Source organism: Trichechus manatus, unplaced genomic scaffold, assembly GCF_000243295.1.
Source record: "Trichechus manatus latirostris isolate Lorelei unplaced genomic scaffold, TriManLat1.0 scaffold00007, whole genome shotgun sequence".
Lineage (NCBI taxonomy): Eukaryota > Metazoa > Chordata > Mammalia > Sirenia > Trichechidae > Trichechus > Trichechus manatus.
This window is the reverse complement of record NW_004443943.1, coordinates 26,369,323-26,441,214: the sequence shown is the minus strand read 5'-3', so window position 1 is coordinate 26,441,214 and position 71,892 is coordinate 26,369,323. Positions and strand designations below refer to the sequence as shown.

Sequence of the window (71,892 nt, the reverse complement as noted above, 5' to 3'; positions counted from 1 at the left end):
GATCATTATTTTCCAGTACGTTTTCTAGTTGCCTGTTTGGTTTTGAAAGGGTTCCTAAGATCTGTGGCGATCACAAAGGCTCTCAAGGTCACTTCAAAGGATTCATTTTAAGACTCCTAAAAAGGGTTGCCAATTGTCACTCATTCTCTAATTTCTCTTACCTCCTCTTTCTGCATTCACAGCTGACTCCACTGAATCAACACACACTTCCATAAGAAATCCACTTTCTGCTCCTAAAATAGAGAACAGCATAAATTCATGAAGGCACTATCCATCCAGAACAATTTAACATAGTTTACATTTTGCTGCCAAAATCCAAATGTCCAATAGCAGGAAAGCAGGTAAGCACACTAGAACCCATAAATGCAATGAAATACCATGTTCAATTTTAAACTCATGACTGTTTTAAATAGGTATAGACATATAGATAAAAAATATTGAGGAAAATATACACTGAATGCTAACTCAATCTTCCTAAACTGAGGCCTCCTCATCACATTCTAGCTCAGATTCCTTCAATGCTTCTCAATGCCTGCCAAATATGTTTAAATTTCTTTGTAAGGAATGTGTTTAAGAGCAGGGACTGAGTTCAAAGCCAGACCCTACCACTTATTTATCGTGTGAACCTAGACAAGTTAATTAACCTAAGCCTCAGTTTTCTATAAAATAAGGTAGGTTTTTATACCTTCCTCAAAGTAGTGAGAATTACATGAGATAATTCATATGAAGTACATAGCACCTACTAAGTATTCAAAAAGTATTAGTCGTTATCACTAATAAACAACACATTATTTCCTGTATACGCTTCCAGTTTCCCCCAACTGCCACCCCTGCTCTTGTTAATGCTACTTCCTCAGCCCACAAAGTCCTTCCAGCTCCATCTTTGAATGTTAAAATCTTCCAAGGCTCACTTCAAATCACATTCCCATGATTTTCCCTCTCCCCCGAAGTAAGAAATTACATCTCCCTCTTTTGAACTCATATAACTCTTTATGAATTAAATGTTCCTCTTTAAAACACTAATTGTTCCTCTTTAATACATAAATTACTTTCTACCTTTTATTATCGTTTATGTAGATAGCTGTCTGATCACTTATACTTGACCTAAAGTTCCTAAACTTTTTATATGAGAAATCTGTATCATTATCTACAGCAAGCACAGTGTCTACCAAGGTATACAACAGTCATTCAAATATTTACTAATGGCTAAATAATTACAAATTCATTTTTAAAAAGTCACATATTTACACTAAAAAGTGTGCTGTAAATGGAGTTTTGAATTTTTCATAAGTTAAGCACATGGTTTTTTAAAAATTAAGAATACTGAACACATACTTGCACGCAATATACCTGAAAGGATGTTCAGCATGTACTAATAGTGGTTATTACTGAGTGGTGGGATTTGGAAGTTCTTTTACTTCTTTTTTATATTTTTCTGTGTAGCTTGAATTTTTCTACCCAGTATTTTTATAATAAAAAAAAAATTTTTAATTTGAAAAACAAAACAAAAACTTACCATCCACTAGTGTCAGACTGCAACTCATTTATTTAAAAGACAATCAGTCCCCAAAACTGTGAAAGATTTAAGTGCCACTCTATGGTCTTAACCAACAGCACTGCATGACTGCATGAATTTCCTGATACCCACCCCAGCTGTCAGGTCAATCTAACTGGACAATGCTGCAGGGGCACCATTTGCCTCACAAGAAAGGACCCTGGCCAGGAAATGGTGGAGATGTACACAAAAGGCTAAGACAGAAGGCAGAGGAAGCCAGTTGTCCCAAGAAAAGCAAAGTTACTTTAGACGTCAAACTTGGAGAAGACATTTGTTTGAAGCAGTTCTCAAGATGTGGTAGTCCAATTAGCTTTTTGGGGTCTCCAAGACCGTTTCAGAACATCTGTGGAGTCGAGATTATTTTCATAATAATAAACCAAACCCATTGCTGTACAGTCAATTCCGACTCATGGTAACCCCACGTGTTACTGAGCAGAACTGCTCCATGAGATTTTCTTGGCTGTCATCTTCACCAAAGCAGATGACCAGGAGCTAGGCCTTCAAATAGCCAACCTTTAGACTAGCAGCTGAGTGCAAACCACTTGTGCCACCCAGGGGCCTTCATAATAATACTAAGACTTTGTTTGCCTTTTTCACCCCCATTTTCTCACAAGTGTAGAGTGGCAATTTCAGGAGGCTACCTGACGTGTCAGATTGAACGTAGAAACAAATATGAGAATCCGGCTGTCTTCCACTAAGCTAGATATTAAAGACATTTGCAGAAACCATTGCCACTCTCTCTTCTCACTTTTTAAATTTTGTTTTGGAAAATATATTTATTTATTTTATTTATATGGGGTTTACCGTGTTATTTTCTAATGAATTAATATTTTTTAGATTCCTGAGTTTTAATTTCTAATACAATAGATATAACCCATATAAATAAAAGATTTGAGGTCCTCAATAAATTTTAGGAGGTTAAAGTAGTTCTGAGATCAAAGAGTTTGGGAATCGCTAGTTTGGAGGAACCAAAAGTTCACCAAGGAGGAAGAGGGATTTGTCAAATTCCCTCTCAACTGCCATCCTATTCTGGCACGGCAGGTAGAACTCGGGGCTTGGAGTAACCACAAGCTCCGCCACTTGGTAGCTATGTGGCTCTGGGGACAACTCCCACCCCCGTCGCAGAAGCGATCACCATGGGTTAGGCACTGCGCTCAGCGCTTAACATTTAACTATCACAACGATGCGGCAGTAAGGCGTGCACTGGTATCAAGTGGCGACGAGAAAGTGAGGCTGAGAGAAGTTAAGCAATGGGAACGAGTCGCACTACAATACGTGGTGGCGTCAGGATTCGAACCCACAACATCTGGCTCTAGAGCGGCAGGCCACTGCCGCTACACGCCCCTTCTCAGGGCCTTCGTTTCCTTCGTTTGGAGCTGGAACGCAGCTGAGGAAACTGCGGGAAATCCACAGGCCAAGACCCTAGCCAGCCCACCTCAGCGAGCTGAGTCCGCCGACCGCCCCCTCCCCCGCCACTTTCCGCACCGGCCTTCCCGGACGGTATCCGCGCGGGTTTCCGCTGCGAGGACGCCCTCTGCCTCTTCATGCCGACGCGCTGCTTCCTTGTCTGTCGTTAATTTCCACTTAGGCTGAGCTTCGGTGCGCGCGACCCACGAAGCGCGTCCTCAAAGGCTGCGCGCGACCCTGCACGTCCCCGACTCCCACGCCCCAGCAGTCCCCGCGAATGCTGAGTCCCCGCGCAGGCGCAGTCACTGCTCCTACCGGTCGCGGCCTCTAGAGGACGGGGGAAGGGGCAGTGATCCCTAGCTCTGCGTGACCTGGAAGTGCTTCTACCTTCGGTGGCGGGGAAGGGAGACCACAGAGCGCTAGGGTGTGGAGGTGGCGTCCGTACACTGCCCTCAGCATGCAGCGGTTGCTCTTGCCGCCCTTGAAGGCCTTGACAGGGAGCCCATGTCTTCGGTTCCTGGTTCTTAGGGCGGCGCCTGGAGCACAGGTACCGCACTGCTGGGGACTCAGAGTCGCGCAAGTGGGGATGGGGTGAAAGGGTCAGGAAAAAGATAATAGATAGTCCCATATCATATTTCTGTGGCTTCTTACAGTTTATAAAGATTTTCTTGTGTCCAGAGCCCTTGGTTCGGATCTGACCCTAACTCTATCTATGTGATCTTGGCCAAGTTACTTTTCTGCGCCTCAGTTTCCTCATCTGTATAATGGAAATAACAATACCTACTTCATGAAGTTGTTGAGAGGATTAAATAATTTAATATAGAAAGACACATACACATCCAGCGCTTAGCACAAAGAAAGAGCTCAATGATTTTTACCTGTATAAGTTGATTTTTGCTAAAAGCCCCCCAGGTAGTCAGGGTAGGGACTGTAACCCCCATGCTACAGAGAAGTAAATTGAGGCTTAATTTAACTGACGTCTAAAGTTACTCGGTTAATTAGAAGCAGAACAGGAAACAGAACAGGGTCTGTGGACTCGAATAGAGCCAAAACGGTGTGTATTCATTCAACTACTAATTATTGAGTGATTATTATGGGTTAGGAACTGGGAACAGAAAGATAAATACAACAAGCTTCCTCTCATGGAGAAGATCACAGTTCATTCATTTATTAATTCATTTGTCAAGTCTTTAATAAAGGCTTGTTAGGTTGAGGGCACTGGGCTAGAAACAAAGATTGCAGGAGGAAAAGAGCCAGACTGACCAGACCCTCCCATCTCAGAGCTGATAGCTTAGTGGGAAATAGAGACAGGTGAACCTGAAGGTATATCACAATGTGTTAAGGACTCTTATAGATAATGTATAGTGTGCTATGGGAGGGCATTGACGGCACCCAGTGCAGACTTGGGAGCATCTGGGAGCACTTCCCAGAGGAGGTGACATATAAGCTGAGATCTACAGTAGAATTCTCAGTCAAGGGACAAGGAGTGTTCCAGTCAGAGACACCATGTTTAAAGACCTAGAGAAGAAAGAAAACCCATATTTTGAGTGTAAAATCTGGGGTAAATATGCAGAGACTGGAAGGTTCACTGTCTAGTGTGGGAATGGATTGAAGTGAGGCAAGACAGAAGCAGGGAAACCAGTTGGGAGGTGCATACAGTAATCCTGATAAGAGATGATGTTTTACCAGGGAGATAGTGGGGGAGATGTGGCCAGACAGGGTACTCCAGACAGAGTGGGTAAGTGGGGGTAGCAACAGAGTGAGGCCTTCCCCTTCTCCAGTTGTAATGTGTCTGTCTTGATCCTTAGTGTGGTTGCAGCTGGGGGATCAGGCGCCCTTTGAGGCCAGGCCAATACAGCAGCATCTCTGAAGTAGCTTTGCAGTCTGGGAAGGGTAAGGTGTCCCTTCCATCAAAGGCTGCTGAGCGGGTGGTGGGCCGATGGCTTCTGATCTGCAGTGGAACAGTGGCTGGAGCAGTTATTCTTGGTGGAGTCACTAGGTGAGTAATCACCAGGAAGTTGCTGTTTGCATCATGAGTAGAATCATAGGATCCCGAGGGAGACGGGACCTTAGAGATCATCTACTCTAGCTCCCACATTTTATAGATGGGGAAACTCATGGAAATCCTGATGGCATAGTGGTTAAGTGCTGCGTCCGCTAACCAAAAGGTCGGCAGCTCAGATCCACCAGGCACTCCTTGGAAACTATGGGGCAGTTCTACTCTGTCCTATAGGGTCGCTATGAGTTGGAATCGACTCGACAGCAGTGTGCTTGGCTTTTTTTTTTTTTTTTGGTTTTTATACCTGTGGTAGTGTTTAACATGTCCCGTTTACCCCTGTATTCCTTGTAAACTGGTAGTTGCTTGATCAAATTCAGATTGGGGGAGGAGGGTAAAAATACTTCATAGGTGATGGTGTTTAGAACATTAGAACATTCATAATGTCTAGTGAATGTATATTAGAGATTTCAACAGCCATTGATGACCATCGCCTAGGCCCATTATTTCATTTTATTGTTAGTTGCTGTCGAGTTGGCTCCAGCTCGTGGTGACCCCATGTACAACAGAATGAAACCGCCCAGTGCTGCACCATCTTCATGATCATTGATATGCTGATTCCGTTGTTGTGGCCACTGTGTATTTTGAATGCCTTCCTTTACCCCTAAGGGGCTTATCTTCCAGCACTATAGCATACAGTATTCTGTTGTGATCCATAGGGTTTTCATTGACTGATTTTTGGAAGTAGATTGTCAGATCTTTCTTCCTAGTCTCTCTCGGTTTGGAAACTCCACTGAAACCTGTCCACCATGGGTGACCCTACTGTTACTTGAAACACCAGTGGCATAGCTTCCAGCATCATAGCAACATACAACCTACCACAGTGTGACAGACTGACAAATGGGTGGTAGATTATTTCATTAGAGTTTCAAAATTGTAATATTTAAATTTTATTAGCTCAACTCTAAAGAGAAAGTTTCCCCATATCAAAACTATTTGGTACAGTTTGTATAGGAAAGGCAGAATAAAATACTTGATTCTTTTCCATTATTTACCAGTTTTCAAAATAATAAATTAATTCCCTCCAATCTGGGCCCCTAAAAGGTGACCTTTAAGGTGTTTGTGTTTTTAAATATCATTATTCGCCTTCCATGTGGGAAACCGGGTTCAGTTCTTGGCCAGTACACCTCATGTGCAGTCAGCACTGTCTGTTGGGGGCTTGCTTGTTGCTGTGATGCTGAACTGGTTTCAGCAGAGCTTCCAGAATAAGATGGACCAAGAAGAAAGGCTTGGTGATCTATTTCTGAAAATCAATCAGTGAAAACCCTATGGATCTCATTCCGTTGTACATAGGGTTGCCAACTTGACAGCAACTAGCAACAATCTGATTTAAACATATTTGATGTGTTTAAATCATTGCAGTGATGGTGGTGATGATGATGATGATGATGATTTGCTCAAATTGTTTCATTTTTAGTCAGTGGGAGCCTTTTCAAGTTGGCTTCTGAGTCTTTTTGATAGGACCCCGGTAACCTTTGATAGCTTCCTTGCTTTCTGGTACAGTAAGGGGTCTCAGGCTCATTTTATACATTTCTTGCTCGGGCCTAAAATGAGCCTTTTATTTTAGGAGCCCTAGCTCTTTTTGGTGAAAATACTTTTGGTTTTAATACAGTACATGTTCCTCAGATTCTCTCCCCAGTTCCTGTACCGCTTATTTCTTTAAGGTTCTTTCAAAATATCTTTTTGTGTGTTTTGTAGACTGTTACGGAAAAATGTAACAAATTTGAGTTTTATTGTTTTTAAATTCACTCAAGAACCTAAACTTTTTTATGTTTGTAACAAATCTTTTTTCCTTGTGTGAAGAATGTTGGTTATGCATTTAGGAAACATTCCTTTGGTCTAAAGGTTGATTATACCTGTCAGGGAATGTTAGTGAGAGAAGGAAGTGGGGAGAGTGTAAGGACAGGATTGCGATAATAAGAGAGTAAAGAAATTTGGACGTGATGGCAGCTGTTTTGACAAAATTCTCAGCAGTAAGAAGAGAGCATAGTGTCAAAAGAAGAAACAATGAAACGATGTATTTGCCTTTGCGGGGGTTAAGTTCAGATCCGGTTATCACTGTAAACCATTTGTTAGTTAACCAGTATCATACATACACACTCCAAAATTTCTTTCCCATCCTAAGGTTGACAGAGTCTGGCCTCTCGATGGTAGATTGGCATTTAATAAAGGAGATGAAGCCTCCTACAAGCCAAGAGGAATGGGAAGCAGAATTCCAAAAATACCAGCAATTTCCAGAATTTAAAATGTGAGTATTAGAGGAAATTAGGTAAACATCCCATCAGACCAGCTCAGTCTTTTACGGTTTAAATATTCCAGAATGGTTGGTGGTTAGTGTCGTGGATTGAATTGTGTCCCCCAACAATATCTGTCAACCTGGCTAGGCCATGATTCCCAGTATTATGTGATCGTCTACCATTTTGTGCTCTGATATGATTTTCCTATGTGTTGTAAATCCTGTCTCTATAATATTATTGAGAGGGAATTAGCCACAGTTATGTTGATAAGGCAGGACTCAATCTACAAGATTAAGTTGTGTCTTGGGCGAATCTCTTTTGAGATATGGGGGAGAGAGGCAAGCAGAGGGACAGGGGGACCTCAGACCAACAAGAAAGCAGCGCCAGGAGCAGAGCACGTCCTTGGGCCTGGGGTTCCTACATGGAGAAGCTCCTTGACCAAGGGAAGATTGATGACAAGGACCTTCCCCCAGAGCATATATAGAGAGAAAGCCTTCTCCTGGAGCTGGTGCCCTGAATTTAGACTAGTAGCCTACTAGATTGTGAGAGAATAAATTTATCTTTGTTAAAGCCATCCACTTGTGGTATTTCTGTTATAGCAGCACTAGATAACTAAGACAGATTCCTTTATTCCTTAACATTTGGTTTGGTTATGTTTAGTGAGCTCCCCACTCTAAACCCCAATTCCAAAGTGATACTGAGGTCACTGATGAGGAACAGAGCAAATTTACCAAACTGTATGACCAAGAATGTTCCTGCATCCCATAGGGAAATAAAAATTAAATAGATGTTTCCTCTTTCTTCTTTTTTGACTCCCCTTTTCACCCAGCTTGAATCATGATATGACATTGGCAGAATTCAAGTTCATCTGGTACATGGAATACTCACACCGAATGTGGGGGCGCCTTGTAGGCCTGGCGTACATCTTGCCTGCTGCTTACTTTTGGAGAAAGGGCTGGCTCAGCCGTGGCATGAAAGGACGTGTTCTTGCTCTCTGTGGCTTAGTCTGCTTCCAGGTGAGAATTACCCAGTGTTGGGAACCCAGAGGTACTCTGTGTAGCTTCGTGGTTGGCCTTGTTTTTAAGGAATTAATCTTTGAGGCTGCATAATAGAGTGGGGGAAGAGTATGGATTTTACTGTCACAGGCCTGGCTTCGAGGCCAGCTCTGCCACTTAATTTGTAAGCTATAATTTCTTTACCTGTAAATGGGGGTAATAATAGTGCCTACCATTTAGGGTCTGTGAATATTAAACAAGATAGTGCATATAAAGCACTTAGTTTAGTGCCTGGAATCTAGTCAGCACTCAATAAATATATTTTCATGTGCCACAAGAACTAGATTATCTTTCCCATCGTGCTCTCCTGCTGAGCTCTCATCTCCTCCCTTTTTCTGACTTGCCTGCTGTATAGGGAAGTGGGTCCCTATGCTAGAATGGCTACAGAAGCAAACAGGAAAATTTCAAAACAGGAACATTTTGTGGAATGAAGGAGCTTAGAACACAGATGTAGTTAAGACATATTCAGGTATCAGTGATGATTAAACTCATAAGTTGAACTCCTCTTAAGGAAAAGGGCTTTGAAAGACTCCCACATTTAATGGGTTAGGTGAGGCAGAGCCAAGAAAAGGAATATGAAAGAAGACACATAGAAGCATTTGGGTCAAGGGGTAGAGGTCCTAGCGTAAGGCTGCAAAGTATAAGACATCAAAGAAACATCATCAAAATTTGATCAGGAGGAAGCTAATTGGTTAATTTAACTCAGAATATGAGCCAGTTAAAAGGGACTAAGGAGGAAGATGGAAGAAAAGAAATGGAAGCAATAGAAACAGATAGCAAAGAGTTAGATGTTAATAAAAGCCTGATAGTAACTAAAGGAGTCCCTAGGTGGCACAAACGGTTAAGTGCTCAGCTACTAAACAAAAGGTTGACAGTTTAAACCCACCCAGAGGCACCTTGGAAGAAAAGGCTGGTGATCTGCTTCTGAAAGGTCACAGCCATGAAAACCCTATGGAGCACGGTTCTTCTCTGAAACACTTGGGGTCACTGTGAATTGGAATCCACTTGATGACAACTGGTTAATAGTAACTAGGGGAGGGTAGGTGGAATAAAATGAAGGTTTATTTTAGAATAAAATAAAAAACAAACCACTAAAGACAGACTCCCAGAGAGGCAGAAATTGAAAATGGCAGATAGGGCTACAGAAGGAAAAATGCTGGGGCTGATGAATCACATGGCATATTCCTTCACCTTTCAGTGTTCTGTGTGGATGAAATCAAGACGTTTAGAACATCCAGGGTAATGTTGAAAGGGGGAAGAAATGCCCAAAAAGATTTCCTGAAGAGTATATATTTTGTGCACTTTTCTATATTTGGATTATACTTCAGTAAAAAGCTAATCTACGTGTAGAAATGTGGATAGGAATACTGGGGATATAGGAGGGTATGGAAAGGAGGGGTTGGGTAGGGAGTTACTACTAATAACTTGCTTCCCCAGAGTGTAAAGTTGAGCAGACAATTTCAACCTTCTTTTATTTGCCTCTTTTCTTTTCGGTTCTAGGGTCTGTTGGGATGGTATATGGTGAAAAGCGGATTGGAAGAAAAACCAGACTCTTATGACATCCCTCGAGTCAGTCAGTACCGCCTGGCTGCACACCTGGGATCAGCCCTTGTTCTTTATTGCGCCAGCTTGTGGACCTCGCTCTCACTGCTGCTCCCTCAGCACAAGGTAAAAGTCAGCCTGTGTATTGTTACCGTGGCTGCAGAGCTGCTGATGGCATCAAGGAAATGGAAATTCTGGTTGTAATGGGAAGGTATAAGTCAAATCGCAGGGATTCTCTTAAGTAGCATCTGTCAATTTACAGAAACTAGTCATAACCAAAGTTTAGAGAAATACTGAACTTTGGTTTTCTGGATAAGTTGGGAATGCAAAGAAAAATGTGCAATTATCCTATTGAGCTGGGGCAGCTCATTCAAAGAATTAATATAGGAGCTGAATGTTTTGTCAGCATTGTCTGTTAAGGAAGGTGAAGGCACAGATTTAAGGAAAAAAATGTGAAGGAGTCCCAACAACCGCTTTAATTCTGACTCTCAAAAGGGAAGGTGAATAGGAGGCAAGAAAGTATACAAGAGCCATGTTTTACTTTTTCTTTAGATGGGGACCTCTAAATATATAGACGTACACAAAATGCATACTCTTCGGGAAATCTTTTTGGGCATTTCTTTCCCCCCTTCAGGATTCCCCTGGATGTTCTCATCATAGTGAACCTGCATGATCTTGTCTACAAGTATTTTTTCTGTACGCTGAGTAAAGGAGAATCTTTGCTGCCTCTTGTAGTTCCTGCAGTCCAGTTCATCTAAGTGATTGTCTTTCTTATTTAGTTGCCTGAAACTCGTCAGCTCTTACGGTTGAGACGATTTGCTCACGGAACAGCAGGCTTAGTGTTCCTTACAGCGCTCTCAGGTAGGACTCTTCTCATCAGAGATGGCCTGTTTCTCATTCCATCCTAAGTTTCTTGTCTGATGGATTGCCCCTTCCTCCTGCATCCTGCGTTTTCATGTCACACCTGCCTCTCTCATACTCGCCATCTTCGCCCTCTGTTCTCTATTCCTTCCTCCCTTCTAAAAATTCTAATTTCCAGTCAATGAACAAAAATATTGAACATCTACCTGGATCCAGACTATCTTGGTTCATATCTTGGGTTCACCGCCTAGGAACTATACAATCTGTATAACTGCTCTGGGCCTTGATGACCTTATCTGTAAAATGGAGATGATGGTAATAGTATGAGTAATATATGTGAAGTGCTTAAAACAGTACCTGGCATGTAGCAAAAACTAAGTGTTAGCTGTTATTGTTATGAAACATTATTGTTGTTACATTACACCCAAATGTGTCAGATGAAAGACCTGCCCTCAAAGGTGGTCTAAGGTGGAGAGTTCTGCAGGACAGAAAGACCAGCATAGGTCTTTCTTATTCTTTAAACCACACCTCAACCTCGACCTCTCTTACTTTAGAACTGTGCCATCTCTAGCCTCATGTAACCACTAGCCTCATGTGGCTATTTAAATTAAATAAAATTTAAAATTTAGTTCCTCAGTCACACTAACCACATTTATGGTGCTCAATAGCTACATGTGGTTAGTGGCCACCGTATTAGGCAGCAGAGAGAGAGAACATTCCAACATTGTAGTGTCTTGGAGTACTGTTTTACGTAGGATCATCTGGGATGATCTGTATGAAAAGGTGACATTTGAATGGAGACCTAAGGAAGTGAAGGAGTAGATTGTGCAGATTATTTGGAGAAACAGTATTTCTGGAATATATCAGTAGTTCTTAGTAGGGTGTGAGAGAGGCATCAGAGTCACTAAGGGAGTTTTTCCAAACTAATACGTCCGTCCCTCCAGAGCTCATCCACTCCTCTAAAGGAGGCATGCCAGAGTCTTGGGGTGGGGTAAGTGTGGATGCAAACTTTGTTGTTTTTTTAAGTTCCCATAATGACTGTGCTATAAATTCCCTATTTGAGAATCCCGGCCATAGATCTTTCTATTATCCCACGACTATTCCTTTTGTCTAACTCTAGGATAATCAGCTTTTTCTGTCAAAACTAGTACGTGGTCTCTTCTCTCTCTTATTTTAGTAAATACCATTTATCTTGGAATATAGGAGCTTTTGTAGCAGGGCTGGATGCTGGACTTGTTTACAACTCCTTTCCCAAAATGGGAGAGTCCTGGATCCCAGAGGATGTCTTTACCTTCTCCCCCATCCTGAGGAATGTTTTTGAGAATCCCACCATGGTGCAGTTTGATCACCGTGTTCTGGTAAGTCTGGCTGGTGGTTACTTTACTAAGTAGGGGGCAGGGGGCTTCCACAGGCTTTGGAGTGTCAGTGAAGCACCACTGGCAGAGAGAGAGAAGGTAGAGTGGGAACTATATTCCCTTTTCTTCTTGGAGGAAATCCTAGTAACAGTTCTCTGACCTGATGTTTTTGTCCTAATTACTCACATCCCCTCCAGCCGAAATCTGGCTTTCAGGATACTGCCAGCTTCCTAAGTTCTAGTATGCCTTTTACCACCCTGGCAAGTGATAACCACCCTCAATCCTGTATACACACAGGAGAATCTTTTCAGCAGAACTTAGGTACAAAGAGAGTGCAAAGACAGTGGTTGCTAAGCACATAGCTGTCAGAAGTGAACCAGAATCCCAAGGAGCCAGGAGCATCATACATTTCATTTCTTTTCAGCTAATATTTATTAAGGGCCTGTTAGGGCCATGTTAAGATTGGCTTGGCAGGGAAAGATTGGATTGATTGGGCATGATAGACTGGAGCAGGAAAAGCTCAGCAGCGAGGAGACTGGTGAGAAGCAATAGTGGTAATGCAGGTGCAGTGGTGGGGGCCAAGGCTACATGGTGGGAGTGGGACTTGAGAAGAATGGTGAGGCAGAGAGGTTTTCAAGGAGTAAAGGGTTAATAAGATTGGCTGTTAGGAATAAAAGCAAAGAAAGGTCAGTGGAGATCCAAACTTCTTTCTGTGGCATGCTTCAAACACAACCAATGTGGTCTGGGTGGTTTTAGTTGGAGAATTCATATGTAAAAATATATGGAGCTGTACACTTCAGATTCTTTCACTGTGTTGTATATAAGTTAAACCTCAACTAAAAAGTTTTTAAAAAAGAGAAAGATCCACAGAAATGGTACTATTGGAATGAGTGTTGAGCTAAAGATAGAAGGATGTCATCAAATTGAGGCATGTTGAGTGTGAGGTGATGCAAGTACATCCCAAGAGAGAAGTCCGGAGGACTCAGATATCTGAAGGGAATGCGGGGGCTTGGAGAAGTTACTTTGTGTGGGCTCGGTCCCCACCTCCATGCGGTATTTTGGAATAAGTAAAGTCTTGTTGAAACTGTCATGGGCAGCTCTGAAAAGGAGAAGAAGTGACATAGATGTAGAAATAGAATAGAAAAATATTCTTCCTGTCATCACAGAAGTGGGAAGGGAGCCTTGTTGCCAGTCCCAGGCCCTTGTTCTGAAGCCGTGGGAATGAAAATGAGACTTTAGGTCTTTTTTAGCACCAGCTGGAAGCACCACCACTTCCTCCACTTGCAGCTGAGGAAAATAATAACACATGTGCTGTGTCCTGGGGCCAGCCCTGCCTTTTAAAAAAAAAAGGATTAGAGAAAAGATAAAACTAGGGATAAGGATGCAAAGAATGATTTAAAAAGCGAGGGCTGTGCCCAGAAGACATCCAAATTTGAAAGTAGATAAGATGACTGAGAGAGAATGAATGTGTATAAAGTGATATATGCAGAAAGTTTTGGTGGGGCCGTTGGCAATACCAGCATTAAAGTGGGAAGCAGAAGAAGACTGGTAGAAGAGACTAGGGGGTAGTAATCAGAGATGGAACTCAGGGTGGGTGACTGTGACTGGTATAGCTAAGTGCTTAGCAGTTGCTCAGTGGTCCTGGAGAAAATAAAAGTGGGTGGACACCAGGAAGGTGGAAAATTTTTTACTGGCACTTGTGATGAGAGAGTCTTTCCTCCCTACAGGGCATCAGTTCCGTCACTGCCATTACAGTGCTTTACTTCCTTTCCCGGAGAATTCCCCTTCCTCGGAGGACCAGGATGGCAGCAGTGACTCTGCTGGCTTTGGCATATACACAGGTGTGAACCACTTCTTCTTTTTTCATGTGAGGGTGTCCCTAAAAGTTAAAAAAGAAAGATGACAGACTGGGAGAAAATATGTTCAATTTATGGTAGACTGAAAGATTAATAGCCAGAAAATAAGTAAAGGATATCAAAACACAGTTCTCAGAAGAGGAATGATAAATGGCCAATAAACATGAAAAGCTGTTTAACCTCACTCATGATCAGGGAAGGCAAATTAAAACAAGGAATGCCATTTTGTGCCTGTCAGACTGGGAAAAAATGAAAAAGAATAATAATCAGGTATTGATACAGGTATAGGAAAATGGATACGTTCATATATTCTTGGTGAGAGCATGAGTTGGTGTTTTTTCCCCCCAGAGGGCAATTTGACAATATCTTTTAAATTGGTAAAGGTATAATCCTTTGTCCTAATAAAATGACTTATTAGTGTCTACCCTAGGGCTGTTCTAATGCACAAAGAGCTACATACAAGGAAATTCATAGTAGCATTGTTGTAATAGTGAAAACTTAGAAACAGCCTAAATGGTTAAATAAACAAGTATGGTATGTGCATACTGTGTAGAATACTATACAGCAGTTTATAAGATCTCAAGAGTTATTGTTAAGTGAAAAAAAGCAAGTTGTAGAAAATGTATATATTTTAAAGCACAAAACTGTGTATTTCCTCTATAAACATTTATACAAAAGTGCAGGTGCGTAGAAAGTGCTAACAGTGGCAGCCTTTCGGGAGGGAAACTGGGATGGGATCAGGGATAATTAAGGGAAACTTTATCTATTTTGTTTGAATTTCCCTCATTGTAAGTATATTTGTCTGAGAAATGAAAAATATATTTTTTGAATGTTTTGATGAGAAAACGTAGAGCTTCGTGTATCTGGCATTCCTTGCCCAATCATTTTCAGTTCTGAATTTGTGGTTACTGCTTTTCTTATTGCTTTCCTTCCTTTGTAACAGGTGGGCTTGGGCATTAGCACTCTCCTGATGTACGTTCCAACCGCTTTGGCTGCCAGTCACCAGTCAGGCTCCTTGGCGCTGCTCAGTGTTTCCCTTTGGCTCATGAACGAACTCCGACGAGTCCCAAAATGATTCTCGGAGGATCAGCTTCCTAGGACTGAAACGGTACCTTTGAGAGCTCATCAGAGAGCACAAGAACAAGAGGATGACCTTGGCATACCAAGTAGCTTCCAAGTTATTTAAAACTTTTTGCCAGCTTTTGAGACAAAGTCACTGGATCAAGTATGTCATTATGTATTGTTTACACTAAAGATTTCTTTTTTCATCTGTTACTTTTGGTATCAAAAATGAAGTTTAATGTAGAGAAGGAAATGTCTGTCATTTTCTGCTTCTTAATAAGCTCTGTCTCAGGTTACTTAATGTTGGCAAGCTCCTGATTCTACATGTATGATCTTTGTCTCCTTGGTTGCCTGAGTCCTGAATTCTACTTAAGTGAAATTCTTTATGATCTTCACTGCCATCAGGTGAAGATTCAAAGGGAAGGATTAGCACACCCTAAAACAGCCAGATAACCTTCAGCAAGAAATAGTTAGTGTCTTCTAGTATCCTTAATTTTGAAAATGAAGAAATGATAGATTTTGACAAGTCAGTGTCTGTATACAGGCATGCGCCACATAACGTCTATTCGGGCCACATACAACCGCATATATGTCCCTGGTCCCATAAGGTTTTTTTTTTTTTTAAGGGAAAGCAGCTGTCCTTTTTTTATTATTTCCCCAATGGTTTTAAAGACCCCAAACCCCCGGAGTGAACGAGCAGTGGAGCTCCAGGGTGCACCCCAATGCCCCAAGCACCTCCGTTCACTCCTGGTGCAGTGCAGCACCCGCTGTGGCTCCTCTTCTGCCTCAGGCACTGGCCAGGCCAGGGTGCTCGTGGGCTCCCAGCTCTGGGCAGCGGCAGCAACAGCAGCAGCAGCTGCTGCACATGATCAGGAAGCGGTTGGGCTGCATCAACAGGGTGGTGGCAGCCAGGGCCACCACCACCAGCTGCACTCCTGGCACACGGCACACATGCTTCCTTCTCAGTCCCCCTGGCCATCTTCGTGCACCCCCGTGTGCCACCTGCCCTGCGCTTGGAAGTTCTCAAAGTCCAGATCTGGCTGCTGGTGCAGACATCACCAGGCCCGCATCTGCACCCCTGCCAAGGCTGGCCTCCTGTATACAGTGGATACAGCTCTTGGGCTTTGTCCGGTGAGCGGGTGGCAGCAGGGGCTGCTGGCCAGGCTGCTCCTGATCCTCAGGCCGGCAGAACAGCGTGCGGGGCTGGGCGCGTAACCCAGAGACTGCCCGAATATAATACGGTGTTCGCATGACATCCAAATTGCATAACGCCCTATTTAACAGAACGTATAGTGGACGTTCAGCAATGCATGATTGTACGGCAAGGTGGTTTATAAGAACTCGGAAAAGGAGGCCATTGCTAGGTCAGAGGAATGGAATAAACGGTATAAATTCATTCCTGAAAGACAGTGAAGGAAATATGGCCTTGATGGTAGTACAGGCAGTCCCCGATTTATGACGTATTGAGTTAGGACGAACAGCACTTAAGACCGTCTTTTTTTTTTTTTTTTTTTGTAAATTTTATCATTAGTAGTATGTACTACATACAATGTTGCAGCACGTAATTTGCTGATGTTATCATTCTCATGCCACTCCCAAAGACAAAGATTGGATTTATAGAGATAATAAAAGGCAATAATAATGAAAACAAAAAAAAAACGAGGTTTTCGACTTAACGTCAGAACCAATTTATGATGGAGTCGTCAAAACGGAACCCCCTCGTAAGCTGGGGACTACCTGTACATGAAAGTCTGTATGGATGTTTAAACAAGTTGTTGATTAATGAATTGGTATGATTTTGGTCTCTGTTGATATTTTACAGGGTTCTGTATTGTTCAACATTTTTTTCTTAATATTCAACTTTTTTGAAGGCATCATAAACATTAGATTTGAGGATGGAGCAAATGAACATTGCTAACATAATAGATGGCAGTCACAACTCAAAACAGTCCCAGAGTGACACCATCAAGATGAAGTTAAATAGATTATAAAGTTCTCATTTAAATTAAATAGGTTATATAAGTTTGGGGTGGAGAATCCTGGCTTTATAGCATTTCATGTAAAGATGACTTGGGGATTTCAGTTGGTCACAGGCTCAACATGAACCAACAAAGTGATGATACTGATAAAAATTAGTGGTGTTTCAGATTTTATCAGTAGGAGTGTCACAACCATATCACACCTGGTATAGAATACCTTCCAGGTATTGTATTTCACTCTGGATACCAAATTTAAAGGAGGACATTGACCACTAAATGTATATGCAGAGGAGAGACCAGGATGGTGAGGAGTCCAGAACCCATATCCCACAGGGAATGGTGGAAGGAACTGGGGTAATTAGCTGGAGAACAAAAAACGTTAGGGAGAGAGCAAGATTCCTGTCTGAGAAATTAAGGCCTTAATGCAGACAGAGAATGAGCTTTTCTTTGCTGCAAAGCTGGGAGTAATGAGTGAACATTGCAGCAAAGTAGTTTTTAGTCCTATAGAAGGCAACAGTAGGTTGGACCAGATCAGCTGTCCACTGGGGTCAGGCTGATGGAGACAGTGGTGAACTGGAGAGCAGGTGCCCCAGTTAGGCAGCTAAGCCACTGTGAGCTCTGGCCTGTTGCTGCTCTGGAGGCCCAGGGTTGCCAGAGTTGCTAGTTTTTAAAGAAAGCAAACATGTTTATGTGAAAGCTGTGAATTTAAGTGTTGGCAACTATTTTTTTAAGTGTTAATGCAGGCCAAAGAACTCATCTGGCGGCCATAAATGACCCAAGGTTTGCTCATTTGCAGTCCCTGGACTAGATGATCTCAGTCCCCTTTCTATCCTAGTATTCTGTGAGTTTCAGTGAGTCCTGTAGTGTGTGTCTGAGGGAACCATTCTCAGGTGGGTCTTAGCAAACCAATAGACAGTTTGTCTTTGATTTTTCAAGGATCTCAGACCCTGGTGGGTTCATACTACTGCCTAGCGTTTTAGAGTTGTCATATTGAGTCACTATTTGAAAACCTGCTCTCCCTAGAGTGGTTCCCAGCTTCTCTCACATTAGACAGAATCTTTTAAAAATTCCAAAGCCCAAGCTTCACCCCAAATAAATTACAATATCTGGGAACAGGAACCGGCATAATGAAAGTTCCCCAGGTGATTCTGATGTGCAGACAAGTTTGGTAACCTCTGGCCTAATAGCCAAGGAGCCCTGATGGCACAGTGGTTAAGTGCTCGGCTGCTAACCAAAAGGTCAACAGTTTGAAACCCACCAGCTGCTTCTCAGGAGAGAGATATGGCAATCTGCTTCCATGAAGATTACAGCCTTGGAAACCGTATGGGGCAGTTCTGCTCTGTCCTACAGGATCACTATGAGTCAGAATCAACTCGATAGCAATGAGTTTGGCTTGGGTTGGCCTAATAGCCTAGTCTCCTTAGAAAATTCTGACTAGCTTGTTCCTATTCACTCAGAATTTCCACCCCATCCTATCTCATTTAATCTTCTATGTTAGTGTGTTAACAGGATATCACCTCTTCTAAATAGTAGAATTCTTTAAAGAAAGGAAATTGCCATCACTGGGACAGATTCCCACATCATCATCTCATCCAGATTTTCTTTAGTTAATAACTGAGTCAGCAGAGGGCAGCATGACTCAACCCAAAGAACCATATGCTAATATTTCTACAGTTCCCTCCAATAAAGTAACAACTTATGAACAAAATAAGTTCAAGTTTCAGGTGTTTTACTTCATTTTATTAAGTATGATAGAATAAGCTTGGGAAAACAGATGTGGTTGCATTTAGCTATGTAACTGTATGCCTGTCGTTGAGCTCCTGGTGAATAGGGATTAACTTAATTACCTTTGTATTTGTCATATTCCTGGCACTGCCAGACACAAACCAAATATTGAATGAACGCACGAATGAATGGAAAATGGATGATTAACAGATTGATGTCCCAAGCACCTCTTTCAAAAAAAGTCATCATGTACCTATAGTATTAAATGTATTTCCCATAATATTTTCAAACGTCTAGCAAGTCTGTCAAATCTAAACCTTTTTAAAATATCAAAGGATATTAAAATATATGGTTTCCTTAACCTATCAACCCAAATTTTTTTGTCTTTAATTTACACTAACAAATAATGCTGCCCATTGTGGCAGGGGTAATGATTAACTACCTCTAACTCTGCCTGAAGTGATAACTGGTTGCAAAGACCAAAACTGACAATCATGATATTGGGATAACCAATTCATCTGCAACTATCCTTCTGGCACTGGGACAGGTTACATATCGGCAGGTTTAAGACAAACACCCACACCCTTGCATAAGGGATAATGCATGGTCTCTCTAACATGCATTGCACATTTTGCTCAACACTGATTTAACAGTGTTTATCACTGAGAGTTTTAAGAATTGTGTTCAGTAAAATTGTTTAATGTGAAGCATTAAAGAAACACATACAATATTAGCAGCCTCAAGAAGTCATGCAATACAGTCATGCAATACAGGCAGCCTTTGGTTTTTCAAAGCAAGAAGGGAGCCTCTAGTTTTAGATCATAATAAAAACATGCCTTTCAGCTTACTCTGCAAAGGCCATTGCTCAAAGCAGAAGCAGTGAAGGAGATATGGCATATACTTCTGGGCTTCAACTAAAGGGGAACAGTGGAATTTCAAACACAATATAAGAAATAACAGAAATAAAAATATTTGTCTGGGAGCTCTACTTCAAGAGAAAAGACTTTAAGCTAATAAGAGGCAGAGCTTTTCACTGCCGGCAGCCTTATACAGGCCAAACTCTGGTAGGTGCTCTGTAGAAGCCACTCAGGAAAGTACCAGGGCCATCACAGAGTGCAGAGGCGTGGTAGGCAACCAGGGGGTGTATGATGGCTGCCCTACTTAAAAAAGAGGCTCACGAACAGAAATGTCTTCAGGCTTGCCCGAAGTCACAAACATACTGTGATTCAGACTGTTTTTTCAACTTTGGTTTTTATAAAACTGGCAAGCACTTACTGAATACATTTTAAAAGTAGAAAGCCCTTATAGAGTCAGTAATGATTCAGTTTTACAAACAAAAGGATCTAATAGCTCAAACTTCCAGAGAAACAAAATGGTTAACTGGTTAACTCATGTCCATCTAATGGTTCTGGCAAACTGGGAAATAAAGAGATAATAGGCAAAAGGGAGACACTTGTGTACTAACAGGAGGGACATCTACAAGGATATGAAAGAGAGAGGAAGTAGACAAAGCAGCTTAAAATGAAGCTTCAACAAGTCACCTGTAAGAGAACCACACGCAGAAACAGAAACCAGAAGATAGGACACCCAGACCAGGCACTACAGCTTTTGAACTTAGGTCAAATCCAGGTTATGATAAAGAAAGGCAAGAAGGGAGCCATAAAGAATACAGAACAATACTTAAAAGTACTTGGCTTCAGGTATATTCACTCTCTTCGCAAAAATGTTTGCTATATATTAATCGAAAGGGTCAAAACTTTTGATTTTCAGGTCCTCTTTTTAACAATATTTTTTGTAACACCAACAAAATCCTCACAGGTTTGACAGAAGCATTTGGCTGCAGTGACAGGACTCTGAAGCTAGCGTAACGTAAGAGAATAATTTGAGAGAATTCTTAATCCTAATTGAAACGAAGCTACACAACATACCACAGGCAAAAAGGAAAATTAGATACTAATTTTGAATTGGTTTTAAAAGAATTTTAAGGACAGCGAAAAGAAACAACACTTTCTGTAAGGAAGTCTGGAAACTGCCCAAGAATTACAACGAAATTTCTTAATGAGGTAGATCTAGTAGACATTTATTCCTTAAACAATTTAGATTGTAACCATCACATGAACTGCTTAGATGCTGTGGTTAAGAAAATTGTACAAAATGAAGCAAGTTTTTAAAAACAGATATCTAAAAATCTTCAAGTATTAAAAGAAATACAGAAGTTAGAATAAATCTAGTGAAGAACTGGGAACTATTTCTAACAATATTACTTTCAAATTTAATTTCTAAGGGTAAGCAAACCAATCACAAATGAAAATCAGAAACAGTTATAAAGATTGGGCATGAATAAAGTGGTTAGTTGCGGCCAGCTGTATTATAAAGAATAGATTCTGTTGAAATACACTATTGGAGGAAGATTCTGTCAATACTCATTTCACTGTAGCTGCCAAAGTGGTGTGTGTGATACACAGAACAGAGAAACTTGGAATCCAGGAGGCCAGTCACTGTGACTTTGCACAAATTACAATTTGACTAGAAGGACTCCCAAATCCCAGCTTTAAAAACCTCTTCTGAAATTTATCTATAATGATTCCTGTTAGAAAATCCATTCCCACCATCAACCTTACTGTCAGGCGCTATGGATAAAATAGGAGGACCACTGGCTGTTGTGGAGAGCCTGATCTTCTAAACCAAAGGCCAGAATTCTCTTCCAGAAACCGTATCACTTTTCTACCTTCTGTTTTGCCGCTAGTTCCTTAGTCCAATGTTCTGTCTAGCTACCTTGTTTTATAGATCAGGAACGAACCTGAGGGCAAACGGCTTGCTCTCTGGGGTATCAGAGCTAGTTAATGACAAAGCCAAGACTAGAATCCAAGTCTGGCGTTCGTTAAGCCCACTGTTCCTTCCACTAAATCATAACACTTACTTGTCTTTCACCCCTGACAAAAAGCAAAACACAAAACTACAAGAATGAAGCTAGTGGGACGGCATCTGTTTAGATAAAGTCAGAAAGAAACTGTAAATATGGATGTGAAAATAAATGTTAATGCTTAAAAAGACTAGTTCAGCAAGTACATGGCAGACTTTCAGTCAACCACAATTCAGTAATTACTGCCCAAGGCCTTTGAAGTTAAAGGAAGCTCTTAGGCTGAGGAAGGGAGGGACAGAATACTCTGGATGACATTTGAAGAATAAATACAAGGTTGGTGGAAAGTGATTAAAATTTCCTAGACCAAGGAAATTCAATTCAAGGAGCAAAAGTTCAGAGAGAAAGATAGTATAATTTGGCTTAGCAATAACTGCAATTTAAGTGAATGTTCTGCCACATAATTGGGTGTTTTGCATATTTTCATTATGTTGGTGACTAGAACTCACTACATGGACTGAGTTATAGGATAGACTGTGCCATCATAAGACTAATACAGCATCATTACTATAGGCCACTGACTCCATTTTGACATTTGTGACCTGTCTCAGTAATAACAAAAGTAATAAAGTTCAGTTCCACTGTTAATGTTATCAAGAACCAAGAAAGTTCAGTTCCACTGTTAATGTTATCAAGAACCAAGAATTCAAAGGAACCAGTGTAATGTGAATTTTATGAAACCATAATTATCTTCACAAAAGACCATTCAAAATGCAAAAATGCAAATAGAATAGAAATCAGAAAAAACTGACGGTTAAAGGTATGGCAATATAGTCTGCAAACCTATAAATAAGACTTTCATTATGAGAAAGCAAACTTAATTGGCCCTCAGCAAGGAATAAATGGCTTATGTTTCTATCTAATGACATTTCATTTAAATCTGTTAATTGGGAGCAATGGAAGAGGCACAGAACCAATACCAACAGCAAAGATTCAGTTCTGCTGAGAGGTATAAAATTTTTCTTTCTTATTTTTATACGATGGAACTCTGTAACATCTTACTCGTGGTAATAATGACAAGCCTAGACCTCATAATATTAAAATAGTGAATAGACAGTATTATTTAAATAATGAACTAAACAAAAACTCAAACACGAATTAAAATAAATTAAGAATAAGAAATATTTATATTGAAAAAATTAATAAATGTGGGTATCCTGAGTTTCTCGACTATAAAAAGAAGACAGTAATATCAATCTGAAAGGTTGTTGCAATGATTAAATAATACACAAAATTCTTAACAGAGTGTCTGGTATAGAAGAAGTGCTTAACAAATGGTAGCCATTCCTATTACAACTTTCCTAATAAGAGCTTTCAAGTGGACTAATCACCACCTCCTCCCCCTTCATTCTGAGCACAAGAATGTGATCATTGTTAGCCAATCAGGTAACTTTTGACTGGATCATTCCCTCACAAAAAAACAAAAATAGTATTTGGAAACCAAGGTGAGGGAAAAAGAAAGTTACCTGAGTAGGCAATGGTGAGCAAAAACATATTTTGACATTATTTATAAGCAGCATTCATTTGGGTGAGGGCTCCGTCAGAGTGACACAAAGATAATGAGAAATAAAAGAATATCAAGGCAATTTAGAAGTCTTCAAAATTAAAGGAAATAGCTGTGACATAATCCCTAATGAAACTGAAAAAAAATATGTCCGAAGGAAACCATAATGTTCTACGCTAAATCCGCTTTTATCTAATGTGAAAACAAGACTTGTTGCTCTCTTGCCCACCAACCAAGAGTCAATACACTTGTCTTCATCTCAGTTTGTTTCCAGGAGGATCTTAATTTATTTTTCTCTGTTTTGTGAAGCATTTCATTCCTTTCTATTGCTAGTATGGAATTTATTTTTGAAGAATTCCATTATTTTTCCCCTTAAAGTCAGGAACCCTTTTTCCTACTCACTTAACCCTAAAATCAAAGGCTACCAAAAGAAAAGAAAGCTACTTCAACTCTGGGAGCAGCCATGGGCAGGACATGCAAGGCCACATGTGGGAACAGGTAAAGTATAAAGAAGACTCAAGGGCGGGAGGCAAGACCTGATGAAAGAAGAATCCTCATGCAATTTAAAGGCTAAATGTGGAGAAGGAGCAAAGCTTCTGAAGGGGAATGGATGAAAATGTAATTATTATGGCTTTTCCTCTCTCCTCATTAATGGAAGTGCTGTTTGTGACTGAGCAATCTCTTAACAGAGGTTCTGAAAGTTTCTAGGTGGCTTATTAACAGATTTATCTATTTATTCCAAAATGTAGAGCTTGTTCCCTTCAGATATTCCAAGAGTCAGATATTGAGAAAATTTCTATTTCTCAAAAATAAATAAATAAATAAATAGGGACTTTAATTTTATTGCCTTTGCCCACTCTCCCGATATTGCTCTTCCTTTCTTTAAAAACATTCCAAATACATCCCTTCCCAAACTACATACTGATCTTAGCAGTGAAATAAAGGAACTCTTTTTGAGCCCCCTGTAGGGGCTCATAAAAATAGTTCTAGGGGACAGTGACCCGAAACCAGACAAACTCAGGTCCCCAGCCCCCATCACAGCTTTTCCATCCTACAAGCACAATTAAGGTTCAAAAAAGAAAAATTAATGCCCAAACAGCCTGTGAGGCACATAGACATGGAAAAAATTTCTATCCTAGTCATACCAGGCATCAAATATTGTAAAAATCTTCAATGGACCATTCATTTAGAAAGGATTCTAGTCTTTTTAAATCACATAGCAACATCAGCAATACTATGTCAGGGATCTTGGACCACACGGACAATGGCTTCTTTGTCAAGGAAGCAAAGAAACTATGCTATTTTGGTTGCTTGGAAATTCCTATCTGGTCCACTGAACTGCAAAGCTCTTGGAACCCTATTAAAGGCTATGGATCTCCACATAAATTATATCTCTGTTACAGAGAAAGAAGGGGCTGCTGCACTTCCTAAGGTGTCTCTGGCTTGGGATCAGATGCTCCAAGTTTAGTTTTAATCAGGCTTCTGGTGTGCCCAATGCCAAACTTTATGCATTAGCAAGGGGAGTATAGGCTAGATCCCAGGAACACACCAGACCTCTCAGATAAAGGAGCAGAACGTGCCTCAATTGAGCTAAGGTTGGTCCCCTTTGTTAGCACCAATCTCTCAGTTATTTGGTTTTTCACAGACCAAAGTACAGCTTCTCTCAGAGAAGAGGACCTGGGGTATTTAGAAGTAATTAAAGTAGAAATTCCAAGGCCAAATATCCACAAGATCAGGCAAAGCAGCATCTGAAGCCAGTACAAGAAAATGGTGGAATTCAATGAGCAGCAACTCTGGACTAGTCAAGCTTCTTTAGTCTTGGTCCAGCCTCACGGCTCCACTTGTACTCCAATCATGGGTACCACCTCTTCGATCCACAGCATGTCCAGTGGAGCTGAGGCTCGAGCTTGTCGGTGGTGAATTCGGCGTAGCCGCAGAAGGTACAGAATGATGGCCAGTAGCACCACCAGAATGCAGGCAAAGAAGAGATAGTGGTTGTAGACAAAGGAAAGACGGAACCAGCTACTGTGGACTTGTCGGACACCCTCCTGTCGTAGATCCCTAGGGAAGAGTTTGAAGGTGGAAAGAAACGTTAGTTCCAGAGAGAAACATTTACTCTGATTTGAAAGGCCTAATGGTGTTCTCATTTACTCCACTGATATCAGCTCCATACAACAAGCAAATCTGACAAATGTCCCAAGCCTCAGGGCTGCCATGTGATTCCTTCCACGACCTACAGAGGGAGCCTCACAGGCCTACACCTTCCAGAATCTAGGGACAAAATCAGAAGGTCTTTTAAACTGAAGTAAAAAAAAACTGATAGACAAGATTGGTCATCTGTAACATTAAAAGTCGTGAAATACACTTTGTAAATATGGTACTAATGATAATAGGGTGGCGTCACTAGGGTTGGTGTCACCCAGTACAGTAACTCACAGTGGCAACCTTCCCCCCACCCCTGTGGGCAGGGAAGGGCAGCAACCCCCCCAACACCCCCCGCAGAGCAGCACAGCTCCCTCCTGCCCCAGTGCAGGGCCAAACCCTGTGCCTTGTGGCTCCGCCCCCTCCCAGCCCCACCCATCCAGGCCCTGCCCCCCACAGCTCCTCCCCCTTTCCATTGGCCAAGGCAGAGACCCTCCTCTCTCCCCAGCAGTGGGTGCTGCAACCCAGCTGCCCACACCTTGACTGGTAGGCTAAGGTGGGGGGATAGGGGGGTATGACAAGTTACTGCCTGGGTGACACCAACCTTAGCCACTGGTGGGTGACGGGGGGGGTGGTGACAAGCTACCACACTGGGTGACGGATGACACCAATCCTAGTGATGCCACTGCCTTGGCAGCCCCTCCCTTAGCAGTGCTGACCCGCCGCTGGGGACCCTGGGGTCATTTTGATGTCAACCTCTCTGACAGTGTGAGGGGGTGCACTCCACATCCCCCACACTCCCCTAGTGATGCCACTGGGGTGTCCTCTGAATCCAATCAAGAAATCAGAGTATGTCAAAATCTTAAAAAGTTTTCCATGGTCCTTAGGGTTTAGAATGTCTAAGGAAAACTGTTACCTGATCAATTGTATTGTATTCTGGGAAAAAAATAAAGAGATACAGAAACCAAAGTGCAGTGGTCTGCCTGTCTATATAACAGATGCCACTATTCGGGGTCTAGATACTAGATGCTTTTTTTTTGGTTTGGTCTGCAGTGTTTTTAAAATGTGAATCTCCAAATTGAAAAACTTCACATAAAATATGGATTTCTGGCTTCTCGTGACGAATGAGAATTGGCAATGGTGGGGAAGCACTTTTGTGTGACGTTAATCAGCCTTTTAGTTGGGGCACACTCTCTTCAATTCCCCACACCCCCTACCCAGCCCACTTCCCTCACTTATATCACCTGCCTGGCTCCTGACAGTAGTAGGTTTGGAGGACTAGGAGCCAAAGATTAAGAATTCATTTTAATTTATCTGAAAAAGTCCAGGAGAGGGAGTACATGACAATTGTCCCAGATATCTTACAGTGCATAAGGGCAAGGCATCAGGCTACCATAGCTTGATGAAAATATCCCCCACTGAAAACATCTCACACCCTTTATTCTAACTGTGCCCCACCAAAAAACCTTCCAGGTCGATGACATGATCTCTGGAGTGACGCTACCCATCAAGAAAGATTGCTCTATACAGACGGCTTACCCCCGTTCTCTAGTCAGATGTGTTTTCCAGGGTAAATTAAGAAAATGACATCTTAGTTTATCAATCAGTATCCCGGAAGTAGTTAGTAAGAGATCAATCCTAAGTATGGATTTGTTGTGTGTGAACAAATAAAAAGTGAGTTTCTGGAACTGCAAAGCTGAGGAACAGACTCTAGACCAATGATTCTCAACCTTCTTTCTGTTTCAACATTCCTAATTAGTAATAGTGGCTCACACGGCAGTGTTAAAGGGAAGATTTTTTTTTTTCTTTTTTTGGGAGAGGATGGGTCATTTAAGAAATCTATTATGAGGCACCAACTAACATCCTTGAACTCAGGATACCAGCCGGCTTGGTCAGTTTCACTTTACCTGAGCGGTAAGAATCGTGTTTTATACAGAATGGCTCCCAGCGTCCACTGAACTTCTCGGTCATATACCAGCTGGGCTGTCCGTAGGTTTGGGTAGTTGTAGGGAAAGTGGAACCCTTCATGAAGGACTTGGTACATCCAGGCTGATTTAAAACACTGATATCTGCACAAAAACAACAAAAAATAAAATAAAAATTTAAAAAAGAATTCTAATGTTTTCCTTTGCAATAAGTCACTCTATACCCTCACTTAAAAAAAAAAAAAAAAAAAACAGTTGCCGTTGAGTCAATTCTGACTCATGGCGACCCCATGTCAGAGTAGAACTGTGCTCCAAAGGGGTTTCAAGGCTGATTTTTCGGAAGTAGATTGAGGCCTTTCTTCCAAGGCACCTGGGGTGGACTTGAACCTCCAACATTTCTGTTCGCAGCCAAGTGCATTAACCATTTACACCATCCAGGGACTCCCATATCTCCACTGCATAAATCAAAAAAATAACTGCCTTTCACCTTCCTCACCTCTAGGTGGAGCCAAATCTGAGAGCCTTCTTTATCTTACCTTTACCACAAAAGTGAAGAATACTTTTATATATAATAATATTGTGGCTGTGTTTTTCTTTCCTTCATTTTTTTTTAACTTCAGGGACTAGGCTGAAAAATCTATAAATGATGTCTGGGATTTGCTTCAAAATAATCCAGTTGTAGTAAGGGAGGGATAAAAAACCAAAAAACCAAATCCATTGCTGTCGAGTCAATTCAGACTCATAGCAACCCTAGAGGATAGAGTAGAACTGCCCCATAGAGTTTCCAAGGAGCGCCTGGTGGATTCAAACTGCCAACCTTTTGGTTAGCAGCTGAACTCTTAACCACTACACCACCAGGATTGCCGAGAGGGATAGTGGGTGGGAAAATAGATGAGATTGGCCATGCCATCTAGACTTTGTGGAGCCATTGAGGCTGAATGAACCCCTAAAACTATTGCCCTAAGATAATCGTTAAACCTTAAACCAAAAATATCCCCTGAAATCTTCTTTAAACCAAACAATAGTTTACCTTAATTAGTAAAGAATGTCTGCCTTGAACATTGTTGCTCTTTTAAGAACTACCTATATGAAATCAAAGTGACAAGAGTAACTCAAAAGATTAGACAGGAATCTTAGCAGGCAGTGAGTTTATGTCAGTCGGGGAGGAACAATTTGGAAAAGGAGGGTGAGAATGCACAACTCTAAGAATGTAATCAGTGTCACTGAATTGTACATGTAGGAATTGCTGATTGGTATATGTTCTGCTGTGTATATTCTCAACAACAAAATATAGAATAAATTTTAAAAAAGAAGGATTGATTATGAGTTGTAGAGAAGCTGGGTGATAGGTACACAGGAATTCATTACACTGTTCTATTTTTATTTATGTTTTTAAAATTTCTAATGAAAACATTTAAAATGGGAGGACCGATGAAGCAAATTGGCAAAATGCTGACACCTGTTGAAGCTGGGTGATGGGTATGCAGGCTTGTGTTACTATTCTTTCTACTTTTCTCTGTGCTTGATATTTTAATAAAGAGTTTCTTTGTTAAAAAAAAAAAAAAAAAAAGCTATCACTTTTTATTTCAAAGCTTGAAGAGAACTCTCTTTGGTAACTACTTTTGGAAACCACTGGTTTCCCTCATCTTCACTAAAATGGGCTCACTATTTTGGTCCCTAGTATCCCTCAGAAAATCACAATGTGAAATAATCAAACTCTCTTTCAACATAAAATCCCACCTGTACTAATGCTCGCTTGCTTGCTCTTCTTCATTATAATCTGCTGTTTACATTTTAAGGCCACACCTAAGGGAGGAAAGGAAGTTACCTACTTGAGTCGATGCTCATCTGCATGTGATGAAAACAGGCCATTCTTGAATCTCTGAGTTAGTACTGACCAAGCCATGCCACAGTAATCCTGGAACAGTCACAGAAATGGTGCAACATGAAATCAGAGGCAAACTGAAAATCTCCCACAATCACAGCTGTCCCATTTCTAAAGTTACCTGTGGGCTACTAGCTGACAAAGGAAAAGAGATATGGCATATGCACTCGCTGGACGCTGTGCCAGTTTCTACGCAAGGCAAGTCCCAGAACTCAGGCCACTGAGTGACTTGAGCGGCCTGAGAACACCCCTTTTAATTCCCACCACCTCCAATTCAGTACAAAGCAGCTTCCTGTGGCTCCTGAGCTTCTTAGGTTTCAGAGAGGGGTAGGGTTAGGCCTAGGAATAGCAACATCAGAAGCCTAAGAGAGTTTCATTCTACTCTATGTAGGCCTGACACGAGCAGGTAGAATGGATGGAACAGAGTGGTCAAAAACTCATTACTGTGCTTTTAAGATCTATTGATCTGAGATCATATTGACAACAGCAACTCAAAGGATTAGACAGGAAACTTGGGGGACAGTGAGTTTATGTTAATGGGGGAGGAACAACTCAGAAGGGGAGGGTGAGAATGGCTGTACAATTCAAAGAATGCAGTCAAGGTATCTGAATTGTACATGTAGGAATTGTTGCATCAGTCTATCTTCTGCTGTGCATATTCTCAACAACAACAAAAATACAATAAATTATAAAAAATCAAAGCAAAACCTATTACTGGTCTGCCTTCATGTTGTAATTCTCATCAAGGAATCATTCTTTTTGGTTTGTTCATTCATTCAACTAATATTTACTGAATGTTTCAGGTGCCATTCTAGGTGCCAACGATCCAGCAGTGACTAAAACAGACAAAAATTCCTGTCCTCGTGAAGCTTACATTCTAGTGGTGGAAGACAGACAATAAATATACCTACATACATACTGCATGCATGCATACACACACACACACACACACACACACACACACACACACACACACACCCCTACCTATATAGCGCATAGCATATGACAGAGGACATAAATGTTTAGAAAAAATAAAGCAGGAAGGGAAATAGGAAATATTGGGGAGGGTTGCCAATTTTGGATAGGGTGGTCAGGGAAGGCATCACTGAGAAGATGGCATTTGAGTCAAAGTAAAGTAAAGTGAGGGAATGCAACCATGAGGATATCTGAGGAAACAGCATACTACGTAGAAAGAGCCACAAGTGCAAAGGTCCTGAGGTAGGAATGACCTTGTCCTGTTTGATGATCAGCAAGGAGGCCAGTGTGGCTAGAGTAGAGGGAATAAAGGGCAGAGGAATGGAAAATGAGATTGAGAAGTAACAGGGCCAGATCACATGGAGTCTAGTGAGCCACTATAAGGACTTTGGTTTTTTTCTGAGTGAGATAGGAACATGTGAGGGTTTTGGACACTTGATACTCCTTATTTTTTAAAAGATCACTCTAGCTGCTATATTGAGGACAGACTGAAGGAGGGCAAGGGCAAAAGCAGATAGACCAGTTAGGAGGCTATTGTAAGATGGAGTTATGTTTGACAGAGAGCTAGTGCAGAGTCAAGGACAGCACCTAGGTTTGTGGCCTGAACAATTAAAAGAATGGAATTACCATTTATTGAGATAGGGGAAGACTAAGGGAGGAGCAGTTTGGGGTGGTGGGGAAGAAGTGGGCACAGATCAGGAGCTCAGTTTTGGGTATTAAGTTTGAGATACCTATTAGACCTCCAAGAAGAATTGTTGAATCAGCCACTGGATACATAAGTCTGAAGTTTGGGGGAAAGGCCTAGGCTAGAAATATAAATTTAGGAACCATTAGCATACAGATGGCATTTAATTTGGCTAGATGAGATCACCAAGGGAATATAGACAGGAAAGAGAAGAAGCCCAGGGCCTGGTGAAAGTAAAGTATTGTCTCCATAAAGTTTAAGTTAAAAAATAAATCTCTCTTATCAGGGAACGGTAACATATTAAGCCACTAGCAAATTTAACAAGCAATAACTTGAATCCTTTGGTACTCAAGGGAATAGAATTTGAAGCAGAAGTTTTGAGATGAGGGAAATATTCAAGCCTTGGAAGGAGCCCTGGATGCTGTAAAGGAAAGGAAATATGAGGAGATTCCTAGAGGCTGGAAGGGAAAGAGCAAATACAAACTATGCATTCCACAATATTTGTTAGGGACTGCCTTTTGGGAACAGAGTAATAGAGACACTGTAGATCCTACTCTATAGGCAGTCTTACACCAAGAGAGCCCTAGAGAATTGTAAGAAAGTAGAAAGGAAAGAATTTAAATACAAAGAGGACAGATTCTTCGCACAATTTTCTTTGATGGAAGGCCTAGATCAGGGAGATACACAAACATTCAAAGACATGAATGCAAATTAAAGCAGGGAACTACAGAAAGCTGACTATACTCTGACGTGTCTAGATAGCTAATGTAAGCCTAGAAGATGCTTAAGCCCTGGATATGCTCAAAGTAAATTTTTAATCCTTCTATATTTTGAATTTGAACAATCCTTCCACCATCATTACTTTTCACAACATCCTTCCAACACTCCAAGTGACTCCACACGACTCTGGCCTGGACTGGCCCACCTGGGTAGCATCATCTCCAAAAACACACTCCAACTGGAAATGCACCAGGGAAAACATGACTGGAGAGCATATTTTTTTTACCACAAACATTAAACAAGACCATTGGAAAGGCAAAGGAAAAACCATTTAGCTGCACAGCAATTTTAGACGTGGGTGACAATTTGACTGATATGACACCCATGGAAACCTAAGCTTAATTAATTAGAGAGCAGTACTGCACAGTAGGTTCCCAAACTTCTCCAAGTTCACTCCATCATTTGTAAAAATGAGGGCTCACAAGGGTCCTGTGTAGAATTAAGTGAAATCATGTGAAGCCCTTTGCACAGCACAAAGTCGTTATTGTTGTTAGGTGCTGTCCAGTCGGTTCTGACTCACAGCGACCCTATTGGACAGAGCAGAACTGCCCATAGGGTTTCCAAGGAGCGGCTCATGGCTTTGAACTGCCAACCTTTCGGTTAGCAGCCGAGAGCTTAACGACTGCGCCTCCAGGGCTCCCACAAAGTTAGGCACCCAATAAATGGCTATCATGAGCCATCTTTATTATTAATAACTTACCTGAGCAGCCTTGGCAAATGTTGGCCCATGGTAGCGGCCACCGATGCGCAACACATCCTCTGTACAGTAAAAAAATTCAGAGAAACCATAGAACTCGCTGTTGTTGAAGTCAATGGGCGACTGGTAGATGCCGTTCAGCGAGGCTTGGCTAGTGTTGGAGCGAGCCAACAGGGGGCTCACCATGGCCCCACAAGTTGTCCAGTCTCCTTTTCCTCGAACATGCAGGACCTGGCTGTTCCTCTCCACCACATCTGTAAGTCCTACGGGCAGGCACGGATCCAGAAATGGATTTTCAGGACTCAGACCTGTCTTCTGGCCCAGCAACCTGTCACAATGACACAAACATGTCCTCACTGTACTCAACCCAGTCTAAGAAACACAATGTGGTTCACAGCTACCTTGTTATTGTTTTCCATGATGTCCCTAGAAGCAAGGGTGGAGTATTATAGTGCACTCCATCTCAAGCACATTTCACTTAAACAAATTCAACTTAGCAAAAAACGAAAGAGAAATATGGCAATGATGAATTTTGCTCTATCTTTTAGTCAATGAATACACTTCCCAGTGTGATAGTGAAACTGGAGACATGAATCTACTGGTATTCATTCCCACAGGCCTTTGAAAAGGGCAAGGACCATGCTGAATGTGGTTCTAGTGTTGAAAAAATAACTGGGAGGAGGTGAAGGCGGAGGGCTTCCCAAGGAGGGGCTTCTCAACTGTGGCGACAGAGAGCCTGGCTTTGAACGAGAACAAGCAGTCCTGGAACTGAACTTGAGCCTCTGCTGGGCAAGCAAGCAGGGAGGGGCAAGCAAGTTTTGATTCCCACCATCGTCATCACACAGTTCTGGTTATTTACCTGCCTAGCAACAGTATTCCCATTCCTAAAGAGATTAATCTGCAGATCTGGCAGAGGAAGGGAATTAAGTGGAGACCAAGTAACTCTGTCAACTATAGTTGAATACTCATCAGTTTCCAAGCAGACAGATGCTGAAGAACGGACTTCCTGGGATGAAGATGCATTCACAAACGTAAAGACTGAAGGAGGGAATGTGGCAACACAATAAAATGCTTTAAAACAACCAGAACTATTTTAAGGATATGATGCCAACTATAAGGAAAACTCAGAAAATCTTTACTATGATGAGAGCCATTAAATGTTTGCTTTCTAGATGGTAGCACAGGTTTCTCTAGATTAACTTGTAACCCATTGCCATCGAGTCGATTCTGACTCACAGCGACCCTATAGGACAGAGTAGAACTGCCCCATAGGGTTTGCAAGGAGCAGCTGGTGGATTTGAACTGCCAACCTTTTGGTTAGCAGCCGAGCTCCTAACTGTCACACCACCCTCTAGCAAATTAGCAACTATAAAAGATGTATGCCTTTTATTCATTGAGCTCCTAAATTAGGTGACTTGGATACCTGGCAAAAAATACCAATGCATGGGGAGAAGAAGATGTAGCCTGGCAGGCAGAAGTTCTGAGGCAGCAGAGATAAAGAGAGCAGCAGAAAACAATGGAAAAAGAAGCATAGCAGCTAATGAAGAAGGAATGAAACAAAACTGGTGTGGAACTTCTTCAAATATCATAGTGCCAGTAGGAGAAATTTGAGCAAAAGAACCCAAGCAATGTTCGTATGGATTTAAGAGTATTTTCAGAATCCAAACACACTGCTTGATTTTAATACATTCGTCAGTTCATCCAGGACACCAGGATTCTCTCAAAGTACCTTGAACTCTTAGTGGCTGGATACTTAAAAAAAATAAAAAAGACTTATGAAAGAATATTTTCTTCAACATGCTCCAAATATCGGATGTAAGACAGCTGAATGCTACAGAGAAATGATTACAAATGGAATATAGCAGTACCTCTTCAAGCTAGTGTTTCTGGTTAATGGCTGCAAATAATTTTATGGTGGAAAAGAACTCTGCTATCTATTATGCTTTCCTTTGATTGCATAATGATAAAATAAATAATTTTAAGTTAAAAAAAAACCCACTCTTTGTACATCATGATCTAAATACTTCATCTGGTACTCAAATGAAGAATCAGTGATCTGTCTGTCCAGTGCTGGATAAAAACTGGCTATGCTGGACTAATGAGAGACTATTTTAAAGGTTAATTTTGACTACCCATTGCCGTCACATCCAACTCATAGTGACCCTATAGGGCAGAGTAGAACTGTCCCATAGGGTTTCCAAGGCTATAACCTTTACAGAAGCAGACTGACACATCTTTCTCCCACAGAGCAGCGGGTGGGTTTGAACTGCTGACCTTTCAGTTAGCACCTGAGTGCTTAACCACTGCACCACCAGGACTCCTTAATTTTGACTACACATGCTTTTTATCTTTTATGTGCACTATGGAATCTTACTCCCACATAAGACGCAACTTCACTGTAATTCAACGAACATGTCTTGAGCACTTCCATGTACGAGGAACTGCTAGGAGCTACATTATACTTCACATTTTAAATAAGCAAATTAATTAATTTCAATTCTCATGATGTCATGTCTGAATGCGGGATACTGCAAGAGATTACCACAATAAGCTGCTGTACTTTTTTTATGAGTTCTAACAACAAAGATCAGAATGCACCCTCAGCCAGATACAGTGGGATTGCTAACAGAGGGTCTCTAACAGATTGCTACCCCATCAGCAGGGGTGGTCAGAAAGGAGGAAGAAGCAAGGGCTCATCTATCTTAGTAAAAACCCAGAAAACCAAACCCATTGCCACTGAGCAGATTCCAACTCCTGGCAATCTCATGTGTTACAGAGGAAGGCTGTTCTGTATGGTTTTCTTGGCTATAATCTTCACGGAAGCAGATCACAGTGACTTTCTTCCACAGACCCACTGGGTAAGTCTGAACCGCCAACCTTTAGGTTAGAAGTGGAGTACAAACCGTTTGCGCCTTCTATCTTAACCATTATCTATCTTAATCACTGCACCACCAGGGCTCCTCTATCTTAGGATGTGACTATTTCTTCCTAATAATATCGGCAGCCTGGGCACATTCTATTTTAGGAACTCCGGTCCTCAGTCAAATGTACCTGTTTTTGTTAAGAGTTTCATTCAGCACAAGGTCTTCATAGCGCTGCCGGGCAAAGTTGCCGCCAAAACCCAGAAAAGTCGTGACATAAACCCTGTACACATGTTCGGTGTGTTGTACATCACAGCCCAGGTTGAATTCAGCCAGCAGGATCTTGGCAGCTTCTTCCTAATATAATGTATAGAGAAAAAAAGGAATTTTAGTTTTGACTGACTTCTAGAAAGCGATAACATTGTTAAGATACCAGGCTTCATTTGCTATGACTACTCTTTAAAATATCTGTAGCATTCTTTCATCCTCATAGCATTATTTTCAGCAAGGACAGAAATTGAGAAGATTTCACAAAGAAGTACAAACTAGAGACTAAATTAGAGACTAAATACCAAATGAGAAAGTAAAATACTATCTGTAGTTACATAGAAGGTAGAACTATTATGGAGGATGTCATTTTCTTGCACGTACTTTTTTGTATTTTCCAATTTTCCACAACGGGAATGCATTATTTTTATAATCAGAAAAAAAAAAAATCCTTTAGTAAAAATGAATTTAAGGAATTTCTGGTATCATCATGAGATCTACTCTATGACCTTTCCTGAAACTATTCAAGAGGATCTAGTATTCCTTGCGACAGGTTTGGGGATTGGGAAAGTCCAAATTTATTGTACCTTCAATGAAAAGGTGCTCTATTTTTTTCTTTTTTTAGAGTTTAGGTGCAGAGGTTGAATTAATCATCTTCCTCGGCTTATGGCACATTATCATGGAAAGGGCCCTCTTTCGTTTTATCTGTTTATTCCCTTTTATCATTATACTCCACTCCCATTCCCATCCCCACCAGCCGCAAGTCTAGTGTGCTTGATGTGCAATTTTTGTGTATATGTGCTGTTGTAAAATGTGTATTATTGTTTTGAACGTATTTATTTTTAATTTGTGAAAATGCTACTGTGGCCAGCAGTTCCACTCCTCGGTACATAACCAATAGAACTGAAAATCTGTATCTACATAAAAAATATGTACACAAATGTTCACAGCAGAACTATCCATGATAGCCAAAAAGTGGAAACAACCCAAACATCCATCAACTGATAAACGAATAAACAAAATGTGATATAGCCATACAATGTTATTTAGCCATAAAAAGGAGTGAAGTGTAGATACATGCTACAAAAATGAATCTTCGAAACGTTTTGCTAAGTGAAAGAAGTCAGACGCAAAAGGCCACTATCGAACGATTCCATTTATATGAAATGCCCAGGATAGGCAAATTCATAGAGACAGAAAGTAGATTTGTGGTTGCTAGGGGTTGGGGAGAGAGGGAGATGGCGAGTGACTAATAATGGCTATGAGGTTTCTTTTGGGGTTGATAAAAATGTTTTGTAATTGCACAACTTTGTGAATGTATCAAAAACCATTGAATTGTACAAAAAAATACATTAGGTATTTAGAATTATTTAAATTTAAAAAAAGCTATTGTGTTATGTCTCATTCTTTCTTTTTTTACTAAGCACTAAGATCTATCTTTAAGGCCCATCCTATTACTATTTGTACATCTAATTCGTTAGACTTAGCAAGTAGAGTTGACCCCTGCCAGTCCTTGTTCTCAGCCAGGGGTGATTTTGCCACCCAGGGGATATCTGGCAATGTCTGGAAACATTTTTGATTGTCACGACTCAGGGGGTAGGGAGTGTTAGTGACATGTAGGGAATTGAGGGATGCTGCTAAACATCCTGCAATGCACAGGACAGCCTCCCACAGCAAAATATTATCCTGCCCACAACATCAATAGTGCTGAGGCTGCGAATCCCTGGTTTAGGCTAAATTACAGCACTGTCATGGTCTGCCTGATATCACAGGCTGTCTTCACTGACAGATTATGAGCTTTTAGGGAGCAGTCTAACATGTCCTACTCCTTGCACATAATACGTGCTCAAAAAGTGTCTGCATTTTCCTCTCTATGATGAAATTTCTTCTTCAAAATACATTCTTTATATTCTAGGCAGGTGAGAAATATTAGAAGCACAGGAATGGAATCATTAGTAAGGGGAAAGGAAATAACATTTATTGAACAATAGGTAAGTATCAAACACATTGCTCCATGATTTATGTGTATTACGTATTTAATCCTCCGGCACTCCTGTGAGATAGGTGGTATAATCATAATTGCTAACATTTATTGAACACTTAGCACATGCTGGGTAGTCTGCTAATCGCTTTATACCCATGGTGTTATTTCATCCTCACAATCTTGTGCAGTAGATACTATCATTACCCACCTTTTTACATGAAGAAACTGAGTCTCAGATAATTAATCCGTCCAAGATCATACAAGCCAAAAAGTGTCTAAATAAATATTTGGACCCAGGCAGGCAGGTCTAAGTCCAAAGACAGTACTCTTTCTTCTCAAACATTGGCATTCCTAGACATTTGAACTTTCCTGAAAGGTGAAATACCTGTTTTGGAGATAGGCCAGAGGTTGAGGTGGGAACTTCATAAGCAATTTGGAGAGAGGCTCCTCCCATATCCAGTATCCCTACTGTCCTTTTGCGTCCTGTTGCCAATTCCTGGGGAGCCTCAGCATCTGATTCTGAAATAAATAAAGGAACAGAAGGGTCCTAGTAATTAAAAACCAAAATTAAGCCAAAAAGAAAAACAAAAACACAGCAATCCCTATGTGCACTAACTGTTTAATGAGAAGCTAGTTTGTTCTGTACACCTTCATCTAATGTACTATAAAAAAATAAAATAAAAGTAGAAAGGAGCTCTGAAAAGCAGTAAACACACACACAGCAATCCCTTAAAAGATTGAAAGCAACTGAAACAAATTAATCTAACTGTATCAACTGTATATTACACAAAGGAGAACTATTTCAAGTGACTTAAAACATGGTATTTTGCATTGAATTGGCAAATGCCGTGTTATATATATTTTTATAACAATTTAAAAAAAAACATGGTATTTTGACTGTATATTTCTAGTGGGATACAGCCTAAGGACAAAACAAACAAATACCTTAAACAGCATTCCAACAGTCTCATTGCTAATAATATTATTGGTATTTTTATTAAACATACATTGTGGATTAAAGAAAATAAATGTTTATATCTTTATGAACAAAGATTCAGCATAAGAGAAAAAGGATAGAAGTATAAAATCAAAGAAATTAAACAAAAGCCTTGTCATCTTAAATATGAGTTGGAAATACCGCTATGAACTCATTATTTATTTTCCTCTTTCTAAAAAATACATATTTCCTACCTCTGTCCATGGAAAGGTCAAGAAGCAATGACAATTTAGAAGCAATGAGCACCCTGTCACCTAGACCATGCTCTCCAAATAACATTTTGCACTAAAAAACCAGGACTCATTGGAAAATGTCAGGTCTAGGGTAGAAAGCATGTAAGATGAGCATGGACTAACTTGTTGTACCAGAAAGCTAGGGAACTATAAAAGACTACTGGGATCTCCATGAACAACTGCCTTCCTTGCCATAAGACCAGAACTGGATGGTGGTAGCTATCATTACTGAAAGTTTTGATCAAAGATTCTATAGAAGAAACCTGATCAAAAGAGGGGGCAATGCAGAACAGAATTTCAAATTCTCATGGAATCCAGACTTTCTGGAGCCACTTTCTGGAGGTTGGATGAACACCCAAAACAATCGCCCTGAAATAATCTTTAAGCCTTAATCCTTAAACCAAAAATATCCCCTGTAGTGTCCTTTAAATCAAACAATAGTTTAGCTTAATTAGTAAAGAATGTCTGCCTTGAGCATTGTGCTCTTTTAAAGAACTAAATGGGATCAAATTGACAACAGCAGTTCGAAAGATTAGAAAGGAAGCTTAGGGAGCAGTGAGTTTATGTTAAAGGGGGAGGAAAAATTCAGAAAAGGAGGGTGAGAATGGTTGCACATTTGAAGAATGTAATCAGTGTCCCTGAATTGTACATGTAGAAATTGTTGAAATGGTGTATGTTCTACTGAGTATATTCTCAATAACAACATAATGAAAAGTTAAAAAGGAAGCAAATTAGGACTGGAAAATGAAGCACCTTCAGTTTTAAAAAAAGGAAAACAACTCAAAATTAGCACTTATATGCTACTGATAGGTCATGACTTAAACCTTCACCTCTTATTTAAAGAAATGTTATATTAAGAAAATACTACTCACCATCTTCATGGTCAAATCTTCCCAAAACAAAGTTGATTCCAATCCACGCATAAACCCCTAAGTAAGAATATAAAAGTCCTTGCTTAATTCTCTACAGCTAATACGATATATACACCTATCTCCAACGCTGCTCTTTTCCTCTCCTTAGAAAAAGTAATCATACTCTCAGCATATGGACTTCAAATCTTCTATCCTGTGATTTTTTTTCCTTTTTAAAATTATTTGCATTTTTTAAAATTCCTGCAATGAATAGGAATTAGTATGTAAAAACAAATGTTAAAAAATGAAAATCTTGAGGTTTGGTTCCAGGCAATATGGATAAGCACACTCCACCCTGTCTCTCCACTGAAGGCAAATATAAACTCTGGACAGAATGCACAGAGCTTTCTGAGGACTCTGAAAAGTAAATCACAGTGGGCACAACGGGAAGGAGATCAGAATGTCAAATAACACCAAAACCGTAGTGAGTTCCCCTTTTTTCCCCTCAGATATTGCCGGGCCTACGCTCAAGGCAGCTTCAAACACGAAAGTGCGCACTGGGTATGGACAGAAACAGCTTCAAGTCCTTGCTTTCTGGTCCAAGGAGCAAAAAAGGAAACTCTGAAGATTCAAAGATAGCGGAGAAAATTTCTTGCTTCTTTATGTTGTTCTCTCCCACCCTAACCCCTAGGCAATCCCACAGAAGGTGCCCAGAACTCTGAGGGTTGTGAATGCTCTCTGACCAGAGGAGCTGCAGTCCCAAGAGCATGCGGCAAATCCCTATTGCTTATTTTTTTCCTTGTGTCCTCCCACCACGTGGCCCTGGGTACAGATGCAATCGCGGGAAGTGCGTGGCAGAGTGGGCAAACTTCAGCCCCAGCTTTCTCACAAGAACACCATGAAAGTGAGCCCCAGGGAACCAGAAAGTGTTGGGGAGATCATGGAGAAGAAAGAGCTCAAGAGAGCTAACCCATAAAGTCGTGTGTGAACTCCTGGGCTTACCCATGCACGGATCTGGCCCTAAGAAGAATACCACAGGCTTTAAGACTGAACCACAGGCTAGACCACTGCCCAGGTCCCAGTTTGGTCACTGGGTAGCACACACGTGGGACAAATCCAAACAGCACTGCCAAGACTTTGAAAACAACTAATATTAGAATCACCCCACCAAAGGCGAGTCAGAACTTGAGGCCTGAGTCTAACCAGGCCAACAGCCTGCTAAAACAAACAAATATAAATCATCATTCTGCTTATGATTTAAACAAGACCCAAAGCCTCATAATGTAATATCCAAAATGTTCAGGATGCAATATAAAACTACTTGGCATATGAAGAACTAGGAAATCTGAATTCAAAGGGGAAAAAACAGTCAGCAGATGCCAACTCCAAGATGGCACAATGTTGGAATTATCAAAGATATTAAAGTAGCTATTATAACCAAGAAATACGAGCAAACACTCTTATGATAAATGGAAAAATAGAAAGTCTCAGCAAAGAAATAGAATATAAAGATGAACAAACCAAATGGAAATTTTAGGACTGAAAAATGTAATTCTGAAATTTAAAAATGTTAAGTCTTTTTTCCCTTATGAAGACTGCAACTACAAAGATACATAGGCTCTCCTTCTCTTTTCTAAGAAATTTAAATATAACTCGCTGTACACATTTGGGCCATATGAGACCACACATTCAACTCCACCCAAAAAATACAAACCACTAGTATGAGCTTTTAGGGAAGTATCAGCACTGCATAGTGAGTGCAATAAAGGGAGAGTCCATAACAAAACAAAAGTAACTCATCCTGATCATTACCTGAAATTAAAGTTTTCCCTTACTATAAACTAATAATTTGCTTTACATTTGGATTTAGCAAACTCAGTGCAACTTCTAGAACTACGTATAACTTCAAAAGTACAGTTAGTGAGTTTTTGTTTGGAGTGATGAAAAAGTTTTGGGACCAGATAGTGTTGCTGGTTACACAATATTGTGAATGTAATTAATGTCACCAAATTGTACACTTAAAAATGGTTAAAATGGCAAATTTTATGTTATGTATATTTTACCACAATAAAATATAAAAAAAAAAAAAATATATATATATATATATATCAAAAAAAAGTACAGTTAGCAAGCTGAAGATACATTTGGAATCATCATTAAACACTAACACATTCTTACAAACATAGTGTTTAGCACTAAGGTAAAAACAGATTTAAATTTATGACTTCGGAAAGCAGCATTCTAAAACAGATAACAATGTAGAATATGCAAATAATAAAACTATACAGCAGAATCAAGAAAATTATTTATAGAAAAATAAAAATCAGATATATAAATACTCTTAAGCATCCATTAGAGAGGCTATGCCGTGGTTGTCTGAGAGGTGAACCAGCGCACCCTCCCACCAGGACCAGTACCTTCCTGCTTCCCAGAGATCACTTCTGCCTGAGACTGTGAAAAGAGGAAGTCAAATTCCAGAGGTAAATCTTTCACTAGGTCAGCCAAGATGGCCAACTGCTTCCTGCAAGAAAGAACCAAAAATCCAAAAGTTAATCATTAAACTCTCTTCTCACAAGCAGCCTCAACTTGTCCTCCTACTTAGTCTTGTTATGACTTCACTGTTCACCTGTCTCGTCCACTTGCCACATCTGTTTCTTTTTGCAAACTCCTTTGATTTCAAAGGTTTAAACTGCCTCCAAAGTAACTGTCCCTCAGTATCTGCGAGGGATTGTTTCCAGGACCACCCCCTCACCATGGATACCAAAATCCTAGGATGCTCAAGTCCCTTATATAAAATGGCATAGTACATACATAAAACCTATGCACATCCTCCTGTATACCTTAAATCATCTCTAGATTACTTATAATACCTTATACAAGGTAAATGCTATATAGTTGTTAATGCTTACACTTAACAACACTTTCTCAGTCTTTGCAAGCTCAAACAAGAAGTGCTGGAGAGAGCAAGGATCTGTGAAATGGCAGGAGGCTAGAGCAGGGTATGCCTGCACATCACTTCATTCAAGTAGATTCAGCATAGTGCTTGGGCACTCAGCAAATTCAAGCTTTGCTTTTTGGAACTTTTTTTTTCCTTCCAATATTTTGAATCCGCAGATGTGGAACCCATGGATACGGAAGGCCAGCTGTGATAATCTTCCAGTAGAATGTTAGGTGTAGTTTCTAAAAAGTTCCTTGTTATACATATTAAACTCTTGTGGCAAGAATTTTACATGGGGAATGAGAGGGGCTGTTCTTCACTCCCTGCGGAACGTGCTTCTAAACTACCTACAGAGGAAGGCTTGCTGGTTTTGGCAACGGTGTAGGGAGGAACAGGCACCAAAATACATTGTTGTTTGGAATCTAAATTACTGGTATACCTTTCTAAAGGACAATCAGGTACTACGGATCCAAGTATTACATATATTTAACCTTTGACCCAGCTATTACACTTTTAGAAATTTATTCCAAGGAAATCATCAGACCAGAATACAAAAGAGGAAGAATACTGCGGTATGATTTATAACAATGAAAAACTGGAAATAACTTAAGTGTACATCAGTAGGGCTTCGTTAAATAATTTATGGTACATCCATACAACGTAATATTATGCAGATGTTAAAAGAAATGAAGTGAGTTTATATGTACATGTACTGGCATGGAAAGATATCCAATATCCTTTGTTGAGTTTTAATAGGTTACAAAACAATACATATTTATTTTAAAAAAACTTTTCATGTACTGCACAGGGATAAGATAGAACTGTTAGTTTCTAAAATTCAATACTGTTTCTTCATTTAAAAAACATTCTGTTAGGGTGATGAAAAAATTTGAAAACAGATGGTGGTGATGGTTGCACAACATGATGAATGTAATTAATGTCACTAAATTATACATGTAAAAAATGTTGAAATGGTAAATGTTTTATTACATATATACTCACCACAATAAAAAAAAATAACTGCCATTACAATAATGGCAAAATGCTGATAACTGTTGAAGCTGGGTGATGGGTAAATGGGAATTCATTACACTGTTGTCTCTTTTACATACATCTGAAATTTCCCATAATAACAAATTTTTTTTTTTTTTAAATACCACCTTGTATTACCTTTGTAATATTTTTAAGGGTTTTTCCATTACAAAATAAAAGGGAGGTAGTACAAATTCTGTTAGTCTAAGTCTTTGGCAAAGAAATAAGACCTAGTACTGATTCCAACCTAGTTTGAATATTGTTCACAAATGCTAATAAATTAGTAAAGAGCATTAATCATACAAAACAGGTTCCTGCAGTACTAGTCATACTTATGACAACAATTAGGTTGGCCTTAGAGGTAGCAATGATTTCATAAACCTAGAACAGATCCATGGAGGGTAATCAGAAAACAAAAGAGAAGAAAAGGCAAGTTTCTTAAAATTTTAAGTAAATATTTAAATTCAGAGCTTCCACTCCGACAGCAAACATCTTAGAAAAATGGAGTGGAGACACATAGTGGGTTTTGTTTGGATGGAAATTTCTTTGACAAACAGAGGCAATGCTGAGCAGTGCCAGGATATGAGGCAATCTTCTCCTTGGCTCCAGACAGACAAAATGTGGCCAGACCATCAACCAGGTTCTCCACCCAGCCCTGATGGTTGGCTCTGCCTTTTTGACCTCCAAGTCAGCTTTTTCTATCGACCTCTTCGTCTTCCTTGGTTGTAAGACTCAGGCCATTCACAGACTTTGTGATGTGGCACCACCTGTGTTACCTTTACTCTTCCTAGTGTTTCTAGAAATTTGTGAATATTACTTATGTCAAAAACAAAAAATGCTAGATTGCATGATTATAATTTCTACAATCTGTAGAAATTGCATATAGATGTACACAGAGAAGGGAATGTGACAAAATGAAAACAGTTTTGATAGGACAGTAGGAGTATAGTGGGTTTTTTCCTTGTTTGTTTTATAAGATTTCCTTTAATGATGTAAAGTTGCTATTATACCCTTTTAAAGTTTCGTTCTAAAAATAAGCAAAAACAAAACAAAATTTTGAAAAACACCAACATGTATGGGAATGTAAACAAGGGGCTAGAAGGCTCTCATGTTGACAAATGGCTATATAAAATAATCTGCTTCTCAACAGTAAACCAGACAGAACCCAGTAACTGTGTGTCTAAACAGAGTGAAAGAAGTCCATTTAAAGCACTGACATACGTTGTCTGACTTTTTGCAAGAAGCATGGAGGCCTACATGTATGGCTGAAGTTTTTGTTGTTTTCAGGACAGGAAGGCCAAGTATACAAAGTTAAACCATGGAAAAGATAACTGTTATTTACCAAGGAAAAATACTGACGCTAATAAAAAATACCTGCTGTGTTATTGGTGTTTAGAGTCTACCAATATTTCAGGGGGATGAACCCTAGAGTTAAGTGAGCCCACCTATCCTATGCCCATAATAAGTGCAGAGGGGTTGACGAAGTATCAAACGGGAGAAATCACAAACAAGGAGAGGTCTAACCTAAGTACAGCCTCCTCCTCCTCCTCCTCTTCCAGTGGAGGAAGAAGGATCAGGAGGCAAGATGCCAGGCTGAACTGCCAAGGCCAAATAAAAAAGACTTAACTGGCTGGAGCTGAGAAAACTGGTCTAAAGCAATGGAGACCGAGCTTTGCAGTAGCCTTCCAAACAGCAGCAAAGGAGAGGAACTCACCAACTATCACCAGGCACCCAGGCAAAGTTACAAAGAAAGCAATGTTTCTACCAGAGCCCTCCTACTAGTCCCTACGTACCCAATCCTTCAGGCAAACCTCCTGTAATTATGCTTCCCCTCTAGAACCAAATTTATCACCATCATCACTGATCCCAACCCTCGATAAAAATTAAGAATCACTACAGCCATCTCAGACGCTGACCCCAAAGAAGCTAATGGCATGACGGTGTGAAGGACTGACTGGTGTAATGCTTGGGTACAGGAATAGCTCTGCTCTATTTTTGATCTAGGAGTCTTTTGGTGCGACCTATCAACACCGTGTGGTAGACCCACTCCCAGCTTCAGATCAGGAAACCACAAAGGAAGATGCAGTGAATTGGCCTTTCAACTCCTGCACCATCCTTTTTCATGTGTTTCTCTGACTCTGCATATCTCACCTCTCGGGCAGAAGTCTCATGCCTGCTGTACATAGGATGTAAAGGGGGGTCTCTTTGTGCTTCTTCACAGGCACATGAGCAGCAGCAAAGCTCAGGAGAGGACGAAGGTAATCACTAGCATGTTCTGGAGTGTCTGCCATTGCAGAGATTCCTTAAGTAAAATAAAATACTTTCTTTAAAAAGCAGATCACATAGACTAAGAAGACTCATACCCTGTAAGGTTCTGCTCAAGGTCCTAAACACTTATTTACTTGAGAGGAGGGGGGCAGCAAGAAATGACATATCCCTCCCATTACCCAGAATCTCAAGAAGAAAAGGGTAGATTTCTTTCCTCCTCTTCTTTTCTTTCCTCTCTCATACCTTTAGCAGATAAAAGAGATCAACAAGAATCTGATTAATACCTGGCTTGATTTTTTTAACCACTGGTTGGCTGTTGCGGTCTCTCATCTGTTTGATGTCCAGCAAGTCATGGGGGTTCCCATTATGTCTTGGCCAGAAATAAACAAAAATCCGGGAGCCACTGCTGCCACAGTCCACAACAAGTCCATAATTCAGATTTGGATCTTCAGTGTCAGTAGCTTCCAGATCCCCTACTCGCGCCAAATACCTAAGCCGAGCAAAAAGAAATCAGCATTATTCAGCTAGGCCCATGAAAGGCCCCACCACTTAATCTACTTGTTCGTGAGTCTTTACTAAGAGCCAGCATGGGCCAGGCATATGGGAACTCATGTCCCAATGCAGGAATGAAACAATATTGACCATATTTACTGATGTATATGAGGCAACAGCTGGTTTGCTTGCCTAAAGGCCAATGAAATTAGATATCTAAAAGAATTCCCAATGTTTGTGGGGAGTTCTGAAAATGGCTGGGCTAGCAAATCTTTTACCAAGCACTAAAGAGCTGCTAGGCCCTAGGACACTAGTATTTTGTTTGGGGACCTTCTCAGATTCTCACTCCAAGGTATCTGGCTAACAGCAGGCTGATGAAACAAGTAAAGGTGTTGGTATCAAATACACCAAAGTTTGAGTCCCTTCTCCACCACTTTCTATGCTGTGTGACATTCAGCAAATTATTTAACTTCTCTCAGCCTATGTTTCCTCACCTGTAAAATAAGGATACTAATACTATCTACCCTCAGAGAGATAACATACGTAGAACAGTTAGCATAGTGCTGTGCTGCTCCTGTTACTGTTGCTGTTATTAGTATTACATGATAATTATTGGGTGAGAAAACAGTAGAAGTCTTTTGGGAGAAAAGAGCTGAAAGGTTCAGAAAGAAAGAGGTCTAGAAGTTGGTTAACTATTTTCGTGGGCTGAGGCTTTAATTAGTATTCAAGTTCCCTTAGAGCCTGAGGGTCAAAAAAGTACAAATACTGCTGACTCCTCCTCAAATGCTTCAGTGATAAACTAGAACCAAAAAAGATACCAAGACTCAGTGAGAATGACTTTTTAGCTTATTATACAGAAAAAGTAAAGCTCTTGATTAGTGATAGGAATATATACTGCATGGTAGACAGAAAAAAAAATTTGTTTTCTAAATTCTTTTAAATTTGAATAAGTACTACTATATATATTGAAGTAGTAATACGCGTCTGAATAAATCCCCTGAAAGCAATGCTGCAAACTTTTTCAAGTACCATGGCTATGTTCCCTTCCTTATACCTGCCCTACTTGTCCAACGCTATTTTTAGAGCATAACTCCTAGATCCCGAAGACCCTCACAAAGCACCCTTCAAAGCCAAGTTTCTTGAAGCCTGAGGCTTATACAATTTTGAGGGCCTTCTTTAATCCTTTTGTGAATCAATTATTTTCTGCTTTGAATTTTTTGTTGATACGATGTGATTTCATTAATATAAGCATGCTGAATCATTGAGTGTGTCTGAATTATTGGTAGTTAGTATGGATTTCTTTTTCTTACCCCCTCTCACAAGCCTATGTTAAGTGTCTAGCAGTACACATAAAGTAGTACTAATTTTATCCCAGAGTCCCCACCAGAGTCTATTGGTACATATGTATAACAAATAAAAATTTCCAAATTTCCATTTTTCCTACCAAAAATTCAGACACCTCATACAATACCCAGTAAAAACAATAACTTGCAGCACACGTCCATTTCTTTCAGTTTCAAACAGTCATAAAGGCCCCTGTCTTGCGGCAGCATGCACTATCAGTGGGGCAGCAGCTTCCCAATAAACCTTCAGAGGCAGAAAAAATACTTGGTCCCTAGAGGGACCCATGAGTGTGAAGGGTTAAAAAAGAAAAAGAATTCAAATTTACAAATACCAAAGGGATCCATGCAAATGAGGGGCGCTGAAGTGTAGGTATCATTAGCCTTAGGGCAAATCTACTTCCCATCAGAACAATAAGCCATGTGCAACCCCTGAGAACAATCTAGCCTATGTTTATTGGTGGTTTCACATCACTACACAGACCACAAAGTTCCTTACTATGGACAGAAAAGAAGCAAACTTGGTAACCAGGTATTGAAGAAAACATGTAGAAACTGTTTTGAAATTAAAAAAAAAAAAAAAAAAAAGCTGAGTAAATGGGCCTTTCCTGCTCTATAATACAAAACGCATTTTTAAAAAGGAGACAAACATACATTTAAACTTCAATATGATGCTGTACACTGCTGCATAGGGTAGAGTCAGGCAGAATTTTTTTCTGAATCTGAAATGGGAGTGAGTTGCGGGAAATGAAGCAGATGGTAAAAATCTGTACACACTAGAAAGCTGAGATTCTGCTTTACCACATACTTTCCCATTCTAATTAAATTACTGGGCTGAACCAGGCTCAGAATACACCAATCAACTGCTAGCAGCTCTCTTCTATCACATGGAAGCTGGGCAGAAGCCTGGGTTTAAGTTACGGAATTCTTGCAAATGTTGACCTGGCAAGAGGCCACAGACAAAAAAGAACTAGGCAAGCTAATCCACCCAGGCCAGTGCGACTTTTCATTACCTATCACAGCAATCTGTCTACTTCACACACTTCACAGATCTTTCTTTACTTCCCTTCCATGAAAACCATCCCCTTTACTTCTCTCTAACAAGATTCTGGATCCCATCCTCTCCTGCTCAATGAATGACTTTTCTCTAGTACACTGGCTCTCTAACCATTGAGCATCAAGGTCCTTTTATAGTCTCAAAAATTATTGGGCCCAAGGAGTTTCTGTTTACATTTAAGAGCTCGGCTGCTAACCAAAAGGTCAGTAGTTCGAATTCACCAGCCGCTCCTTGGAAACCCTAGAGGGCAGTTCTACTCTGTCCTATAGGGTCACTATGAGTTTAAATCAGCTCCACGGCAATGGGTTTGGTTTTTTGTTTGTTTGGTTGGTTTTTGGTTAGAAAATAAAACAGAAATTTAAAAACTTATTTATTAATTCATTTAGATATAACAATAAACTCACTGCATATTAACATAGTATATTTTTATTAAAAATCACTACATTTTCTAAAGCAAAAAGAATTAGTGAGAAGAGTGACATTGTTTTACAATTGTACAAATCTCTTTAGTGTCTGGAATAACAGAAGATAGGTATATTCTAATATCTGTTACCGCATGCAATCTATTAAGATATACTGTTTTGGTTAAAGTATATAAATAAAATCCAGCCTCATACAGACATGTAGTTGGAAAAGGGAGGAGTATTTGAATAGCCTTTTCAGATCATTGAGGATATTCTTCTTGGATACTACACTAAAACCTGACAAGTGGAGTTTCTCAAAGGTTAGTTGCAATCTGGAATCCAAAACCCTCTCTATGCACTTTTCATACTCTGGTACATTAAAACCTACTGGTCTATCTTGCACTTTGAATGGCTTTTACCCCTGAAAGATTCTGTGACACTGGATATTCCAACATTCTGATATTGGAAAAGATTGGCTCACTGAGTTATACAAATCTTCCTAACATTGATGTATTTCATTCTACGATAAAAAACAAAACACACACACAGACACACACACAGACACACACACACACACACACACACACACACACACACACACACACACACACTTGCTAATATCACCATCAATCTTATCAAAATTGTTTCAAATACTGGGAAGATATTAAATTCCCATGGACTGCCAAAAGAACGAACAAACCTGTCTTGGAAGAAGTACAGCCAGAACGCTCCTTAGAAGTGAGGATGGCAAGACTACATCTCACATACTTTGGACTTGTTATCAGAAGAGACCAGTCCCTAGAGAAGGACGTCATGCCTGGTAAAGTAGAGGGTCGGTGAAGAAGAGGAAGACCTTCGACGAGATGGACTGACACAGTGGCTGCAACAATAGGCTCAAACAGCAATGACTGTGAGGATGGTGTAGGGCTGGGCAGCGTTTCGTTCTGTTGTACATAGGGTCACTAGGACTCAGAACCTACTTGATGGCACCTAACAACAACATCAAACTCACAGTGGTAGATACGAGTTTTCCAAATGTCTAATTTTTGCCTGAAAGCTCAAGTTTTATCATTGGCAATAAATACTGACAGTTGTTTTCCTTGAAAGACTCACTCTGTTAATTTTCCACCAAAAAAAAAAAAAAAAATCTACAAAATACCCAAGTCTGAATACCATAGTTTGTCTGGCACCCATTCTTTCAAGAAAAATGGTGTTCCATGACAAAGGCAACTAGGTATAGCTCATAACTGAAACAACTGCCCGAGTGCCTTTCCTGGAGACAACCACCATACTTCAGTACGCAGCAGAAGTGCTTAATGCATATGTCCCATTTTGTCACATAGATTATTACAAAATATATTCTTTAACGAAACTGGACTTTTTTTTTTTTTTAACAATTGCAATTGTGTGGCAATGAAGACTACAACTACTAGTACGGTTTGGAGCCTCTATCTTGGTTTGTGCTGAGGCACTAGCAATTTTACTCACTATCTGCTTTTGCACCATCAGAGCAGATGTGAACACAGTAACAAAGGCAAATAATATTTTAGTGTTATTATGAAAATAGTTTTGACCTCACAGCCCCCCCAAAAAAATCTTGGGGATTCCCGAGGGTCACTAGACACTTTGAGAGCCACAGCTGAAATGCAAACTTCTTTTTCTCTCTAACATTCACCTGTTTCTCTACCTATTCCTTCCTCTTTGACATGCTTCCCAGTTCCTAAGAGGCCTCTATTCAACAATGCTAAGTCTTGTAGTGACACCCATCTCTTCCTTCTGATCTAAAATGTAGAGTGTCATTATTCCCTTTAAGCAGTTAGCTTATATTTCAGAATGAGCTCCTAAGACTTCTTTCATACTTGTTTGCTCCACTTTTTCATTTAGACTTTAAGTTTCTCAAGAGCTAGGACCTTATCTGCAGTGCCTCGATACTGTCAGCGTTCTTCATCTTTTTCTGCCCAAGACATGTATCAATCAATACTGACTGGTTTGGTCCTGGAGATCACAATGTGGAGCTGTTGGTTTGGTAATAACCCCTCCAAGTCTTTGTATAAAATACCAGTTGCCATCTAGTCAATTCCAACTCATAGAGACCCCATATGTTTCAGAGTAGAACTGCCCTCCATAGGGTTTCCATGGCTGTGACTTTTCAGAAGCAGATCACCAGGTCTTTCTTCCAAGGCACCTCTGGGGGAGTTCAACACCAACCTTTTGGTTAGTAGCCCAGCACTTAACCGTTTGTGCCACCCAGGAACATGTCTTTATATAGCTGTACTCAAAAATATCAACTGGTCTCCTTGAGAGTTTCAAAGGCTTTCCAAAGTTCCTGTCATCTTCCCTGGTTCCTGCCAAGATAAGCAACTTTATAGCTCTCATTTGGGTACTACTCAACTTTGCTTTCTCTTCTTTTAGAAGCCTCCACATGTGCATTGGCAGAAAAATGCCAAATGAGTTTAAAACACAAGAGAGGAAGATAAGATCAGATGGCGTTTACGTTATACTTCCCAGATGAGTCTTCGATCAACTGCTGCAGGCAGCAGAAAGTCTCAATTTTTCTCATCTTCTATATAAACAAGTAATTGAAGAACAGTTTTCTTCTCTGGGAAGTGACAGCATCACTTCTTTCTAGAACTCTGGTGTCTTAGGACCTAATCAGGCTTTTTGCCTTTTCAACTGCCTAAAGGTCTTACTCTGTCTAGGCTCCTAACACTGATGACAATTCTTCCCTAGATGCAGCCCTAGTCTTCGCCATCATGGTCAATTACTCACATTGCTGAACCCTCCTGTTTTGCTGATGCTGCACTAAGCCAATCCCTAAAAAGGATCTAACACCCAAGAGAAAAGGTCCGAAAGCTTTGGTATACCTCACATCTGTCTTCCTAGGAGAGGTCTGACTCCCCATCACACACACACACACACACACACACACACACACACACACACACACACACACAGAGAGAGAGAGAGAGAGAGAGGTCTGATTCCCCATCACACACATACACACACACACCCATACATCCTCTCTGTCTCTACTGGAGAAACATGATTTCCCTCTAGTCACTACTGTATCAGTGAAAATAAAGTTACCCATATATACATCACCCAAGGTAGAATTAGAAGACAGTGGCTTTTTGCTGCCATTATCCTGAAATCATTAACAGTATTAGAGCTGTAACTGACCAAACTATTACCTAGCTTGCAAAATCAACACTAATTATACCACTTCTAGAGTTCAAACAGAGCTCAGTGATGCACCAAAACTCAATTAGAGGGGCCTCCATCAGCATGGGGCTCCCAGCTCTTTGCTGAGTGACCTCATCATATTCTTCAACTCTGCTGAGTACTCAGAACCCAATGTAATTACAGACAAAGTGTGTGCATGACTAATGATAGCAATACACGCCCACAAAAGTATCTTGTAAGGTTATTGCTTACCACCAACAAGATTAATCGGAGCAGTCAGGAACATTTATAATTCACAGCCCTGCTTATAAACACTATAAACATAATTAAGGTCAAGTAAATGAATAAAAAGCCCTGGTGGCACAACAGTTAAGCACTCAGCTGCTAACCGAAAGGCTGGCGGTTCGAACCTACCCAGCAGCTTGGAGGGAGAAAGACAGATCTGCTTCTGTAAAGACTACAGCCAAGAAAACCCTATGAGAAAGTTCTACTCTGCCACATGGGGTCTCCATAAGTCAGAATGAACTCAACGGTACCCAACAACAGCAAGTGAATAAATGAATAAATATGAATAAATGCCTTCTATTTTACCAGCAAAAATCTCTGAATTGTTCTATTATTCACAAGAACCCTTCATTTTATTTTTACATCCCAAAGTTTATAATTTTTATTCTCACCAAAAGGAATCTCTTTTCGACTTGCTTTAAACATAACTGAAACTCGTAAGACCAGTAATCAGCTGATTGCTGACACAGAGTCTCTCAATCACAGCTGTTCCCAGATGGCAAAGAAACATGTAGGCACCAACATTTCAGTAGTCATAAAAGATATTCTTCAAAACGATAATTCATCCAGACAAAATTGTCTCCTCTAATGAAGACGGTAGGAGCTACCAAAAAGTGAATAATATTAAACATTAAGGTTACAAAAGAAATGTACTGAGTATGCAGAACACGTAAAGCAAGAACAGTTTACTAATGCTTGTCTTGTACAATATATATGTATACATGGTAAAAATTAATACTAAATCTTAACATTTTACCCAGCATCCAGGGCAGTGCCTAGAACATGGTAGACTGGTGCTGTCCAACAGAATGTTCTAATATGATGGAAATGTTTTATATCTGCACTGTCCAATAGAATAAACACTAACCAAACGTGGCCAATGAGCACTTGAAATGTGACTAGTGCAACAGAGGAACTAAATTTTAAATTTTTATTTAGTTAATTTAAACTTCAATAGCCACTTATGGCTAGTGCTACTGTACTGAATCGGGCAGTGTAGACACTCAACAAATACTTATGTGTATGTAACTAATCTAAAGGAATAGATGAATGAATAAATGAATGCAAAATATGTATTAAGCCTGAAGAAGTTGGAGCAGCATGTCTTATAATACATGGCACATGCCAGGTAATTAGTTAAGAGTATCTAACACACAAAGTCTTAAAAACAGCTCTGGATTCTATCTTTACTGATACCCCATAACTCTAAATTTACCTTTTCCCAAATTCTAGTTCTGATGCAAATCTCCTGCTTCTCCTTCCACAAGCAATATGAGTACATGTTCACAATAAAGAAAAAAAAAAAAAACTCTTCAAGTTTTGAAACTACAGAGGAAAACCCCTTACACAGGCTTCTAGAGTCCTGGGCCAGGACTCACCTCAGAAGTAATACGCTAATTTTCAGTAACGGTTGAAAAAAACTACAAATTAAAATATTTTTCAATACAGAAATGATTAAATGTAAATGGTTTTTAAATATTAACTACCTTCATACATAGTAAAACACAAAGACGCAAAGTGCAAGACAGATTATCATTTCTAATTAAAGCAATGCCTCATTTACTGAAAACACTAAAGAACGAATACAGTGTTCCTATGGGCACATTTTCCTGATCAAAGTCTTCCAAACTTGCTCAGATGAAGGCAGCTGTAAGTCAGTGTGTTCCGGCAGCATGGCACACTTTGTGCAATACCACAAAATACTGATATAATTTTATGATGTGAGTTAGGAACAATATTAAGTAGAAAAAAATGTTATATGTATAGTAATATAAAAATCACAACAAGCACTTGTCTTAAAAAAAAAGAAGGAAAAAAACTGTTGCACTAAAGTGACACATGTCTCCATTAATTCCCAATTATTTGCTTAATCATTTTATTATCAGCTAGTGCTCACTGGTACCTAAGGACTAGCAGCTGCATCACAGACACAAAAATTATGGAAGGAAATTTTCAAACGGTGATGATGATGCCTATAATCTTCAGTGTATATTTGTAGGGCAGAGAAGAGAATTAAAAAGAGAAAAAATCCTAATTATTTTATTCTAAGAACAAAACAGCTTAGTCTGGTTTATGTATTAAATTCCACAGGTGTACAGTTTGGAACCACTTTTCTAATAAAATGAATGTGACAAATCCTTATGGCATGGGAATCTTTTACATTTTTAACAAGTCTTTGAAATTTTATCTATTTATTGAAACATTTATTTACTTATGGAAATCTTTCTTAAAAGTCTTCCAGATTGCCCTGACTTTAATTAAAAAAGGAAGGGGAAGAGACTGACATTTGATTAGTATCCATTCTGTGCCAGGCAGTCCTACATGCTATATCTATTCTTCTAATCCTAATTACAAAACTGTCGTTGTTGTATGCTGTCGCGTTTATTGTGGCTTCCTAGGTTTCCTAGGTTGTAGTCTTTATAGGAGCAGATCATCAGGTCTTTTCTCTCATGGAGTCTCTGGTGGGTTCGAACTGCCGAGCTTTTGGTTAGCAGCTGAGTGCTTAACCTTTGTGCCACCAGGACTCCTTTAACGACAACACTACAAGACAGTATTTTTACCCCCACTTGACAGATAAAGAAAATGAGGCTCCAGGACTTTAAGAAACCTGTCTAAGATCACCTAGCTAGCAAATGATGGGGCTGATTAGCTCTAAAATTTATGCTCTTTCCCCTACAACACATCATCTTCCCAAGTAAATACAGCCTTAGAGCAACGATTCTCAACACAGGCTGCACTTAAGAATCATGAGAAGAGGTCTAATTATTTGCATTTTTTAAAGGTTCCCAAGTGATTCAGATACACAAAAGTTGAAAACTACTGATTTAAGGTCATCCCTAACACATATTACTAGACCATGTAATAATACAATTTTAACAATGTGTTTACCACTATGGAAATTTCTATAGAAATCTTTTGAGTTACTAAGTTTATTTTTAATAAACTTCCTCTCTCCTGCCTCACTGTCAAGATGCCAGATATTATTGACTAATGTCATCAGTGTACCCACATCAATTAACTGTCCCCTCTCCAACACCATTCTAATCAATTCTAATTTGTTGTGTTCTGAGACAAGAGAGAACCAATCTAATCAGAATAGCGTATAAAACTATACAAGCTCTGTGTGAGAGCCTATCTTATTAACAAATTACATGAGCATTTAGTAGATGAACTTAGTGATATCAAATTTGGTTACTTATAGGCCTCTTTTGGATTAATTTCTGATTCTTAACTTTGTGTCCAGCTCTTAACTGTATACAGTTCCTGATCTTTGTTCTAATTCTGCACAGCCGTATGTAAACTATTATCTCACTAGGGAGTAATCATTCACTGATGTCTGCTTCCCTAACTAGATTATGAGCTCTGGGTGTTCAAAAGGTATGTTATATTCATCTTTGTACCCTAATGCCTAGCACAGTATTATGCATATAGCAAGTTCTCAACAAATGTTTGCTTCCTAAATGACTCACGGAGGCTGCCATAAATGAAGTTTAATGATACATGATAACTTACGGCAATATGTACATAGCCTTTCATTAAATAACAATGAGCCCTAGGGTACCCAGCTGCTCAGCCAGAGCATTACAAGATGTTGGACTTTGGAAAGGTCACCACAACAGCACAGCATGTGTGTTATTTATCCCTTAGCTCTGCAGCTAAAAACGAAAAAAACCAAACCCACTACCGTCGAGTAGATTCCAACTCATAACAACCCTGTAGGAAAGAGCAGAACTGCCTCATAGAGTTTCCAAGGGGCAGCTGGTGGATTCGAACTGCCAGTCTTTAGGTTAGCAGCCAAGCTCTTAACCACTGTGCCACCAGGGCTCCCTGCAGCTAACTTGTTTCAATTAATTCAGTTTAATTGAACACTTATTTACTGGAGCTTAAGGAACTATCTGGTCACGACCTCTACAGAGCTTACATTCTAATAGTGTAGGCAAATCAAAACAATTTTCAAATAATAATTTCAAATGGAATAAGTGCTTCATTTTTCACATAAAGTAAAACAAGTATTGAGACCAAGAATAATGGTTGGGGGGTGGGGAGGGTTACATCTGAGATGAGGGTCAGGAAAGGCTTCTCTGAGAAAGTGACATTTAAGATGAGACCTAAAAGATAAAGAGGCAGCCTAGAGAAAAATGGAGAAGAGCTTTCCAGGCAGAGGGTACAGAGTATGCAAGGCCCTGAGCCAAGAATGAACTTGGTTTGAGGAGCTGAAGGAAGATCCATGTGGCTGGAGCATAGTGAGTAAGACAGAAAGTAGAAAAATTTAAAGGGGAGAGATGTGCCAAATAAGGTCAGGCTTTTCAGGCCAAGAGAAAGAATTTAGAACTTTCAAATACAGTGGAAAGCCATCAAAAGGTTTTAAGGGGAAACTAATGGAATTCCATTTTGATTTTTAGGATCATAAGAAACCGCCCCCACCCCACCCACTCCTGCCCCTGCATTCCCACACCCAATTTCCAAGTCCAGTTCACTCTACTTCCCACCTATCTCTCAAATGCATTTACTTCTCACCATCCTCACTGCTACCACCCAAGTTCTGGCCACCAGCTCTCTCAGTATAGTCTCATTAGTCTCCCTGCTTTCTCTTTTACTCCTCTCCAATTCACCAAAGTGAGCGTCCTTTAAAAAGCAAATCAGATCACATCACTCCTTAAAAACCTCTCAGTGCCTTCCTTCTGCCCTTAGGATAATGTTTAAACCCCCTAAAATGGCTTAAGAGGCCCAGCTGACCTACCTCTCCAGCCATATGGCTAACCAATCACCACCCCCCACCAACAGTCTTTAGCCTAGTCATATTAACATAAATGGAATTCCATAATTAGACCATGCTGTCTTTCCATTGGGAAACTGTTATCAGGTCTGTCAAAAAAATCCAAAAAAGCAACAAAGAAAGTCTTAAGTGAAGGATTTAGTTCTCCAAAGCTAAGAAGCTTGTTAAGGCCAATTGTTGATTATTGTGGTCATGCAGACAAGTGTTTCCTTTTCTGGAAAGAAGAGTAAAAATGTAAATGAATAGGGCTGCTAGATGTGAAAGGTTGGAAATATAAGCTTCTTGAGAAAAGTACCAAAGGTCCTGTATCCTGGGGCGTATTATCACCTGGCACATAGTTGGTGCTTGATAAGTATTTGAATGAATGATCAAAGTGAACAGAAAGTGAGAAATTCTGGGAACAGAACAACCCAGAGATATTAAGGGGAGTAGGCGTGTGTCCCAATTCTGACCAAAAAGAGTCAAGGAAAAGGTTATTGGGGGCTTCTGGACAGATTCTTCTTCATTCTCATAAGATAGCCACTGAAAGCCTGTTTCCTCTCTCCTACAGGGCATGAGTGAAGATGTGTGTGGCCCTGGTTGCTACTGGCTGTTATTCTGCAACCATGAAGAAAGATGATACTGTGGACAACACAGACAGAGACTCCTATCCTTCCAGCTAATGTTGAATTTCTGGGTTAACCAATTCTGAGGCCCCCTCTACCCTTGGACTTCTAATTATGTAAACCAATAAACTTTCTTATTGTTTACGTCAGTTTAACTATATTACTTGCAGACCAAACCCTTATAACTGATATAGATCTGAAAAATAATAAAGAAAAAAATCACTTTGAGAATATGAACACATGTCATCATTTAATTTTATAGCCTCATCAAAAACTAATCTCAAAAAAAAATAGCAAAATGAATCACTGTTAGAATATAGATTTTCTATGCATTGGTAAGACATTAAGAGTATATCAAATAATCCAGATGTACTTTCTGTGAAAAAAATGTATTCATCTTTCACTGGATGAAATTAATAGAAGATTAGGAACTACAGAAGAAAATACTAATGAACTGGAAGGCAAAATAGCATTAAATATCCAAAATGAAAAACACAGAGAAAAAAGCCTGGGGAAAAAAAATGAATAGAATATCAGTGACCTGTGGGAAAATTCCATGCAGTTAAAGATACATGTAATCAGAGTCCCCAAAGGAGAGGAAGGACAGAAAAAATATCTGAAGAAGTAACAGTGAAAAAATTTCCAAATTTGATGAAAACTTTAAGCCCACAGATTCAAGGAGCTCAACAAATCACAGGCACAAGAAACATGAAGAAAACTACATTTTATCACAATCAAATTGCTTAAAACCAGTGATAAAGAGAAAATCTTAACAGCAGCCAGAGCAAAAAAACATATTACATACAAAGGAACAAAAATAAAACTGAGAGAAAACTTCTCCCAAAGAATGCAAGCCAGTAATGTCATTGGATTGTACCTGCAGCAACTTGAAATAGTGGGTTTTTTGCTGTGTATATTCTCAACAACAAAAAAAATAAATTATTTTTTTAAAAAAAGAATGCAAGCAAGAAGACAGTGGAACAACATCTTTAAAGTAATGAAAGAAAAATACAATCAGTCTACATGTTCTATACTCAATGAAAATTTCTTTCAAAAAGGAAAGCAAACTACTTTTTCAGAAGTTGAAAGAATTTTCCAAAGAAGATATACAAATGGCCAATAAGCACATGAGAAGATGCTCAACATCACTAGCCATCAGGGAAATGCAAATCAAAACTACAATGAGATACCACTTCATGACAACACAGATGCCTATAACATAATAGAAAATAATAAGTACTGGGGAGAATGTAGAGAAATAAAAATCCTCGTGCACTACAGGTGAGGATGTAAAATAGTTCAGTCATTGTGGAAAATGGTTTGGCAATTCCTCAAACAGTTAAATACAGAATTACCATATGACACAGCAATTGCACTCCTAGGTATATACCTAAAAGAATTGAAAGCAGGGACTCAAACAGATACTTGTACACCAGTGTTCACTGCAGCATCACTCACAATAGCCAAAAGGTGGAAACCACTCAAGTGTCCATCAACACATTAGTGGATAAACAAAATGTGGTATACACATACAATGTACTAGTAGTCAACCATAAAGAGAAATGAAGTTCTCATACATGCTACAACATGGATGAATCTTGAAAACGTCCTGAGTGAAATAAGTCAGGCAAAAAAGGACAGAGATTATATAATCCCATTTATATGAAATATCTAGAATAGGCAAATGCATAAACAAAAAACAAAAACAAACCCATTGACAGCGAGTAGATTCTGACTCATAGCAACCCTACAGGACAGAGCAGAACTGCCCCATGCGGTTTCCAAGAAGCAGCTTGTGGATTTGAACTGCTGAACTTTTGCATAGATACAAAATTTTATTAGTGGTTACCAGGGGGGATGGGAGGTAGAAATGGGGAGGTATTGCTAGAGGGGTACTAAATTTCTGTAAGGGTGATGAAAAAATTTGAAAACAGATAGTGATGATGGTTGCACAACATGGTGAATGTAATTAATATCACTAAATTGTGCACATAAAAATGGTTGAAATGGTAAATGTTTTGTTATATGTATTTCACCAAAGTAAAACTAAAAAAGAAAAACTAAAAAAAAGAGAAAGATAAAAAAGACAAAGAACAGACGTGACAAATAGAAAACAAATAACAAGACAGTAGATTTAAACCTAAACATAATCATAAACTTAAATAATAATCACATTAAATGTAAATGATCTAAACACCCCAATTAAAAGGCAGAGATTGTCAGACTGGATACAAACAAGAGCCAACTACATGCTGTCAATAAGAAGCTCACTTTAAGAATAAAGATACAAACAGGTTAAAGAAAAAGGATGGGAAAAAATATATCACGCTAACACTAATTGGAAAAAAAAAAAGCTGGAGTAGCTATATGCTATATTAATATAAGACAAAGTAGATTTCAGAGCAAAGAATATAATTAGGGACAAAGAGGGTCATTTAATAATGATAAAAGGGTCAATTCATCAAGAGTACATAATAATCCTAAACATTTACACACCCAAAATGTCTCAGCCCACCAAACCAAGAACACAGAAAGATGCCTTTCACAGTTAAAATGAAGTATCAGCATTCTAAACCAAAACTGAATACTGCCAAAATGGGGCTTAAGATCTTCTTTATGTAATAAGCGGCATGTGATTTTACTAATGGAAAAAAAAAAAAAAAAAAAAAAACCTGCTGCTGTCAAGTCGATCCCAATTCATAGCAACCCTACAGGACAGAGTAGAACTGCCCCAGAGGGTTTCCAAGGAGCAGCTGGTAAATTCGAACTGCCAACCTTTTGGTTAGCAGTCATAACTCTTAACCACTTCGCCACCAGAGCTTCGTAGTAAAGATTTTAAAAGTTTATCAAAATATTTATTGACTTTACTACCAAAGCTGATCAAAGTGATCTAAAGCTGACTCACCTTTCATATTGCCTGTCTCGTGGCAATGAAATACCCCAACGTCGAAAGTCCATGATTAGCATAAGTAAAAGGAGACAGGATATAAAGAAGAGTCCCAGGAATGCCACTCGCTGACGAGGAAATGGACTCACTGTGGGCACAGTGAAGTACCAGGAGGCTGGGCAGAGGTAGGAAAAACTGATCCTGAAATAAGACAAACATCAGTAAGTTTGAAAAATGGTTTTTAAATTGGATAATAGTCCTTCCTAATAAAGGCAAAAATGCACACCAACAGAAACCTAAATATTCTTCTAGTCTCAAATTTTAGAAAAAGATCTGTATGTGTTCATGGTGCTTCCGCTATATAAATTAGAGAAGCCTTATCTACCTTTTCCAAAGTTTGCAATTTTGGGTGCAATTTAAAGGATTAATCTCAAGTTAATAAAAGAGTCTCAGTTTCCCTGGGCAACATCATAACACTCAAGAATCAGAGCAATTACAGCTTTGAAGAAACCCGACAGTCAGAAAATTTATTCAGCTGATTTTTTTAAAACAAATTAATAGGTAATATATACACACGGTAAAAAATAAATCAAACATTCAAAAGGGTATACAGTGAAAAGTGAATCTTCTGTCTTCATATCCCTCTCTCAGAGACAACCATTGTTACTCAGTTTCTATGTACTTTTTTAAGGATACTTTATGTATACACAAGCATAAACATCATATATAAGGAAATATATCTACACACGCAAGTGCGTGCGTGCGTGTCCATTCTTTTGGTTTAACACAAACGGTAGTCCACCCTACCTACTGTTCTGCATCTTGGTCCCTCTCCCCCCTCCCCCTACACACACATACACACTTACTCTATTTGACAACTGTCCCATATTGGTATACGTTGATACACATTAATTTTTTAAAAGCTTCAGAGTATCATAATGTATGGATTCAACTGTGAAGTTCACTTTCTGTATTGATTCAAAAGAATCTCAGTCTGTCTGCTTTCAAAATTCACTGCAAACAACTCTGTTTAACATCCTCAACGGGTACCAGCTGCCATGATTAGACTCTGACTCATGGCAACCCCATGTGCATCACAGTAGAACTGTGCTCCATAGGGTTTTCAATGGCTGATTTTCGAAAGCGGATCTTCCCAGGCACCTCTGGGTGGACTCTAATCTCCAACTTTTCAGTTAGCAGCACCCAAATCTCCAACCTTTCAGTCAGCTGCCAAGATTTTTGCACCAGCACCTAGCCTAACTCAGATGGAAATTTCAAAGAACATTACAATCTAGTACTTCCTGGGACTAAGGGAGCACCTACTCTCTCCAACACCTCAGGGTTATGGGCTGGAAACTAATATTGTACCTGCCTTCAAAAGAATACAGATTTGATCTTGGCATCCATCTGACCAGAATGCAAGGTCCAGGTGCAGCCCCAGGACAAACCTCACTTTAACAACCTCCCAGGATCCTCCAACCTGCCTGCCATCCCTCCCACTGAGCCCAACAGGGAGAAAAGTGTGCAGCCTTACCTAGCCATGGGTTCCCTTCAGTGGTCTCAACGCCTGTCACCTCCTTTTCCTTTTGCCCTGAGAATGTGGCCTCCTTGTCCCAGGCATCTCTTAAATCTGCAGCCTGGAAAGAGCTGGTTGGGTCTCAGTCTCACCTCCAGCAGTGCCCAAGAGACCAGACCTGCACAAGAAGGCCACGGCCTCTACCTTCTCTTCGGGCTCTCACTCCGGATCCGTCTGTTCTTGTTCCTCGGTCCCAGAGGACCTTAGTCCGGCTCCCTGGGGGCGGAGCGTCCTTGTGAGCCAGCTCTATTCTCGAGGAGCCGGTCGTCCCCAGGTGGTAGAGGCAGGGGTCCCCGTTTCTCCTCCCCGCCTCTCCCTGCCCTGCAGCCCTCCTCCGTCCACACTCACAGGATCGAGCGGCCCGTCGGCTCCCTCGGCACCGCTCGGCAGGTTCAGAAGCGGCTCCCTGTGGCCCCTTGCCCAGCCGGAAGGAGAGCCCGGGCGGGCTGCACCGCCACGTCCCCAAGGAAACCGCAGGGAGCCAATGACTGACAGGAGCCCGCGGAGACGGACCGCCCTCCACCCAGCGGGAGCCGCTGGCGAACCAACTCAGTCAGCCGCACGTCCGTCCGCCACTGTGGCCAATCCTCAAGAGCGCTGGGCCTCTAATGCCCGCCCCGGGATTTGAGCCACGTCCAATCCAGGAGGGCATCGTCCTGTGGCACCGCCTAGAGGGGCCGGCGGTGGGCGCCCAGGTGAGTGTACCCGCTGTTCTGAGCGGCGTCTGGGTGCTCTGCGTTCCTTGCCCCTCCCGAAGCGCGAGATCTCTGCTGGCTGCTTTCTCAGCGGCGGCTTCCAGGGCTGAGCAGCTGCAGTGGGTGGGTCTCGGAGGGTTAGCGACAGAAATGCATCCCCTGCCCACGACCTGTTAGAGGTTTTGTGCCCACCCACGCTCCCTGCCTCAAACCTTCCCTATTCCCTCCCAAACTGACGCCCCGGCCTCATTGCCTTGTCCTAGGAGAAAAAACATAAATTGGGAGCAATGACATCTACAACAAAACGCTTACATACATTCATTCATTCAACATTCACTGAATGTCTACGATATGTCAGACATTATGGGCTGCTGTGTCCCTGCCCGCCGGGACCTTACAGTAATACATACAAAGATAACGTTTCCTTAATGTTTTTATTCTTCTGTCCTTACACCAGCAGTTTCTCTCGTTTCCAAGAGGGAGCCACTTGGGATAGTCCAAGCTTTTTCCTACGTGGCAATCCACAACTGGCTCCTGCCGCATCTTCTGTCGCGCCCTGCCTCCCTCAGGCAACACACCATGTGGTTTCTGTCCTCTTAGGTTTGCCTCGTTCTGCCCTCCTGCCTTGAATAACCTTTCTCCGCCTATATATATATATACACACACCCATATATATGTATATATATGGGTGTGTGTATATGTATATAGATGTGTATATATATGTATATTGTTGTTGTTAGGTGCCGTTGAGTCGGTTCCGACTCATAGTGACCCTATAGGACAGAGTAGAACTGCCCCATAGGGTTTCCAAAGAGCGGCTGGTGGATTTGAACTGCAGACCTTTAGGTTAGCAGCCGAACTCTTAACCACTACACCACCAGAGCTCTATTATATGTATATGATATATATGTATATAATAGAGCTCTGGTGGCGCAATGGTTAAGAACTTGGCTGTTAACCAAAACGTCGGCAGCTCAATCCACCAGCCGCTCCTTGGAAACCCTATGGGGCAGTTCTACTCTGTCCTATAAGGTCACTATGCGTGGAAATGAACTCAATGGCAATGTGTGTATATACTTTTTATACATCTATATCTCTATATATGGAGCCCTAGTGGCGCAGTGGTTTAAGCGCTCAAAATGTGGCAGTTCGAATCCACCAGCGGTTCCCAGAGAAAGATGTGGCAGCCTGATTCCATGAAGATATGCAGCCTTGGAAATCCTCTGGGGTAGTTCTACTCTGTCCTATAGGGTCACTATGAGTAGAAATGAACTCGATGACAAGTTTTTGTTTTGTTTTGTTTTGTTTTTTGATTTATCTATCTACATAGTTTCACTTGTTGTTAGTTGCCGTGGAGTTGCTTTCCACTCATAGCGACCCCACTGCTCGGTCCTGTGGCATCCTCACAATGGTTGCTATGTTTTAGTCCCCCATCTGGTTGAGGGTCTTCCTCTTCACTTACCACACCTAATTACTGAGTTTCAATTGTATTTCTGTATCTATCTGCCCCATTAAATAGAATTCCTTGAGGGCAGGGTCATTCTGCTTGCACATATTCCCAATGCTGGGCACTGCCTGCCACATTAAACATAATAAATGTATGATAAATAATTGAATGAGTGAATGTAGAAATAAACAAAGACCACTGAAATGAGAACATTTGAGAGGCTATTTATTCAGACTTTGCTATGTAGCAAGGGAGTCAGCCACTATCACTTAAATTTGGCAAAGACCAAAAGGCTGTCAGGGGAGTAGGAAAGCTTAATGGTGGGGAAAAAGAGGAAGGTTTCATGAATAGTCTCATTTACCAACATGGGGAAGCTTGAGGCAGGACATCAGATGTGATTGGTTTTGGGGAATATGTTTGACTTTCTTTGGTTGGTCCTCAGCTGGAAGGCATGGGAGAGAAGGGCAAAAATAGGGAAGCTGGCAGTCCTTGACCAAGTCTTGACAATTCTGGGCTGGTTGTTGGTTCAGAGTTCTCTTGTCATATATGGTCTGGCCATTGTCCATTAGTGTATTCAGTCTCTCATAACTGTCGTTTTTCCCTGCCTCCATTACCCTGCCAATCTGGTTGAGCTTCCTAACTTGTCTTTTTCAATTTTTAGTTCTCCATTTTCTTCTCTGTCCCTCAATCCTCACTCTGCTTCAAGTGTTATATTTTATCCAGACCCCCAGAAAACACATTGAACAGAATCACTGCATAAAGTTAGGATTAATTTCAAAGTTATACAAATATCAGATCTTTTTATCATTCAAGAGCCCAGTTGACTGTTTGTTAGGTAGATGTGGAAAAATCTCTACTAATGCTTTGAAATCATTTGTTTTTCTATTTCTTCTCAATTTAGTTTTAGTAATCTGTGTATTTAAAGGATTGATCCCTTAATGGCACTGAACTGCTCATGTGAAGATTGCTGAAATGTCAAATGCTTTGTTACATATATATTTACCACACACACACAAAAAGAATTGATCCTTTCGATCAAAGTTTTCAAATCTATTGGCATAAAATTGTTTTTATTATCCCCCTATTATCCTTTTAATTTTAGTAGGGTCAGTGGTGATAGCAGCTCTTCCATTTCTGATATCGATAATTTTTATCTTTTCTTTCCTCCCTGATCATTGTAGCTAGAAGTTTATCAATATCATTTTCAAAGAATCAGCATTTAGTTTCATCAAATTCTCTACTGTTTTTCTATTTTCTATTTCATTGACTTCTGCCCTTATCTTTTACTTTTTAGCTTTAGATTTACCTTTTTTTTTAAAGCAGTAACTCCCCTACTCCTGCCCCTGGTAACCACTAATCTACTTTTGTCTCGATGCATTTGCCTATTCTAGATATTTCATATAAGTGGGATCATACAATATTTGTCCTTTTGTATCTGGCTTATTTCACTTAGCGTAATGTTTTCAAACCTCATCCATGTATGTCTCAGAACTTCATTTCTCTTTATGGCTGAATATTCCATTTTATGTATATGCCACATTTTGTTTATCCATTTATCTGTTGATGGACACATGGGTTGTTTCCATCTTTTGGCTATTATGAATAATGCTACTATGAACATTGGTGTACAAGTATCTGTTTGAGTCCCTGCTTTCAGTTCTTTTGGGTATATGCCTAGGAGTGGAATTGCTGGATCATATGGTAATCCTATGTTTAACGTTTTGAGGAACCATCAAACCATTTTCCATTACAGCTGCACCAGTTTACATTCTCATTGACAGTGTATGAGGGTTCTAATTTCTCCAAATTCTTGCCCCCCTCTTTTTTTCTCGTAATCGCCATCCTGTTGGGTGTGAAGTGGTATCTCATGGTTTTGATCTGCATTTCCCTAACGTCTAATTATGTTGAGCATAAATTTTCTTTTAAGGTTTCTTGAAGTTGCCTTCCAACTGCAGTTCTAAGTCTGCTGTTATTGTTAGTTGCCATCAGGTCAATTCTGACTCATGGCGAATCCATATGTACAGAGCAGAACTACTCCATAGGGTTTTCAAAGCCGTGACATTCTGGAAGCAGATCACCAGGCCTGTCATCCGAGGTGCCTCTGGGTGGGTACAAACTGCCAACCTTTCAGTTAGTAGCTGAATGCTTAACCGTTTGCACCACCCAGGGACTGCAGTTCTGAGTCTAGTCGATGTATATTTCAAACTCTAGTGTTCCACTAAATCGGCATTTTTGAGTAGAAATAGGATTCCTACCTACGTTTTAAATAATACTTAATTCATATGGTTTATAAACTATATTAATTTACAAATCAAAGGTGTATCGAAACATCCTCTAATTTACATTTCATAACTAACTATCATAAAACAGAAAAGAAACCTGCATTTTAATCCCAACAACTTCTTTCTTTGTAAAAGTTTCTTTATCCTTGTGGTTTGAACAATAGTTCCTTTAATAAGTCCGTATGACCTGTAGCATTTGTGAACCATGGTTCACACCGCTTATCTAATTAACAGCTCACAGGGCTGGGTTCTAAGGTTTCCAGTCAGCAAGGCCAAAAATAAAAGGGTTGAGACTATCTTCTATCTCATTTGCTGCAACTCAACATGTTGAAATAAATTGTAGAAACCCATATTCCAAAACAGATTTTTAACTGTTCTTTAAAGGCATGTGTACAATTACATTTGCAGTTTTCTCAAGACATTCCTGGTTCTACCTAGCCCTGAGCAAAATCAACCAAACCAGTCCCGTTAAGTCTCACTTTTCTGCGTTGCTTCATTTCTCTTCATCAATTCTCCTTCATTCCTCACTCCATCCTGTGCTAACCTCTAAAGGAGCCTAAGTAATGTGGTCTTCAAGTTTATTCATCTCTCTTCCTGTGCCTTTTAGACACCTCGTTGTCTAAAACCAAGCTCATTATCTCTCCAGTCTCACCTTACCCACCCAAACCTCCTCCATCCATATTCCCAACCTTGATGAAACATCCCATGACTCACCCTAGCAGAAACCTGAGAGTCATTCTAGAATTTCTTCACTCTACTTTCCCTATTCCATCCAATTGGTCACTGGGTATTCTAAATTCAAGTGCCCAAAATTCTAAATCCGCTCTAATATCTTCTGATATCAGGAATGGAAGAACTACTATCACTACTGATCCCACCAAAATTAAAAGGATAATAAGGGGATAATAAAAACAATTTTATGCCAATAGATTTGTAAACTTTAATCGAAAGGACTAATTCTTTTGTGTGTGTGTGTGCAGTGAATATATATGTAGCAAAATATTTGACATTCCAATAATCTTCACATGAACAATTCAGTGCCATTAAGGGACCAGTTCTTTACTTATTAAAAAAAAAAAAATTTAATTGTTTTAATACCTAGTAGCAGTTTGAGATGGCTGGCCTGCCTCCAAACCTATGCCCCATCTGAATGCTCCTCCACTCTGATATCACAGTCAAATGTAATCATGATGCTTCATGGTTTAAAATCTGTCAGTGGTTCCCCATCCCAATGAGATATAGTCCAAATTCCTTAGCATGGTGTGGCAGATCCTGCTGGCTCCCTACCCAAAAAACCAATCCTCCCTCTTCCTCCTTATTAACAGAATCTTAATTTTATTCAATCACACTTTTATGCTTGGTCATATGCTTGAAGGGTGTTAGGCCCCAACCCAGCCCCAGGGAGTAAACTGTGATTGGTCTAAATCAATCATGGTGAACCCATTCCCTCACCAAAGATTGGTTTAAATATGGGCATGTGATGTAATTCTAGCCAATGATACTGAAGGGAAGTCTGCTGGGGGGGTGGGGGGCGAAAGGAGGGAAGACATTTCTGGGAAGGGTTTTCTCCATCTTAAAAAGAGATATAAGTCAATAAAAGTTTACACAAAAAGCTTACAATAAAAGTTTAAATAAAAGAGAAAGAGATACCTGTCATGGCGGTAGCCGTCTTACAACCATGAGGAGACAAGCCTATGAATAACATAATAGAAATACAGCAAAAACAAAAAACAAAAAAACTGGGTCCTTGATAACATAATTAAGCTGCTAAGTTAACCAACGTTATCTGAGATACTAAATTCTTTATCTTATTTTTAAGTCAGTTAAATCAGGGATTTCTGCTATTTACAGTCTCCTGATACATGTAGATTATAGGGCTTGATAAGGAGCCCTGTTGGTGCAATGGTTAAATGCTCGGCTGCTAACCAAAACGTTGGTAGTTTGAACCACAGTTGCTTCACAGGAGAAAAGACCGGCAATCTGCTTGCTCCCATAAAGATTACAGCCTAGGAAACCCTATGGAACAGTTCTACTCTGTCCTATAGGGTCACTATGAGATGGAATCAACTCAACTAACAACAGCAGCAATGCTTGATATAACTTAGTCTCAATATCTTCCAAATGCCCCAGTAAGTACCCTCACCCAGAACCCTTAGATATTTACAGTTCTCTGAATTGATTATTTTTTTTCTTACCTCTAATCCTTTGTACTTGCTATTCCTTCTGCATAGAAGACTTTTATTCAGTTCTCTACCAAATGAACTCCTACTTATCCTTCAAAATTCAGCTCAAATGACACCTCCTGCATGAGCTCCCCAGTCAGCTTAGATGCTTTTTCCTCCCTGTTCTTGAAGCACTTTGCCCATATATGCTTCTATTAGGGCAAGAATAATTGTTGTAATAGCTGGCAGCAGTTTGCACTGGTTGGCCTGGTAGGAAGGCAGAATATCTCTGTTTCAGAACTTAATGGGTGTTTATCATGGAAGGCAGGATCTGCTGGTCTTAGCCTAGGTGGAAGATGTTTCAGTCAAGAAGACTTAAATTACTTTGCATAATAATATACAGAAATTTTGAGCATTCCCCTCTAGAGACTGGGCTTGGTGAGCTCTGGTAAGGAAAGAAGAAAAAACAAGATGGAAGAAAAGAGGAGAGGGCCATGCAAGATGGTGGCAAACACGACAGAAGAGAACAACCCATGAGAGAGTCCCTGTATTATTTATCTACTGCTGCATAACAAATTACCCCCAAATTTTGTGGCTTAAAACAACAATAAACACTTATTATCTCACAAAGTTTCTTCAGGTCAGGAATTTGGGAGTGGCTTGGCTCAGAGTCTCTCATGAGGTTGCAGTCAGGATGTTGGCTGAGCTCAATTGGCATATCATAGTTTATAAAGAAAATGTTCTACATTCTACTTTGGTGAGTAGCACCTGGGGTCTTAAAAGCTTGTGAGTGGCCATTTAAGATACTCCACTGGTTTCACCCCATTGGGAACAAGGGAGAATGAAGAAAACTAAAGACACAAGGGAAAGATTAGTCCAAAGGACTAATGTACCACAACTACCATAGCCTCCACCAGACTGAGTCCAGTACAACTAGATGGTGCCCAGCTACCATCACTGACTGCTCTGACAGGGATCACAATAGAGGGTCCTGGACAGAGCTGGAATAAAATATAAAACAAAATTCTAACTCACAAAAAAAGACCAGACTTACTGACCTGATAGAGACCAGAGAAACCCTGAGAATATGGCCCCCAGACACCCTTTTAGCTCAGTAATGAAGTCACTCCTGAGGTTTACCCTTTAGTCAAAGATTATACAGGCCCATAAAACAAAATGAGACTAAAGGAGCTCACCAACCCAGAGGCAAGGACTAGAAGGCGGGAGGGGACATGAAAGCTGGTAATAGGGAACCCAAGGTCGAGAAGGGAGAGTGTTGACATGTCGTGGGGTTGGTAACCAATATCACAAAACAATATGTGTACTAACTGTTTAATGAGAGGCTAGTTTGTTCTGTAGACCTTCATCTGAAGTACAACAACAACAAAAAGATGTTGCCTGAGGTTATAGTCATCTGGGGCTAGAGGATACTCTTTCAAGATGGCATACTTATGCAGCTGGCAAGTGGTGCTGGCTGTTGGTTGTAGGCTTCAGTTCTTCACATGAGCTCTTTCAGAGCTGCTTGAATGTCTCCAGGACGTGGCGTCTGGCTTCCCCCAGAATGAATTACCCAAAAGAGAGAGAGAAAACCAGGTAAAGCCCTATCCTTTTTATGACCTAGCCTCAGAAGTCACATAGCATCGCTTCTACCATATACTATTCATTAAAACAGTCTCTTACTCCAGCCCACGTTCAAGGGGAGGGAAATTAGACTTCACCCTTTGAAGGGAGAATCATTGAATAATTGAGTGGTGCAAACAGTTAACCAAAACGGTGGCAGTTCGAACCCACCCAGAGGTGCCTCAGAAGACAGGCCTGGCAATCTGCTTTCAGAAAGTCACAGCCTTGAAGACCCTATGCAGCAGTTCTATACTGCACACATGGGATTGCCATGAGTCAGAATTAACTCAACAGCAACAACAAAAATAAATAAATAAATAAAGGAATATAACAGATAAAGACTCACACAAATACGGTCAATTGATATTCAACAAAAGTGTCAAAGCAATTCAACTAGGGAAAGGGTAATCTCTTCAATAAATGATGCTGGAAAATTGGATAACCATATGTAGAAAGAACTTCAACCCTTACCTCACATCACATACAAAAATTAGCTTGAAATAGAACATAGATCTAAATGTAAGGGCTAAAACTATAAAACTTGCAGAATAAAAACTATAAGAAAATCTTGGTGACCTAGGATTTAGCAAGGTTTTTTTTTATTTTTTTATTTTTTTTTATTGTACTTTAGATGAAGGTTTACAGAACAAATACCGTTACCATCGAGTCAATTCCAACTCATAGTGACCCTATAGGACAGAGTGGAACTGCCTCATAGGGCTTCCAAGGAGTACCTGGTGGATTCAAACTGCAGACCTTTTGGTTAACAGCCATAGTTCTTTTTTTTTTTTAAATTGTTGTAGTTTAAGTGAAAGTTTACAATTCAAGGCAGTCTCTCATACAAAAATTTATACATATACTGTTATGTGACCCCAATTGCTCTCCCTATACCGTGACAGCACACTCCTCCTTTCCACCCCTGATTTCCTGTGTCCATTCAACCAGCTCCTAACGCTCTCTGCCTTCTCATCTCACCTCTGGACAGAAGCTGCCCATTTAGTCTCATGTATCTACTTGAGCTAAGAAGCACACTCTTCACGAGTATCATTTTATTTCCCACAGTCCAACCCAATCTTTGTTTGATGAGTTGGCCTCAGGAATTGTTTTTAGTTCTGGGTTGACAGAGAGTCTGGGGGCCATGCTTTCTGGGGTTCCTCCAGTCTCAGTCAGACCATTAAGTCTGGTCTTTTTACTAGAATTTGAGTTCTGCATCCCACTTTTCTCCTGCTCCATCAGGGACTCTCTAACAGCCATAGTTCTTAACCACCACACCACCAGAGTTTCCACAGAAAAAAATAGTTTCTTATTAAACAGTTAGTACACATATTGGGATTTAGCAAGGATTTTTTTATATTCAATAATAAAAGTAAGATCCACAAAAGAAAAACTTGATAAGTTGGTCTTCTTCAAAACTAATAACTGTTCTTCAAAAGACACTACCTTTTA

The 71,892-nt window shown here is 40.2% G+C and overlaps 3 protein-coding genes and 1 pseudogene across 7 annotated transcripts in view; 2 read left to right on the top strand and 2 right to left on the bottom strand.

Annotated features, from left to right (window-relative positions):
• Positions 1-3,242, bottom strand: part of CUTC (cutC copper transporter) — a 54,673-nt gene extending 51,431 nt beyond the window's left edge. The window contains exons 1-2 of one of the 3 annotated variants that reach the window (XM_004370023.2): positions 3,041-3,242; positions 162-233 (exon numbers count right to left, since the gene is read on the bottom strand). In XM_004370023.2, coding sequence (XP_004370080.1) covers positions 162-233; positions 3,041-3,101 — 133 coding nt within the window. In that variant the 5' untranslated portion in view covers positions 3,102-3,242. The remainder of the gene's footprint in view (positions 1-161; positions 234-3,040) is intronic. The other 2 variants (XM_023740753.1, XM_023740762.1) reach the window with 2 other exon arrangements.
• A 108-nt stretch (positions 3,243-3,350) lies between these two features.
• LOC101361313 (cytochrome c oxidase assembly protein COX15 homolog) lies at positions 3,351-18,245 on the top strand. 3 transcript variants are annotated; one of them, XM_023740735.1, is made up of 9 exons: positions 3,351-3,509; positions 4,771-4,961; positions 7,144-7,266; positions 8,085-8,271; positions 9,811-9,978; positions 10,632-10,713; positions 11,917-12,071; positions 13,796-13,909; positions 16,809-18,245. In XM_023740735.1, exons 1-9 carry the CDS (start codon positions 3,420-3,422, stop codon positions 16,902-16,904), a joined length of 1,206 nt encoding a protein of 401 aa, XP_023596503.1. In that variant the 5' UTR covers positions 3,351-3,419; the 3' UTR covers positions 16,905-18,245. The 3 variants fall into 3 exon arrangements, with proteins under 3 accessions (XP_023596503.1, XP_004370079.1, XP_023596499.1); XM_004370022.2 differs by lacking the exon at positions 16,809-18,245 and adding an exon at positions 14,868-15,449; XM_023740731.1 differs by lacking the exons at positions 4,771-4,961; positions 16,809-18,245 and adding an exon at positions 14,868-15,607 and having other exon boundaries at positions 3,416-3,509.
• A 5,581-nt stretch (positions 18,246-23,826) lies between these two features.
• Positions 23,827-62,831, bottom strand: ENTPD7 (ectonucleoside triphosphate diphosphohydrolase 7). Its single transcript, XM_023740720.1, has 14 exons — positions 62,589-62,831; positions 62,385-62,456; positions 62,199-62,301; positions 60,683-60,865; positions 45,919-46,124; positions 45,518-45,668; positions 41,814-41,917; positions 39,418-39,474; positions 37,701-37,834; positions 35,255-35,421; positions 32,207-32,531; positions 29,014-29,099; positions 27,164-27,325; positions 23,827-25,175 (listed from the first exon to the last, which is right to left on the bottom strand). Exons 3-14 carry the CDS (start codon positions 62,204-62,206, stop codon positions 24,944-24,946), a joined length of 1,815 nt encoding a protein of 604 aa, XP_023596488.1. The 5' UTR covers positions 62,207-62,301; positions 62,385-62,456; positions 62,589-62,831; the 3' UTR covers positions 23,827-24,943.
• On the top strand, positions 32,793-33,794 carry LOC105756652 (receptor-binding cancer antigen expressed on SiSo cells pseudogene; annotated as a pseudogene).
• Positions 62,832-71,892: the final 9,061 nt, after the last annotated feature.

What these genes read in the sequence shown, in the direction of transcription:
- LOC101361313 (XM_004370022.2), top strand. Translation starts at nt 3,420, where the DNA reads ATGCAGCGGTTGCTCTTGCCGCCCTTGAAGGCCTTGACAGGGAGCCCA. An exon ending in GTTCCTTACAGCGCTCTCAG is followed by an intron (nt 10,714 to 11,916) that starts GTAGGACTCTTC and finishes CTTGGAATATAG; the next exon opens with GAGCTTTTGTAGCAGGGCTG. An exon ending in TGGCTTTGGCATATACACAG is followed by an intron (nt 13,910 to 14,867) that starts GTGTGAACCACT and finishes CCTTTGTAACAG; the next exon opens with GTGGGCTTGGGCATTAGCAC.
- ENTPD7 (XM_023740720.1), bottom strand. An exon ending in CTGGCCTATCTCCAAAACAG is followed by an intron (nt 35,422 to 37,700) that starts GTATTTCACCTT and finishes ACATTATATTAG; the next exon opens with GAAGAAGCTGCCAAGATCCT. An exon ending in GAAACTCTTAACAAAAACAG is followed by an intron (nt 32,532 to 35,254) that starts GTACATTTGACT and finishes TCATTGTGACAG; the next exon opens with GTTGCTGGGCCAGAAGACAG.